This window comes from Papio anubis, chromosome 20 (assembly GCF_008728515.1).
Source record: "Papio anubis isolate 15944 chromosome 20, Panubis1.0, whole genome shotgun sequence".
Lineage (NCBI taxonomy): Eukaryota > Metazoa > Chordata > Mammalia > Primates > Cercopithecidae > Papio > Papio anubis.
Window position 1 is genome coordinate 30,659,049 of NC_044995.1, and position 72,089 is coordinate 30,731,137.

General features: G+C 39.8%; 1 protein-coding gene across 1 annotated transcript; it reads left to right on the forward strand.

The window, feature by feature from the left end:
• Positions 1 to 3,482: 3,482 nt before the first annotated feature.
• LOC101013791 (zinc finger protein 431-like) lies at positions 3,483 to 41,459 on the forward strand. The gene is given in 8 exon segments (XM_031660331.1): positions 3,483 to 4,082; positions 5,423 to 5,515; positions 20,645 to 20,771; positions 21,844 to 21,939; positions 37,096 to 37,550; positions 37,552 to 37,587; positions 37,589 to 38,034; positions 38,036 to 41,459. Coding segments are annotated over 8 exon segments (1,338 nt in total). The 5' UTR covers positions 3,483 to 4,079; the 3' UTR covers positions 38,118 to 41,459.
• The last annotated feature ends 30,630 nt before the right edge of the window (positions 41,460 to 72,089 follow it).

The following is a 72,089-nucleotide window of genomic DNA, read 5'->3' on the forward strand; positions in this document are numbered from 1 at the left end:
AACATGGTGAAACCCCATCTCTACTAAAAATTAGCCGGGCATGGTGGCACCTATAATCCCAGCTACTCAGGAGGCTGAGAGAGGAGAAATCTTTGAACCCAGGAGGTGGAGGTTGCAGTGAGCAGAGATGGCGCCACCGCACTCCAGCCTCCAACGTGGGCAACAAGAGCAAAACTGTCTCAAAAAAAAAAAAAAAAAAGCATTTTGGCTCTACAAGATACTCTACATAACCTATGAATTATCTGATAAGAACAAGAACTGAAAACAATGGAAACTGGGAGATGCACTAAGACCCAGAGTTTTGGTCACACTGTGACCTGTGTGGGACCCTAACCAAAATGTGAGAATTTTTAACACAAAATTGTAGACCATCATTCTGGACTGATCTTGTGCACTAGGCCCAAACAGCCTAAACAAAACCAAAATGGAGTCACTCATGCTAAATGTGACATAATTAAACTGAAAATTTAAGAAAATAGGTAGATCCTAAAGCAGGTCTTTTTTTTTTTTTTTTTAATTTTAAAGAGCAGATTGCAACATAAGGAGGACTCCTCTACTGTAACCCTTAAAAAATAATAATTACCAGAAATCCTTGTTTCCACTTTAAAAAATCCATAGTTCTGCTATTTTACAGTGGGATTTGAGACTAAATAAGTACATTTTTGAGGGTGACAGCATAATATCAATGTATAAAGTTTTGGTCTATCTCTCAAAATTGACAAGATGACCAAAAACAAGAAATGGTTAAATTAATTATAGCCTAAAGCTGCCCCCTTTCCTGTTCAATTTTGCTCAATAGGTTTTTTTTTTTTTTTTTTGTACATAGTAAACTGAAACCTAGCTGGATATATAAATAGACTGTAACTTATTATTGTACCAACCACTGTGTTTTTACTAATAAAATAACATCAAGTGTTCAAGCCATGTTCAAATAAGGCAAATCCCAAGCTGCAGTCAGTCTGGCTGTTTCTGTACCTCACGTCCATTTTCTATATGTCCCTTTGCTTTTTTCTGTCCATAGATCTGTTTTCATCGTGTGGCTGTGCTGGAGTCTCCCTGATCCTGCTCTGGATTCACAGGTTGCCCAATTTGCAAATTATTCTGCGCTCAAATAAACTCTGTTAAATATAATTTCTCTGAAGTTTTTTTCTTTTAGGCTGGGCGCGGTGACTTACGCTTGTAATCCCAGCACTTTGGGAGGCTGAGGCGGGTGGATCACGAGGTCAGGAGTTCGAGACAAGCCTGGCCAACATGGTGAAACCCCGGCCAACATGGTGAAACCCCGTCTCTACCAAAAATACAAAAAAAAATTAGCTGGGCATAGTGGCGCACACCTATAATCCCAGCTACTTGGGAGCCTGAGGCAGGAGAATCAATGAACCCGGGAGGCAGATATTGCAGTGAGCAGAGATCAGGCCACTGCACTCCAGCCTGGGCAACAGAGCAAGACTTGGTCTCAAAAAAAAAAATTTTTTTTTTCTTTTCTAAGTTTTCAATTTTTTTTCTATGATGAAATATAAATAATGTGTTGTTGGTCTCTCGATTTCCTAAATTCATCCCTCAGCTATTTCCTTACATTATTCTATCTCTTTTCAAAATGCTTCTTCAATTTCTTTTCTTTTTCTGAGACGGGTCTCATTCGATCACCCAGTCTTGATTGCAGTGGTGTAACCAATCATGGCTTACTGCAGCCTTCACCTTCCAGGCTCAAGCAATCCGCCTGCCTCTGCCACCTAAGTAGCTGGGACTATAGGCATGCACCACCATGTCTGGCTAAATTTTATTTTATTTTTCATGGAAATGGCATCTTATTATGTTGCCCAGCCTGCACTGGAACTCCTGAGCTCACCTAATTCTCCCGTCTCAGCCTACCAAAGTGCTAAAAATACAGGTATGAGCCAGCTAGTGCTTCTACAATTTCTTGAGATGATTATTCCCAATGATAAACAGTACTGAGCACAAATCTGAAAGGAATGTGGCTTCTTTTGTAGAAGTGTCACTCTCCAGGATTTCAAGGGTCTAGGGCAGGGTAGCTGCTTTAGTAGTGTGATCTATGGAGGTGCATGGGCTTTGGAGTCAGAGTTAATCCTGAGTTTCAGCCCAGCCACTTAGTATCCATGGGTCTTTGGACAAGTTGCTTGATGCGGAAGAGTGCTACGAACCACATATGGAAAAAAAGTAGAATGATACTGATTGCAAAATGGTGGCAATTTTTCATCCTTTCTGTGTCCGTGCCCATTGCCAGGTGCATTTACAGCTGTTTCCATCGAGATCCAGCATCTGTTTTCCAAACCCTAGATCTGGCTGGCCTTATTGTCTCTGGGTGGTAGAAACTTGCGAACATGACAGTGGGCTACTTTGGGGCCCAGGCTCAAATGGTCTTGAATGCTTCTGCTTTTCTTTCAGAATGCTGCCATCTCCATGAATAAAACCATGTTAGCCAGTTGGAAAATAAGATACAATGGGGAGGAGAAGCAAGGTGCCCCTGTTGACAGTCCCAGAACTAAAATCTCACCCCCAGAAGCACAGCTGGCTAGTCAACAAGCAGCTGATGATACATACCTCAAGGAGCTTAGCTGAGACCGGAATAACGACCCCACTCAGCCTAGCCTAAATGGCTGAACATCTCAATTATGAACTAATAAGTTTTGGATGATTTGTTATGCTAAAACGGCTAATACATGTACCCAGTGCAGATAGGATGCCAGGATTCAATGACAGGTTAATTATTAGTTACCTTCTAACAGTGGGCACCCTATAGGTACTGATTTTTCCCCCTGATTTAAAGTTGGATGTCTTGTAAGAGAATGTTGAGTAATGCAGAAATACAGGTAGACATGTACGCATGGGATTGGCGCTTATACCTGCATAGTCCCACACACCACAGGAGAAAACAGATAACTACAGCCTGACCATTAGGGCCAAGGCCAATAACAAAATAAGTTTTGCCTTTAATCTATTTTCTCCATATCTAAACATTTGAGATCAAGAGCGTGGACAGTTCTGAAGACATAGAGTTTTATTATCCCCAACATTCTTTGTTCACTGATCTCTGAAAGAAAATGGGCAACAGGTGGCCATCACTGGTCTTCTTGTGGTTATTTTATTTCTGCTGCCCTCTGCTCTTTCCATGGCCACTATCTCTTCCACCCTCAGAACTGAAGGGAGATGTTGGTAGACAGAGGCTCTGCCTTCACCTCTGGCAGCAAAGGTTCTCTGGGGCCCTTCATCCCCCGACATCAGAGCTGCACTTCAATGTGGAAGCTTTGGTTATGTGTGGCTCCTGGGTGCCTGAAATGTTCCTGGTCTGAACTGTCATGTGCTAACACAGAGTTAGTTTCAAAGATTTCGTTTCACATATTTATATACTTTATTAATAATCACATATTTCTTACATATTAAAATGAAAATTTTTTCGTATTTTGGGTTAATTAAATTGTTACAATCAATTCAACCTGTTCCTTTTTTCTTTTAAAAGTTTGGTTACTAGAGAATTTAAAATTTACATGTGGCTCACATTTTATTTCAGAAAATTACCTCCGTTCTAAAATTTCAGCCTGCCTGCTCAAAGACCAGAAGCCGGGAAGGTCATAAAATCCGAAATTTTAAAATAATTATTATATTCTTTTCATTTGTGAATAGGTATACAGTATGTTATTCATAAATGCATGTGACTTTACACACAAGGTTAAATGCAAATACCATCTGGGGTGGGCCTGGCTCCGCTCAAGGAGGAAGCCCTGCCTAAGAAGGCTGCAGCCAAGACTGTCACTCTTTCTTCACTCAGCCCAGCATCTGATCGCATCTTCTGTCACTCAGGGCCTGAGAGGGTGGGGTTTTAAACGTTATCCAATCAGCGACGCTAGACTGGGAACCGTCCAATCAGGCACGCAGCTGGAGCGGACAGGACGGCTTCCGGGATGTGGCGGGGCCTTTGTCTCTCACTGCAGCCTGAGCTCCAGGTGTTGCCTTCATTGCTCTGTGTCCTCTGCTCCTAGAGGCCCGGCCTCTGTGACCCTGTGACCTGCAGGTATTGGGAATCCACAGCTAAGACACCGGGACCCCCTGAAAGCCTAGAAATGGTGAGAGTGCTGGGTCGGACATCCCGAGAGAAGGGGAAGGGCTGGTTGTAACCGGTGGGAAGTGGCTGTGGCGGGACTCAGGCCTCCCTGCAGTCAGCTCCGCAGTCTGCGCCCCGAGTTCTCCTTGCCCAGCTCGGCCTCAGTCCCAGCCATAAGATGGCGGCTGCGCTGACAGTCGGTACCCCGGGCGTCCTGTCACTTCCTTGTGCAGTGATTGTGCCCTGGCCTGGAGCCCTCTCTGGGCAGCTCTGCCCCCGCAGCGCCGCATCTTTCCCAGATTGTGCAGGGACCACGGGAGGGTCTTTAGGGGACAATTCCGACTTGGGGTGCGGGTTCATGAATGGGAAGAGCTTTGTTCCGTGGGGCTCCCGGTTCCTCTTGCCTTCTGTTAGAAATATATGAGAGTCACTACAAAAACATTAAATAATATAATCAAAGAGTGATTCAAAAATTGTGAAGCTCCCAGCTGTGGTTTGTAATTTGTGGTTCATGGGCGGGGCTTGAAAAGACTTTTATAAAAAGCATGATGAAGAAAACCAAATTCAGTAATTGGTTAGGTAGAGTTACATAGTTTCTTAATTTGTACAATAAAAGTGAAAATTTCCTGATTGTGTAATCAGAGGTTAATTGGCAGTTTATAGTTGGTTAAGGCTGAATTTTGTTTCTCTCAATGCAGTAATGTACTAAAAAATGCACTTCAGTTAGATTTTTTTTTGAGTAGGAACCCAGAGACTAGAGACACCTCAGTCTAATTGCCTGCCTTTTAATTATTTTCACAGTCCACAGGGAGCTGATTTTCCGCTGCATTTTTCACCTATGTCCCAAGCAGGTTCTTAAGTCTAACCGCCATTCCCCATTTCTCCAGCATCACTGGCTTGCAGTAAGATACTAAATTTCCAGTTCCTTCTGGCGTTTCCAAATGCCAGCTTTTCCTCCCTAATTCACGTTATCGCCTATTTGTCTTTTAGTGTACTTTTCTATACCGTATTTTAATTAATTATTGTTTGACAAAGCATTAAATGACGCTTTTTAAAAGGTTTGTTATCTGTAAATATTTCCCATGAGAAGAAAGCAAAGAATAATCCCCTGACACTGTACTGTAAAAGCTCTCTGTGCCTCTTCTCCTTGAATCTTCTCTAGGCACAGAGATCTTGTCAGAATGTTTTTAGGTCAAGGTTTTCCTTTGGAAACTTTATGGGGTGATGTGTCCTTAGGAACCTTTTAGTTTTTTTCTGGTCATGGATTTCAGTACTGTCTGGGGATAAACCAAGATATCCACTGTGGTTATGTCAGCTAAAGTGCCTAGTGAGTATCAGCTTCTGGTTTATTTTCTTCCATAGGAAGACCTGAGGTCTGGAGTGTATCCTCTCAAGGGAGCAAGTGGATGCCCTGCGGCTGAGAGGAATCTTCTGGTGTACTCTTATTTTGAAAAGGTAACCTCTTGAGACATTAAAATTGTCTACACCCAACCCAGCTTTCATTTCTTGGGGACACATTGCTGGTCAGCCAATCAGATGCTGGAGCTGAGAGGAAAACCCAGAAATAATTTCTGCCCCCTGGATTGTCTAAGGGGGCAGAAAGATAATGCAATAAATATAGTGGAAGAAAAATAGTGTTAAAAAGTGAAAAATTTGTGGCAGATAAAATAGTATTCCAAAAGACCAGAAAAAAACAAAACAAACAGAAAAAAAACTTGACTCTAGTGAGATGGTGTAAGAATTTGCAAAGTAAAATACCTCTGGAGCAGTCTCTGAGAAATACTGCAGTGTCTCCTGAATGGGTGGTTCATGAGCACATAAGTGAGTCGGAGTGGGTGGAAGAATCTCTCAAGCGATTGAGTGGCCCGACTTGAAACATGAGTCAGACACGCATTTGTTTTTTAATCAGCACTGCCACTCCCTGGGTTTGTCACCTTGAAAATATTTGGTTACTTATTTTGACCTCACTTTTTTAGCTGTAAATTGCATTATATTAGTAGGGCTTGAAAGGTAGGACATTTTTTTTTTTTTTTAAACAGAGTTTCACTCTTGCTGCCCAGGCTGGAGTGCAGTGGCTTGATCTTGGCTCACTGCAACCTCCACCTCCCAGGTTCAAGCAATTCTCCTACCTCATCCTCCTAAGTAGCTGAGATTACAGGCACACACCACCACACCCAGCTAATTTTTTGTATTTTTTTAGTAGAGACGGGGTTTCACCATGTTGGCCAGGCTGGTCTCGAACTCCTGACCTCAGATAATCTGCCTGCCTCGGCCTCCTCAAGTGCTGGGATTACAGGCATGAGCCACTGTGCCTGGCAGGTAGGAAAATATTTATAAAGTGCATAAAAGAGGTGGGTTTAAAAAAAATTAATATCTAATTTTATATTCCATTTGTTAAAAATTCTCATTTACCTTTTTCTTTCCCAGAGTGAGTTTTGTACAGGTTTTCTCAGGTGTGTTTTTTTTTTATGGCTGGGTGCATTCAAACAGAATTCCAAGGCTTAGCTTTTAGAATGCTAGCTACCAAGGAAAAGAATAGGGGAAAATCTCTATTCTATTTTGACTGTAGAGAATGAATACATTTCCATGAGATAATATGGTAGATAATTGGTGAGTTACATAGATTCGTGAAAATAATCAGTTCCTCTTTTTGCAGGGTAAATTTGTGACAGTGAGTATCTCTATTAAAATCCTGTTATCTTGATTTCTGAGTTTCATGCTAAATTTTATGAGATGAAACTTGGTGTCACCTAGAAGTGTTCCCGTATGACTAATTGTTTACTATGTGGTTTTTAATGAAAACAATAAAATAATAGATATGTTGTCTGAAAGGAATAGATACTTTTGCTTTTCTTATTGAGGTACAAAATGTAAGTACCTTAAAATTTCCTTCCCTGTGTTTGAGTAATTTTGCTGGATTTTTCAAACACATAATTTCAAAAACCAAGTGAGTAACTCTAACATGGAAATTAAAGCTTGAGCCCAGTGACTAAGAGCTAAGGCTAATATTGAGGCTGCAAAAGGAGGTTATTAAAGACCCACCTACGCGGTGGCTCACGCCTGTAATCCCAGCATTTTGGGAGGCCAAGGTGGGTGGATCACGAGGTCAGGAAATCAAGACCATCCTGGCTAACACAGTGAAACCCCGTCTCTACTAAAAATACTAAAAAATTAGCCGGGCTGAGGCTGAGGCAGGAGAATGGCCTGAACCTGGGAGGCGGAGCTAGCAGTGAACCAAGATCGCGCCACTGCTCTCCAGCCTGGGCGACAGAGCGAGACTCCATCTAAAAAAAAACAAAGAAACAAATAAAGGCCATTGTAGTTTTTTTCTGGGTAGCCTCCCCTGCAGATGTCCAGCCTGCTCACCCTAGCCATGGAAGAAGCCTTTCTGCTGACACAACCCTGGAAAGCTGGGGACCCACAGGCAAAGGCAGTTAGGGTTAAGATGAAAGGGGACTGACAGGGTCTTACTGATGATGTTGTTACTGTTTTGAGGCAGTTTCTAGACTTGGATATCAAACAAAGTTAGATTTATGTTAAAAAAAAAATTGAATTCCAAAAGAGTATTGCAACAGGAAGAAGTACCAATTATAAAAACTTTTAAGTATTGGAAAGTTTAGGCTGACAAGGGCTTCCTTTCCTAGGGAGGAGCAAACAAGATTAGAGAGAAGGTGGGAGGGGAATGGCAAATGAAGGGTGAAAAATCAGATTTTAGATCAGAGAATGTTTTGCCATGAAATCAGCATGTTCTTAGAAGGACATAAAATTAGGTTGTATGTTGACTCAGACTGAGGATAGTTCAAAGTTCTGGAGCCTGTGAAAAATTTTATTTAGCCCACTGAAGACAAATTTAGCTGATTCTTTTAATTGGAAAAAGAGGAAAATGTGCAGAGTTCTTACCGGAAAGAGGTCCCAATCTAAGCCCCCCAAGAGGGTTCTTGGATTTTGCTCAAGAAAAAATTCAGGGTGAGTCCATAGAGTAAAGTAAAAGGAAGTATTAAGAAATCTCAAGGTCAGAAGTTTGAGACCAGCCTGATCAACATGGTGAAACCCCATCTCTACTAAAAATGTAAAAATTAGCCAGGCTTGGTGATGCACACCTGTAATCCCAGATACTCAGGAGACTGAGGCAAAATAATCACTTGAACCCAGGAGGCAGAGGTTGCAGTGAGCTGAGATCATGCCACTGCACTCCAGCCTGGGTGACAGAGTGAGACTGTCTCAAAAAAAAAGGAAAAAAAAAGAGAAGAAAGTAAAGGAATAAAAGAGTGGCTTACTCTATAGGCAGAGCAGCCCAAGGGCTGCTGTTTGCACATTTTTGTGGTTATTTCTTGATTATATGCTAAACAAGGGGTGGGTTATTTATGCCTCCCAATTTTAGACTATATAGGATAACTTCCTAATGTTTCCATGGTATTTGTATGCTGTCATGACACTTGTGGGAGTGGTAGCAGTGAGGGCAATCAGAGGTCACTCTCGTCACATCTTGGTTTTGGTGGGTTTTATTTGACTTCTTTATTGCAACCTGTTTTATACACAAGGTCTTTATGACTTGTATCTTGTGCTGACCTTCTATCCTATCCTGTTACTTAGAATGCCTCACGATCCAGGAATGCAGCCCATGTAGTCTCAGCCCTATTTTACCCAGCCCCTATTCAAGATAGATTTGCTCTGGTTCCTCTGACATCTCCCCCGTCTTTTTCACAGGGGCGCACTTAATCCTAAGGGTTGTAGAGGGATGAAGATCCATGTTCTGTAACTGCTTCATGCTGAATAGGGGTGATAATATTTTTACCTAACTAGTCAGAGTTTTCTTGACCCTGAACAAAACAAAGGATCAGTGACATTTTATGTGAAGTCAGAAAATATTACTTTAGTCTTCTATTAGTTCCGTCCATTCAGTTAATTCCTGTTCTGTTTGATAGTCATGAACATTCCAGTTCTCTATGACTACTGTAAGTTTTTTCTCTATTCTATTGTCACAGTTTCTAAAGTTATCACAAACTTGCATTTAAGGACGTCTGTTGCTCGGTGCAGTGGCTCATGCCTGTAATCTCAGCACTTTGGGAGGCCGAGGCAGGTGGATTATATGAGGTCAGGAGTTCAAGACCAGCCTGACCAACATGGTGAAACCCTGTCTCTACTAAAAATATGTATTAAAAAAAAATAGCTGGACGTGGGGTGGACGCCTGTAATCCCAGCCTAGTTGGGAGGCTGAGGCAAGAGAATTACTCAAACCTGGGAGGCAGAGGTTGCAGTGAGCTGAGATTGCTTCATTGCACTCCAGCCTGGGCAACAGAGCAAGACTCCATCTCGAAAGAAAAAAAAAATAGAACATCTGTCAAAGTTAACTATGAATCATCTTTTGAAGAGTATCAACACAAGATAATTGTCTGGCTGACAAAGTCTTAGGGCAGTCACAGTGAAAAACAAACAAAAAGAAAACCCATGATTGATAAGGAAATTTGGTTAGCTCTGTGTCATACAATAATTTTATGTAATGATTGTGATTATTAATGATGTTTTACCATGAAGTCAGGATGTTCTTAGAAGAGACATAAAATAATGTTGTATTTTGACTCAGACTGAGGATAGTTATATTATCATATTAGTTACATTAGTCATATTAGAATTACAGGAGTTTTCCTTAATTTTGGAACACATACCAATAACATATTTACACAAACATAGTCCAAAAATAGTCAAACATGATTTCACATTTGACAGTCTTTTCTGTGTGATTTTTATGCTAAATGAGCCAAATTTTTACCATTATATTTGTGTATTATTTATGTCAAACCCAATTCTTAATGAATCTTTTTAAATTTTTTTTTTTTTTTTTTTTATACTGAGTCTCGCCCTGTTGCCCAGGCTGGAGTGCTATGGCATGATCTCAGCTCACTGGAACCTCTGCCTCCTGGGTTCAAGCGATTCTCCTGCCTCAGCCTCTTGAGTAGCTGGATTACAGGCGTACACCACAACAGCCGGCTAATTTTTTTGTATCTTTAGTAGAGACTGGTTTCACCATGTTGGCCAGGCTGGTCTTGAACTCCTGACCTTGTGATCAGCCCACCTTGTCCTCCCAAAGTGCTGAGATTACAGGCATGAGCCACCATGCACAGCCTCTTAATGAATCTTTATAGACAAATCTAATTTTAATGTTTGACCATAAGGTAATATTCTCATAAACCTTGTATAACTCTTCACAAAGTCCTTGTTGTTAAAGAGTAGATCAGTGCTTTAAGAGAAACCTGTCATTTTTATCTCAATGTTCAGTTTCTAGAAAAACTGAATAATATCCATTTAACTTTAGTCAGTATGTTCACACACAGAATTGATTTTGCAATGAAATTTTAGCAAATCTTCCACAGTTTGTTTAAACCTTCAGTTTTATTCTATCTAATTAAAAACATTCCTTTAACCTTTTAATCTAGGCAAAAAAAAAATCCACATTTCCGTGTCTTCTTATAACCTTTTATCAAAAACATATTTCACTTTCTCTGAATTCCTTACATGTAAAACTGTTTTTTAGTAGTCAAAGTTACATGTTACAATGTTAACTCTTAGCAACTTTTACTTTTGATGAAACCCTTGGTAAGTAAGGGATTTTAATTACATACTAGGCGTGGAGTCTAGGACACAGACACAAGTGTAATAAGGTCTGACTCCAGTGTATTAATCGTTAGGGGGTGTGGCTAACTTGATGTGTACCAGGCCTTACCTAGCTATAAAGCAGACAGGTTGTACAGTGAACAGTCATAGTAGCATTTTGAGAAGTCTTTAAGAGGCCTAATAACCTTTAAATTGTACAACATTTCTTGCATAAATTTCCTTTAGTGAATTATTTCATAACTTATACAGACCATCTACAATATGCTTGGGCTTTCTGATTTGTCCTAAACATTCCTCTTTTTAAATAACCAGTCATTTTATTTTAGGTTAATAATTGACTGTACAACATCTTTTCTTATATGAAATGTCTTTTCTTTATAGCCTTTGTATATTTAGGGGGCATGGCTATTTCCATATGTCCCAAGGCCTTATTTAGAATCTACTGGCTTCAAGATAGGTGAATTGAACAATTTTTAAAAGTCAAAGAACCAATTTATGACCTTTATGTATTTGGTAAATCTAATATGTGACCTATATAATTTAGATCAAATGTTTATATTTTGAAGACATTTTTGTTTTCCCAATGATCTTTAAAACTGTTTTTATATCCAAAAGATTACTTGTCACATGAACTAAAAGGTGTTACACTTTTTACTTTTCTGACAAAATATTTGATTTAAGCTCTTATTATTTTTAAACCAATTAATCAGAGTTCTTTCATATCACACACACAACACATGTAAATACAAAGACAGAAGATTCAGTAGTTGTAAAGTTTTTCTTTGTTTCTTTTTTTTTTTTTTGAAGGAAAGTTTGTATTATTTTAATTATTTTTATGTGTAGAAAACTCAACAGTGTACATTTAACCCAGTTTAGTGGCAAGTTCTTTAGACTTTGCCTTTTTGGGTGTGGCGATCTGAGCCACCGACTTGAGACCCAGAACCTTTCCTCCCCAGTGATGGCAGATCTCATCCTATCTGTCATTGTAATTGGTCCTGATAGCTTCCGCCAGCTTAGCCAAAGCACCTTTGTCTTCTCAGTTAACCTGTGTGAAGACGACAGTGGTGCAGGTCTTCCTGTGGACTAGACGTCCCAGTCTTACCTTCCCCTTGATAATGCAGTAAGAGACTCCCATTTTACGACACAGGGCAGGCAAGAAGACAACTAGCTCGATGGGATCCACGTCAGGTGCAGTCACTACCAGCTGAGCTTTCTTTTTCTCCACCAAGGTGGTGATAGTGTTAACTCCTGCTTGAAGGACAGGTGGTCTTAATGGGGATGTCCCCTTTGCTAGCAGCTTTCTTCTCGTCCTGGGCCAACAGCCTCTGCTTCTCCTCTTGCTTTGTCTCTGGTCTGTACTTGTAGGCCAGCTTAAGCAGCTGAGTAGCTGTTTGGTGGTCCAGGGCCTGGGTGAACTGGTTAATTGCAGAAGAACACTTCTAGCCACTTATAGAGGATGGCTCTCTGCTGCTGCAACCTCATATAGGGGGGCCATTTTGGGTGAGGCCCCTTTTGGGCTGGATGTCCTGCCGAGTGCCACAATTCTTAGGCCTTTTCCCAAACAGGAAATTCACCACTTTCTTGGCCTCCTGCTTGTTCATAACAGCAGGGGCTGGAGCCTCCTTCTTCCCCTAGGCCTTCTTTCCTTTCGGCATCTTGGGTCGGAGGAGGAGAGCTTCTTTGTCAGTTTCTTAATTGGGTTACTAATTTCAGGGTGGAGCCCAGGGCCAGGAAAGCAAGTAGTTTTTATGGCCTAATAAGTAAACAGAGCTGGAAAACAAAACAGATCCCCCTAAATTAAGGGTACCATTTTTACATCAGATCTTGGATCTAAAAAGAAGAGAGTTAGTTCATTCCAAAGGAAGTCTTACTTCTCAGTAGGGGGTGGGGATACCTCCCTATTTCCTGGGCCTGGCCATCTCTGACTCCTTTAAGCAGTATTTTGTCATTCTTGTTATAAAAATCTTTCACCTCCCTGGTTAGCTGTATTCCTAGATATTCCATTCTTTTTGTGGCAATTGTGAATGGGATTATGTTTTTGATTTGGTTTTCGGCTTGGTTATTGTTAATGTAAAGGGATGCTATTGATTTAGTATCCTGAAACTTTGCTGAAGTTGTTTATCAGTTTAAAGAGCTTTTTGCTGAGACTTTAGGGTTTTTGAAGATATGGAATCTTGTCATCTGAACATAAGGATAGTTTGACTTCCTCTCTTCCTTTACTGAATGCCTTTTATTTTAATCTTTTTCCTGATTGCTGTGGCCAGGACTTCCAATTCTATGTAGAATTGGAGTTTTGAGGGAAGGCATTCTTGTCTTGTGCCAGTTTTCAAGGAGGAATGCTAGCTTGTGTCCATTCAGTATGTTGGCTGTAAGTTTGTCATAGATGACTCATTATTTTGAAGTATGTACCTTCAATGCCTAGTTTGTTGAGGGTTTTAAACATGAAGGATGTTAAATTTTTTTGAAAACTTTTTTAGCATCTATTGAGATAATCTTGTGGGTTTTGTCTTTAGTTCTGTTTATATGATGAATAACATTCATTAATTGTTGTGTGTCGAAACAACGTTGCATACCAGAGATACAGCCTACTTGATCACACTGGATTGACTTTTTGATGTTCTCCTGGATTTAGTTTGCCAGTATTTTGTTAAGAATGTTTTCTTCAATGTTCGTCAAGGATATTGACCTGAAATTTTCTATTTTTTGTTTTATCTCTGCCAGGTTTTGGTTTCAGAATGATGCTATTCTTTTTTTTTTTTTTTTTTTTTTTTAGGAGGCAGAGTCTCACTCTGTTGCCATGCTGGAGTGCAGTGGCACAATCTCTGCTTACTGCAACCTCTGCCTCCTGAGCTCAAGCGATTCTCCAGCCTCACCCTCACAAGTTGCTGGGACTACAGGCCTGGGCCACCACGCCCAGGTAATTTTTGTATTTTTAGTAGAGACGGAGTTTCACCATGTTGGCCAGGATGGTCTCAATCCCTTGACCTCATGATCTGCCCGCCTCGCCTTTCAAAGTGCTGGGATTACAGGCATGAGCCACTGCACCTGGCTGATGCTATTCTTATATAATGAGTTGAAAAGGAGTCCCTTTTACTCAGTATTTTAAAATAATTTTGGTAGAATTGACATCAGCTCTTTGTACATCTGGTAGAATTCAGCTGCAAATTTGCCTGGTCCTGTTCTTTTTTTGGTTATTAGGCTATTTATTACTAATTCAATTTTGAAACTTGTTGGCTTATTCAGGGATTCTGTTTTGTTGCTGTTGTTATTGTTCAGTCTTTGGAGGATGTATCTTTGCTGCAAGGTTACAGTCCTCAAGCGTGGCCCAAATGAACTCTCTACTTATATTCATGTTGCCTCAGCTTTTTTTTTTTTTTTTAGGTAGACATATTACTCACAGCGTGCTAGAACAGCCTCTATGAGGAGGTTTTTCCTTTGTATTGTACTTGAGGTAACACCCACGGATGCAAGCCAGGTTGATCCCACCTAGAATCTGCACATAACATTGGCTTCTGGCCTGAGATTCCCAAAGACAGGGCCAGACTTTGAATTGAGAATATACAGAAAACCGGGCCGGCTGTGGCCTGCCTGTAATCCCAGCACTTTGGGAGGCTGAGACGGGTGGATCACGAAGTTCAGAGATCGGTAATCTATCCTGCCAACATCGTGGTCCTCTACTAAAATACAAAAAAAATGCCTGACCAGTGGCATGCCTGTTCCCAGCTACTCCCTCGAGGCTGAGGCAGGAGAATGGCGGAACCTGGGAGGCGGGCTTGCAGCTGAGATCCCGCCACTGCACTCCAGCCGCACAGAGCTGTGACCCGCCTCAAAAAAAAAAAAAAAAAAAAAGAGAGAATATACAGAAAACCAACAGGAGGCATTTTCTGCATTGTGAGATGTCAACATAGACATCTGAAACCCCCCTTTGAGAGTGTGGCTTTTTAAGTTTTTTAGATCTTGTTCAGTGACCTGTTACTGTTATGTGAGAGGCTCCAGGTATAAAGAGAGTCTGATGACAGAATCTTTAAGTGTAAACAAGCATCTTAAGAGTAAGAGATCAAGGCCACAAAATATCCAGAGCCGTGATAACCACAACTATACCTACCTGTAAAATGTCATGCTGGAACAGAATATTCTTGTCCTTCCTCTTACCCAAAAGTGAATGAATCAGGATAGGTGATCCAGGTTCTGGAGCTCCACCAGAGCAGTTCCATTTTCTATTTAGAATCAGCCTGAGTCTCTCCATCCTGGCTTATCAGTAGGCCCTCAGCTTTGGATCACTAAGAACCCTCTCACAATCACCTAGGCATCTTTGAGACATTTAAGGATGTCCAGGGCAGAACTGTGTCAGGCTGACAAGAGTGAATAATTCTGCTTCTCTCAGTATAAGAGAAAGAAGTAATCCTGTGTTTTTTGCTCCCCTCATGCAAGAGGTAACTTTAGTTGGTACCAAGATGAGAGTTTCTCCAGTTTCCTGGTACTTAGGTGAAAGACAAAGAGGAGGTCTGGTGACTCAAACAAATAAACTAATTGCTTCCATTACATATGATCATTCAAAACAAAGATGAGCCAGGTGCGGTGGCTCATGCCTGTAATCCCAGCACTTTGGGAGGCCAAGGTGGGTGGATCACGAGGTCAAGATATCAAGACCATCCTGGCCAACATGGTGAAACCCTGTCTTTACTAAAAATACAAAAATTAGCTGTGCTTGGTGGCACGTGCCTATAGTCCCAGCTACTCAGGAGGCTGAGGCAAGAGAGTCTCTTGAACCTGGGAGGCGGAGGTTGCAGTGAGCTGAGATCATGCCACTGAACTCCAGCCTGGTGACACCGCAAGGCTCCGTCTCAAAAAAAAAAAAAAAAAAAAAAATAGATGAAGCGGTCATGATCCTTATCATCCAGGAACTTTTAGTCTAGACTAGCAACTGGGTACATGGTTGAAGTAAACATCATATGGTTAGTATAATGAATAGATGTGTACAAAAAAACTTGAGCTTTATTTGGGCCACTTTTTAAATATTGTTGTGACTTCTGATATCACTTGAAGGGATATTTATGGACAGGAAAATTGTTATTATTGTTTGTGTTTCTTTTACCTTGCTATGAATACATATGTATCATCTGATAAAATTATCCTAGAAAACCTTGAGAGATTTAAGTTGCTTACTATTATATGTTATAACATTGACAGGGCAGATTAAAATTACATGAACTCTGGGATTTTAGTTTATCTTAGGTAAGCTTAGGAAAAACTGAACTGGAAATACCCTAGTGACATAGAGAACAGAGTTCTACAGAGGGTCCACTGCCTAACTCAGGTCTGTTTGTTTAAGATGGAGTTTTGCTCTTATTGCCCAGGCTGGAGTGCAATGGCACAATCTGGGCTCACTGCAACCTCCACCTCCCAGGTTCAAGTGATTCTCCTGCCTCATTCTCCCGAGTAGCTGGAATTACAGGCTTGCACCACCACACCCGGCTAATTTTTGTATTTTTAGCAGAGACGAGTTTTCTCCATGTTGGTAAGACTGGTCTCGAACTCCCAACCTCAGGTGATTTTCCTGCCTATGGCTCCCAACGTGTTGGGGTTACAGGCATGAGCCACTGCACCGAGCCTTCACCCCTTGTTTTTTGTTTTTGTTTTTTTTTTGAGTTGGAGTCTTTCTCTTGTTTCCCAGGCTGGAGTATAGTGGTGCAATCTCGGCTCACTGCAACCTCCGCCTCCCAGGTTCAAGTGATTCTTGTGCCTCAGCCTCCCAAGTAACTGGGATTACAGGTGCCCGCCACCACACCAAGCTAATTTTGTGTGTGTGTGTGTGTGTGTTTTCTTGAGATGGAGTCTTGCTCTGTCGCTCAGGCTGGAATGCAGTAGCATGATCTTGGCTCACTGTAACCTCCACCTACAGGGTTCAAGTGATTCTCCTGCCACAGCCTCCTGAGTAGCTGGGATTACGGGTGCCCACAACCATGCCCGTCTAATTTTTGTATATTTAGTAGAGACGGATTTTCACCATGTTGGACAGGCCGGTTTTGAACTCCTGACGTCAGGTGATCCACCTGCCTCACCCTCCCAAAGTAATGGGATTACAGGCATGAGCCACTGTACCCGGCAATTTTTGTATTTTTAGTGGAGATAGGGTTTCACCATTTTGGCCGGACTGGTCTTGAACTCCTGACCTCAGGTGATCCACCCACCTCAGCCTCCCAAAGTGCTGGGATTACAGGCATGACCACCACACCCGACCAGATTCACCCTTTTTGGAGCCCTTATTTAGGTCTGGCCCCACCTTGGAGTCTTGCCTCACAAAACTGATTTGAAATGAGAGATTTTGCTGGTGAATCCTGCTGCCTTTCTAGAGCTGGTGCTCAACATTTCAGAAACCCGAAAGCAGGTAAACGAGAAAAATAAACTGTATATTTTAGGATCCTAATTTTTAAATTTTGTGTTAAAAACCAGTGCTTAGAGAAATATTCCATTTAGCAACTTGTTTTCTATTCCTGCAGATCCAGTAGTTGTTCCACAAGTCACAAAAAAGTAAATATAAACACCTTAAAATTTCTCTAAACTACATTAAATTCTCTCATTCCGTATCCCTCCTGTCTATATTTAGCTTTTATTCTATACATTTTATTTTTAAAAATGACAGAGAAACAGATGAAGAAATAAAAATGCTGAACCCTTTATCTAAATCCTGGGAATTATTGAACACTTAGTACCAACTCCCAGGGTGTTGTGAGGATTAAGTCACATACTGTGTTATTCCCCACACAGTGCTTTGTAACATACTCTTGAGCAGATAGTACCTGCTTAATAAACATTGCATTATTACATGTTTACGTGTTGTTTTTCTAATGCAGACTCATTCAGACATTGTTGCCTTCTGTTTCCTCTGTAAACTTTAAAGAGCCAGCAAAGAATACGAAACTTTTGGATGGAGATTGGTTTCTTCATTTGTACCAGAAATATTTGTGTTATGACAAGAATGCTGAATGTAAGAGACTCTGTGCTGTGCCTGCTTTCTCTAACTAATGCTAATAATGAACCCAGGGGTAGCAACATCAGCATTGCCAGGGCACTTGTTTGAAACACCCATTCATGGACTTTTTCCAAACCTACAGATTCACATTACATAGAGTGGGACCAAAATTCCCAAGTAATTTTGTGTTTTTTTGAGATGGAGTCTAGCTCTGTCACCCAGACTAGAGTGCAATGGCACGATCTCATCTCACTGCAACCTCCACCCCCCAGGTTTAAGTAATTCTCCTGTCTCAGCCTCCTGAGTAGCTGGGATTACAGGCATGCACCACCACACCAGCTAATTTTTTATTTTTTGTAGAGATGAGGTTTCTCCCTGTTTGTCAGGCTGGTCTTGAACTCTGGACCTCAGGTGATCCGCCTACCTCCGCGTCCCAAAGAGTTGAGATTACAGGCATAAGTCACCACTACCTATCCTATTACCAAGTAATTTTTAAGCTCATTAAAACTTGAGAGGCAGTGCTTTATCAGCCCACTCCTCTTACTAGGATTACATGGTGAAATCCTGACTCTACTAAAAATATAAAAATTAGCTGGGCGTGGTGGCATGCGCCTGTAATCCCAGCTACTTGGGAGGCTGAGGCAGAAGAATCACTTGAACCCGGGAGGCGGAGGTTGCAGTGAGCTGAGATTGCACCATTACACTTGAGCCTGGTAAGAGAGTGAAACTCCGTCTCAAAAAAAAAAATTTTTTTTTTTTGCAGAAATCTCTTTACTTATGCCCTTTCCACAGTTTCTATTTGTTGTTCTGGATGGAAGCATCCATGTTGTTTTAATGAAGGGCCTCATGTGACTCTAAGGTGAGGCCAGAATCAAGTATGAGGGCTTCAAAATAGATTCATGAGAGTGAAGTGCCACCTTTGCACTAAAGGGTGGTCACAGGGCCTGTTCTGTTTGGGTTTGGTAGGGACAGGGCAGTGTGGCGCATATTTCCATTACTGTAGCAGAATTTGCTGGTGTCTGTGGCAGGGGAGGGCACCTGTGGACAGGAAAAGAGGAACATATATTTTTATTTCCATGGAGCAACTCATTTTTTCCTGAATCTCTTCTGTTATAAAGGAGAGAAATGCATGGACTTTTTGGTCTTGGTCCTTCTGCTGTGGTTGTGAGGCTAGTGTCTCTGTGTGGAGGTGGTGCTGATGCCTTTGAGGGAATTTCCTTAAGATGCAGGTGTTACTTGTTCAGAGAATTTTATCTGAAAAGGATTTCCAGAGAAGGAGGAGAAAGAGGAATAATGGCTTCTTTTCAGCTACACATGTCTCAGATCAATAGCTGTGTCTCCTCTGCCTCCTGGAGTGCCATGTGTTTAGTACTTGCAAATCTTCTCTACTTATGTTTTTCTTCCCCAATGAGTTTGTTTCAGGTACTTTAAAAAATTCTTGTGATAGTCAAGGGTCTCTAAAAAATATTTGTTTCTGGCCAGGCATGGTGGCTCATGCCTGTAATCCCAGGATTTTGGGAGTCCAAGACAAGTGGATCACCTGAGGTTGGGAGTTCAAGACCAGCCTGACCAAGATGGATAAACCCCATCTCTACTAAAAATATAAAATGAGCCGGGCGTGGTGTCACATGCCTGTAATCCTAGCTACTAGGAGGCTGAGGCAGGAGAATCATTTGAACCTGGGAGGCAGAGGTTGTGGTGAGCCGAGATCGCACCATTGCACTTCAGCCTGGGCAATGAGAGCAAAACTCTGTCTCAAAAAAAAAAAAAGTTTCTTGTGTACCAGAGCCTTCTCTACATCATGGCCTTTTATATGCAATGCAGAATTCCTACCATGAATTTTTGATCTGCCATATTGAAAGTGTTCCTTTTATGACTGTTGAACATGGGAAGATGTGGATACTCAAGATTCCTATTGGGGGAAAGCTGGGGTCCTTAATAAAGATGGAGAACATATATGTTGTGGTTTCATCTAAACCCAGGAAGTTCTGAAAAAAGTATTAAGAGATACCTGCTCTCTAGTGTGCTAAAGAAAGACTACTTAAAATCATTATTAAAATTATGGAACGCGAGAGATATCTTGACCTTTGCATAAAACTGATTTTTTTATGATTAAATTCAGTCTAGAATTGACTTTTTGAGGGGTAATATCTCAGCAGTGATGCTATGTTCTTCTGTGTGCATCAGCACATCATAAAAATTTGTTCTAGTGTAGTTAATATTAATAATTTACTTAGTTAAAGAGCTCTCTGACTTTTTTTTCACTGTAGAGTTAATTATTTTTTTCTTTATTATTAAGTATCTTTATACAGCTAATGTGCATAAACCATCACAATTAATCTGGTTTTTTTCCTTAGGTTTTTTTTTATTTGTTTGTTTGTTGTTTTTTTGCATGTATCTGTCTTTGGAAAATGAAGACTCATCATTGTTTACAAGCCAGAAAATTTAGGAAAAACACAGTCTCTTTCACTTGCCTAATGTTTGACAAAATAGTCTTCCTCGGTTAAAAACATTAGCATTACTAGTGACCTTGTTAGAATTTTAAAAACTCAGACTTTATTCCAGACCTTCTGAAAAATATATATATAAAAAAATCTTCACAACAGGATCTCCAGTCTATTGTACACATTAAAATTTGAGAGGTACCTTCTAACTGAACTTGTTTTTTCTTGTCTGAAAAATATACACAACTCATTATGATGTAAGTATAGCACTCAGTGATGTATATGTTTGTGTTTGTGTCCTTAATTATATACTTTATCATCCAGAGAAGTATCATATATGCACTGGTGTTGTGAATCTTATGCCATTCTCCGCCCTCAGAGTAAGAGAATACATTAGAAAATATTTCTGTGTTAAAAATTATTGGATAGTTTCAGTTATTCTTATAAGTCAGAATCAGTTCTCTTTACTCTTTCATTTCACCTCAATTCAAATAATAAATTCTGCCCGTTGCCCCTTGATAAATATACGTGTGTCTGTGTGTATGTGTTTTTCAGGAGACATTGACATTTAGGGATGTGGCCATAGAATTCTCTCTGGAGGAGTGGGAATGCCTGAACCCTGCTCAGCAGAATTTATATATGAATGTGATGTTAGAGAACTACAAAAACTTGGTCTTCTTGGGTGAGGATAACTTTAATACACAATTTTTAATATACCCTAAAGGTTTTATGTCTCTATTTTGTAGAATTTTTTTGATAATTTATGCTTTGCATAAGTGAGTTTCTGATCCCAGTTTTCAAGAAAATCTTGATGATTTGTCTGTGTGGAAAAGAATTTCTTCAACATGTTTCATCTTGATCTAAACTTTCCACATTCCTGAGCTGATGTGTATCCTTCACTCTAGATTAGTGGTCATTCCAGAAATTTAGTGGCATAAACTATCATTACCTATATCTTAAAATCTATTTGCCATCACCAATTTTTGATTTAGGTAGTAAAATTAAAAACCTACAAATTTAAAATATTTTCTAAATAGTTAGAGATGTTTCTCTTTAGTTAGTATTTTCGGATTAATTTTATTTGTTTATTTATTTATTTATTTATTTTTTTGAGATGGAATCTCACCCTGTCGCCCAGGCTGGAGTGCGGTGTGATCTTGGCTCACTGCAGCCTCCACCCTGGGTTCAAGCGATTCTCCTGCCTCAGCCTCCCAAGTAGCTGGGATTACAAGTGTGCACCTCTGTGCCCAGCAAATTTTTGTATTTTTAGTAGGTATGGTGTTTCACCATGTTGGCCAGGCTGGTTTCAAACTCCTGACCTCAGGGGATCCACCCGCCTTGCCCTTCCAAATTGCTGGGATTACAGTGTGAGCCACTGTGCCTGGCCAAAACACTTTTTTGTTTTTGAGACAGAATTTTTCTCCTGTTGCCTAGACTGGAGTGCAGTGGCGCTACTAACTGCCACCTCCGCCTCCCAGGTGCAAGCAATTCTCCCTCTGAGCCTCTGGAGTAGCTGGGACTACAGGCACCCGCCACCATGCCCAGCTAATTTTGTATTTTTAGTAAAGATGAGGGTTTCACCATGTTGGACAGGTTGGTCTCAAACTTCTGACCTCAGGTGATCTGCCTGTCTCGGCCTCACTTTGGATTAATTTTCTAGAATATTCTGTCACATCCTTTTTACTGAGCACAGTACTAGGTTAGTAATTAGAGAATATAGGCAAGATTCATGTTATTTATTTTTAATAAAGCAGGTATTGCTGTCTCTAAGCAAGACCCAGTCACCTGTCTGGAGCAAGAAAAAGAGCCCTGGAATATGAAGAGACATGAGATGGTGGATGAACCCCCAGGTAGGTGAGAGTGAAAAAAAACAGATGAGAGGTCCAAAGGTTAAAAAAAAAAAAAGCATATATGCCAGTCCTTACAGTGTGATTTGGGAAGCATCTAGTTCCTGGGAGGCCTGAATATTTTCTTAAGATTTTTTCTCACATGGAGGCATTTTCTGTCTTATGCTTTTAAATTCTCTAAGAATTCTACTTTTTCTTGGGGGATCTTCCTTCAAGCATACAATGAAAGCCAAAGTTCTTGTCATAGCATTTAAAAGACTGTACAATCTGACTGCTTTTTTATTCTTTTGGAGGACACACAAATGTCTGTATAATTCTGAAAAATTCTTTGTTAAATTATTTTTTAGTTCTTTTTTTGAATTCTGTCTGAAATATGTGAGAGTAGTGATTTCTGTTCCATTAAGCGTTTCTTGTTAATATTTTTGCATATTCCATCCTGTTTGTATTACTATAGTCTTAAAATATAGTTTGAAATTATAAATTATGATGTCCCTCTGCTTTGTTCTTTTTTCTCAAGAATGCTTTGGGTATTTGAAGTTTATTACAATTTCTTGTAAATTTTAGAATTGTATTTTCTACTGTGAAGAAACGCCACTGGAATTATCATAGTTTATTAAATGTATAGATTACTTTAGATAATATGGCATTTTAACAATATTTATTCTTTCAATCCTAGACATGAAATTTTTTTTTTTTTTTTTTTTTGAGACAGAATCTCACTCTGTCACCAGACTGGAGTGCAGTGGTACAATCTTGGCTCACTGCAACCTCCTCTTCCTGTGTTCAAGTGATTCTCTTGCTTCAGCCTTCTGAGTAGCTGGTACTACAGGCTTGTGCCACCACACATAGCTAATTTTTTTTATTTTTAGTAGAGATGGGGTTTCACCATGCTATTCAGGCTGGTCCCAGACTCCTGACCTTGTGATCTGTCCACCTCGGCCTCCCAAAGTGCTGGGATTACAGGCATGAGCCACTGCACCCGGCCGACATTAAATATTTTAAAATTCATTTTTGTCTTCTCTAATTTTTTTCATTGATATCTTATATATTTCATTGTAAAGACTTTTTACCTTCTTCATTATATTTGTTCTCAGAAATGTATTTTAATGCTATTGTTCATAAGATTATTATTATTATTATTTTTTGAGACGGAGTCTTGCTCTGTCGCCCAGGCTGGAGTGCGGTGGCCGGATCTCAGCTCACTGCAAGCTCCGCCTCCCGGGTTCACGCCATTCTCCTGCCTCAGCCTCCCGAGTAGCTGGGACTACAGGCATCTGCCACATCGCCCGGCTAGTTTTTTGTTATTTTTTAGTAGAGACGGGGTTTCACCATGTTAGCCAGGATGGTCTCGATCTCCTGACCTCGTGATCCACCCGTCTCGGCCTCCCAAAGTGCTGGGATTACAGGCTTGAGCCACCGCGCCCGGCCTCATAAGATTATTTTCTTCCTCTGTTGTATCAGATAGTTTGTTTTAAGTGTATGGAACCATAACTTGTATGTTAATTTTATATTTTGTTAAGTTACTGACTGTATTTATTAGTTTAGACAAATTTTTCTTTTTTTTCTTTTTTTGAGATACAGTCTCACTGTGTTGCCTAGGCTGGAGTGCAATGGCATAATCTCAGCTCACCACAACCTCCGCATCCTAGATTCAAGGGATTTTCTTGCCTCAGCCTCCCAAGTAGTTGGGACTACAGGTGCCTGGCACCATGCCCAGCTACATTTTTTTTTTTTTTTTTTGCATTTTTAGTAAGACAGGATTTCACTATGTTGGCCGGGCTGGTCTTGAACTCCTGACCTTGTGATTTGCCCCTGTCAGCCTCCCAAAATGCTGGGATTACAGGTGTGAGCTACTGCACCTGGCTGTTTAGACAAATTTTAATGTACTGTTTGTGGTTTTTTTATATATAAGATCATATGATCCACAAACAGCAACTTTTTACTTATTTCTCTTTAATTCCAATGGCTTTTTAAAAATGTTTTTGACTAATTCTTGTGCCACACACTTTCGGTGCTACGTTAAAATAGAAACATTGACAATGGGCACAATATGGTTTTATATTGGCATCTGTGAATTTGAAGGAGCAAACAACTCCTTAGCTTTTATAAACAGGTTTCAGGAGGTAAAGATCTTTTTCTGTTGTGTCCCTAGGGTGATGGGATGCCCTCTGGGTTTGTAGTGAAGAGGGGTTGTAGTTTTGTGACAAAGCTGCTGGGTCTGCACTAGAGTCCACCTTTAGATGGCTTGTCACAAGTGCTTGGGTACTTGTAATTCCCATTTTGTTTTTGGACAGATTGTATATATTCGTTAAGACTTTGATTTGTAGGGCAGACACTAAGGCAGATTTCTGCAGTTGGCTCCATGTATAATGGCCCTTATATCAGGATGTGAATGGGTATTGCTTTCACTGAGTACCAGAGAGGATTTCTTCATTTCACTGTGTGGGTTTCTATTTAGGAAAAATTGATCATGATCTGTGGCTCAGAGAGCTGGAATTGAGTCTCTGGACTGCTTCAGGGACCACAGTAAAAACCAAGGTCCTGTCTGCAAGACTGCAAATGGGTGTCTTCCTCCAGGTCTCTGGAAGGGCAGGACCTTTCCTAGACTGTAACCAGGAGGAGTTAGGGATGGTTATAGAGTTAACTTCAGAATTCTCTGTTGGACCAAGTTGGGTGAGCCATTTCTTGATCTGTAGCCAAAACCAAGGGTCCTGTAGTTTCCCACATGAATAAGTGCCTGTCCTCTGAAAAAACACCCCTCAATCTTGGGCTTTAGCAGTGTTTCACAACTCCCTCCCTGCATCTCAAAGCTCTCTTAAAGGCACTTACTTTGGAGATAGGATCTTGTTTATCATCTAGGCTGGTCTTGAAATCCAGTCCTGCAGCAATTCTCCAACCTCAGTGTACCATGTAGCTGTCATTACAGATGTGAGCCATGATGCCTGGCTCTCTCCTGAAGGCATTTTTTGTCAGGGATGACTGAATAATTTTTTTGTTGTGGCGAGGTCAATCAAATAGAGCACCTTCTATTTTTGTATGTCACTGATGTTACTCTTTCTATACATTTTTACTTTCTATTTTCTATTTCAAACTTGTCTGTCATTTTAGATTCAGACATTTAGGACAATATGCTAGAGTTTACATGTTATGCCTGAAGTAAATTAGATAATTGGTAGGCACTCCTTATTACTAAAATGGTTACTTATAAATTTAAGTTTGCTGCAGGTAAAAAGGATTTAAAGGATTTTCACCCACTTTCTTCAGCATATATCTAAATGATAACATAATTTCCTTCTTTCTTTCTTTTCTTTCTTCCTTTCCTTTTCTTCTCCTTTTCTTTTTCTTTTCTTTTCTTTTCTTTATCTCAGTCTGTCACCCAGGCTAGAGTGCAGTGGCATGATCTAGGCTCACTGCAACCTCCACCTCCCAGGTTCAGGCTATTCTCCTGCCTCAGCCTCCTGAATAGGTGGGACTACAGGCATGTGCCACCACACTTAGCTAGTTTTTTGTATTTTTAGTAGAGATGGGGTTTCACCATATTGGCCAGGCTGGTCTCGAACTCCTGACCTTGTGATCCACCTGCCTCAGCCTCCCAAAATGCTGGGATTACAGGCGTGAGCCATTGTGCCCGGCCCAACATAATTTATTTCTAAATATGTTTTACACATCAGAGGCTCTAACCCTATTTTGCAAAATATAAGTTTTAATTTAGCAGTGTAATGATATTCTTTGCTTCTAAAGTTGGATTACAGTAGTTTCAATTTTGTGTAAGAATAGCATATATTTAAAACATAAAATGTGTCACATTTTTAACATGCTTTTTTTTTAAAAGTTTCTTGTTAGACTATTCTATTTATAATTATACTGCATATTCTGTGAAATTTTACTGCCACACAGTGCATGCCAGTGATTCAAAATACCTGCCTTCCCTGAGTACACAGTCAACTATTGTAGTTATCCAGACAATTCTTTTTTAATGGCACATTAATGTTGCATACCAGATTTTATGAGTAAACATGTCTCTTATTACACAGTTTCTTACTAGTATTTTTTCAGTGTATATTTCTTAACATCAGCTTGTTGTGTTTTTTAGTTTTTCTTATAATTTTAATCAATTTGCAATTCTGTTTGTATACTTTAAGTCAATGTGAGGTTTAATTAAGAGATAAGTCAGCCATACATCTATCATGATCAGATTATATATGTGTGTGTTTTATCTATAAATATGACCTCATTATTGGTTATGACTTATCGTATATATTCTTTCTTAGCCGATTTTCAGTGACAGTTTTATCTTGTCTGAGTAGTCATGAAAATATTTTCTTTATGTCTTATTCTCACCATGTGTCTAATGATGAATATATGTGTGTATATATATGTGTGTATATATATATAAATTTTTTTTTTTTTTTTTTTTTTGAGACGGAGTCTCACTCTTTCACTCAGGCTGGTGTGCAGTGGCATAATCTCGGCTCACTGCAACCTCTGCCTCTTGGGTTCAAGTGATTCTCCTTCCTCAGCGTCCCAAGCAGCTGGGACTACAGTTGTCTGCCACCACGCCCGGCTAATTTTTTGTATTTTTAGTAGAGATGGGGTTTCACCATGTTAGCCAGGATAGTCTCAATCTCCTGACCTCGTGATCCACCCGCCTTGGCCTCCCAAAGTGCTGGGATTACAGGCATGAGCCACCGCATATATATTTTCTTTGTGTGAGAAAGACACTTTTGTGATTTGAAGGTAATTTTTGAGAAGATTTATAATTCTGTATTTGTTTGTGTTTTTCCTTTAGAAAAATTAATTGTTGTAAAAACACATAACAGGCTGGTCACGGTGGCTCACGCCTGTCATCCCAGCACTTTGGGAGGCCGAGGCAGGCAGATACTTGAGGTCAGGAGCTCCAGAGCAGCCTGGCCAACGTGGTGAAACCCTGTCTCTACTAAAAATACAAAATTAGCCAGACATGGTGGCATATGCCTGTAATTTGACCTACACAGGAGACTGAGGCAGGAGAGTTATTAAACCCAGTAGGCAGAGGTTGCAGTGAGCCAAGATCATGCCACCGCACTCCAGCCTGGGTGAGAGAGCGAGATTCTGTCTCAAAAAAAAACAAATAAATAAGAAAAAACAAACAAAACAGATAACATAAAATTCAGCATCTTACATCTATTTAAGTGCGCATTCCAGACATGGTGGGGGCTCACATCTGTAATCCCTGGATTTTGGGAGGCCAACACAGGACTATCATTTCAGCCCCAAAGTTTGAGACCAGCCTGGGCAACATATAGAGATTTCCTCTCTACAAAATTTTTAAAAAATATCCAGGCATAGTGTTGTGTACCTATGGACCTAGCTATTTGGGAGATTTAGGGAGGATTAGTTGAGCCTAGGAGTTTGAGGCTGAAGTGAGACAAAATTGTGCCACTGCACTTTAGCTTGGGTGACAGAGTGGACCCTGTCTCAAAAAGAAGCTGTATGTTTCAGGGATGTTAAGTACATTCACACTGTTATGCAAAAGACTTCTAGAAATTTTACATGTTGTGAAACTAACACCCAATATCCATTTAAGTAACAAGAACCCATTTTACCCTCTCCCCAGCCCATGACAACCACCCTTCCACTTTCTGTTTTTATGATTGTGACTAAAGATATCTCATATAAGTGGAATTGTATTCATCATTTTGTTTCTAGCTTATTTCAAGTGACATAATATTTTCAAAGTTTATCTTAAAATGTGACAAGATTTCTCTGATAATTGATTTAATTATAATATTTGATAATCTTTGATTTCTGTGATAATATTTCATTGAATGTTTATGTTACATTTTTGATGTGTTTATAAATTAAGAGACACCTGGGTTGCTTCTGCCTTTTGGCTTTTGTGAATACGGGTACAATAAACATGGATGTTCAAATATGTCCCGGTTCCTGTGTTGGATATTTTGGATATAGATTGATAAGCGTGGGATTGCTGTATTTGATAATTCCATTGTTAATTATTTAAGAAGCATTTATAACATTTTAAAATAATGGCTGCTTCCTTATTTTCTACCAACAATCAATATAGGCTTTATTTTCATTGCATCATCAACAGATTTGGTGTTTTAAAAAACATGTATATTTTCAAACATATACTGTAGTGGCCATTGTAATGAGATTTTATTTATTTATTATTTTTTATTTTTTGAGAGGGAGCATTGCTGTTGTCATCCAGGCCTGCTGTTGACACCCAGGCAATGGTGTGATGGCTCACTGCAACCTCTGCCTCCCGGGTTCCATCAATTCTCCTGCCTCCGCCTCCTGAGTAGCTGAGGTTACAGGTGCCTGCCACCATGCCAGGCTAATTTTTATATTTTTAGTAGAGATGGGGGTTTCACCATGTTGGCCAGGCTAGTCTTGAACTCCTGACCTCAGGTGATCCATCTACCTTGACCTGCCAAGGTGCTGGGATTACATGCGTGAGCCACTATGCCTGGCCTCAGTTTTATTTTTATGCGTTTCTCTACAAATCATTAATTTTGCTTTTCTTTTCAAATGGTTTTTCCCATTTGGGTATCTTTTTTGATGAAAATTTAGTTCAATTTTTTTTTCTTTTTTTTTTTCTTTTTTTTTTGGTGGGGGTGAGTCTCACTCTCTCACCAAGGCTGGAGTGTAATGGCACAATCTCAGCTCACTGCAACCTCTGCCTCCTGGGTTCAAACGATTCTCCTGCCTCAGCCTCCTGAGTAACTGGGATTACAGGTGCCAAAGTTACTCTTTGTCTTCCACCATGATTGTAAGTTTCCTGAGATCCTCACCAGAAGCAGATGCTGCTACATCCTTCTTGTACAGTCTGCTGAACTGTGAGCCAAATAAACCTTCTTTCTTTATAAGTTACACACTCAGGTATTCCTCTATATGCAAAATAGTTAATATAGTCTATAATGTCTATTTTCTGTTTTCTTACTGATATTTTATCTGAATTTTCTATTTATTGTTGCAAATGAGGTCTTGATCTCCACAATTATGTTGCTATGTATTTCTTCGTTCACCTTTGTCAAAGTTTGCTTTATATATTTTCGAGCCCTTATGTCATATATATGTATACATATAAATAGATATGATAGTTACAGATTCCTGGTAAATTGACAAATTTGACCGTTATATAATATCGTGTTTGTCCTATGCTATTATATACAAGCATATGTCCTATGCTGTTATATACAAGCATATTATATACAATATAATTATTACCACCTCACCCAATTGTGGTTACTATTTGCATGGAATATAGATTTTTTTCAATTCTGTTACTTTCAACCTATTTGACTCAATGCTAAAATACATCTCTTATAGACAGCAAATTGTGTACTTTTTAACTTAAGCTATTAAGGCATCTTATTTCTTTTTCTTTTCATAAAAGAAAAATTTAATTTAATTTTTATTTTTTTGAGATGGCATCTCTCTCTGTCGCCCAGGCTGGAGAGCCATGGTCTCTGCTTACTGCAACCTCCACCTCCTGGATTCAAGTGATATTCCTGCCTCAGCCTCCCAAGTAGCTGGGACTACAGGCGTCATGGCTAATTTTTGTATTTTTAGTAGAGACAGGGTTTCACCATGTTGGTCAGGCTGGTCCCAATCTGACCTTGTGATCTGCCCGCCTCGGCCTCCCAAAGTGCTGGGATTACAGGCATGAGCCACTGCGCGGCCAAAGTATTTATTTTTGAGATACAGTCTCACGCTGTCATCCAGGCTGGTTTGCAGTGGCATGCTCATGACTCACTGCAATCTCAGCCTCCCAAACTCAGATGATCTCATTTCAGTTTCTTGAGTAGCTGGTTTGCAAATGTGTGCCATCCCAAACCCAGATAGTTTTTTGTACTTTTTTCTGTAGAGACGGTTTTTTGCCATGTTGTCTAGGTTGGTCTCAAAGTCTTGAGTTAAAGTTCCCTCGGCCTCCCAACATTCTGAGATTACATTATTTTTATTAAGTAATTTAACTAATTTATTTTTAAAATGATTGCTTAAAGATATAAAGTTACTATTACCAGTTTTATTGTTGTTCTTTTTTTAAATTAAATTAAATTTTATGTTCCAGGATACATGTGCAGGATGCGCAGGTTTGTTACATAAGTAAACGTGTACTGTGGTGGTTTGCTGCACCTATTAACCCCTCACCTCGGTGTTAAGCCCTGCATGCATTAGCTATTTATCCTGATGCTCTCCCTCCCCGTGACAGACCCCAGTGTGTGTTGTTTCCATCCATATGTCCATGTGTTCTTATTGTTCAACTCCCACTTATAAGTGAGAAAATGTGGTGTTTAGTTTTTTGTTCTTGTGTTAGTTTGCTGAAAATAATGGCTTCCAGCTCCATCTCTGTCTTTGCAAAGTACGTGATCTTGTTCCTTTTAACGGCTGCATAGTGGTCTATGGTGCATATGTACCACATTTTATTTATCCAGTCTGTTATAGACGGGCATTTGGGTTGATGCCATGTCTTTGCTATTGTGAATGTTGCTGCAATGAAGATACACATCCGTGTATCTTCATAATAGAATGATTTATATTCCTTTGAGCATATACCCAGTAATGGGATTGGTGGGTCCAATAATGTATGTGGTTCTAGGTCTTTGAGGAATCGCCATTCTGGCTTTCACAATGGTTGAACTAATTTACATTCCCACCAAAAGCGTAAAAGCATTTCTATTTCTCCATAACTTCCCCACCGTCTGTTTTTTGACTTTTTAATAATCACCATTCTGACTGGTGTGAGACGATACCTTATTGTGGTTTCGATTTCCATTTCCTTACTGATCACTGATGTTGAGCTCCACATAAATGTCTTCTTTTGAGAAGTGCTGCTGCTTGTTCTTTGCTCACTTTTTTTTTTTTTTTTGAGACCGAGTTTTGCTCTTGTTGCCCAGGCTGGAATGCAATGGCGCAAACTCAGCTCACTGCAACCTCTGCCTCCCAGGATCAAGTGATTCTCCTGCCTCAGCCTCCCAAGTAGCTGGCATTACAGGCGTGTGCCGCCTTGCCTGGCTAATTTTTTGTATTTTTAGTAGAGGTGGAGTTTCTCCATGTTGGTCAGGGCTGTTCTTAAACTCCTAGTCTCAGGTGATCCGCCCACCTCGACCTCCCAAAGTGCTGGGATTATAGCCATGAGCCACTGTGCCCGGCCTTTGTTTACTTTTTAATGGGGTTAATTCTTGTAAATTTGTTTAAGTTCTTTGTAGACTCTGGATATTAACCTTAGTCAGATGAATAAATTGCAAAAATGTTCTCCCATTCTGTAGATTGTCTGTTCAGTCTGATGATAATTTTCTTTTCTTTTCTCTTTTCCAGACAGAGTCCTGCTCTGTCACCCAGGCTGCGGTGCAGTGGTGTGGTCTTGGCTCACTGCAACCTCCTGGGTTCAAGCAATTCTCTGCCTCAGCTACTAGAGTAGCTGGGATTACAGGCGCCTGCCACCATGCCTGGCTAATTTTTGTATTTTTAGTAGAAATGGGGTTCCACCATCTTGGCCAGGCTGGTCTTGAACTCCTGACCCCATCCTCATCCAACCCCTTCAGCCTCCCAAAGCGCTGGGATTACAGGCGTGAGCCACCACACCTGGTGATAATTTCTTTTGCTGTGCAGTAGCTGTTTAGTTTCATTAGATCCCATTTGTCAATGTTTGCTTTTGGTGCAATTGCTTTTGACGTTTTCATCGTGAAATCTGCCCATGCCTATGTCCTGAATGGTATTGCCTAGATTTTCTTCAAGGGTTCTTGTAGTTTTGGGTTTCACATTTAAGTCTTTAATTCATCTTGAGTTAATTTTTGTATAGGCGTAAGAAAGGGGTCCAATTTCAATTTTCTGCATATGGCTAGCCAGTTCTCCCAGCGCCATTTATTAAAAGGGAATGCTTTTCCATTGCTTGTTTTTGTCAGGGTTTTCAAAGATCAGATGGTTGTAGATATGTAGTGTTATTTCTGAGTTCTCTCTTCTATTCCACTGGTCTATATGTATGTTTTTATAACAGTACCAGGCAGCTTTGGTTACTACAGCTTTGTAGTATAGTTTGAAGTTGGATACCATGATGCCTCCAGCCTTGTTCTTTTTGCTTAGAATTCTCTTGGCTAGGCCAGGTGCAGTGGCTCATGCCTGTAATCCCAGCATTTTGGGAGGCCAAGGCAGGTGGATCGCTTGAGGTCAGGAGTTCAAGAGAAGCCTGGCCAACATGGTGAAACCTTGCCTCTACTAAAAATACAAAAAATTAGCCAGGCATGGTGGCATATTCCTGTAATCCCAGCTACTTGGGAGGCTGAGGCAGGAGCATTGCTTGAACCCGGGAGGCAGAGGTTGCAGTGAGCTGAGATCATGCCACTGCACTCCTGCCTGGGTGACAGAGTGAGACTCTGTCTCAAAAAAAGAAAAGAAAAGAATTATCTTGGCTATATGGGGTCTTTTGGGTTTTCATATGAGTTTAAAATTGCTTTTTTCTAATTCTGTGAAGAATGTCAGTGGTAGTTTAGTCAGAATAGCATGGAATCTATAAATTACTTTGAGCAGTATGGGCATTTTTACAATATTGATTCTTTCTGTCTTTTTTATTTGTTTGTGTCCTCTCTGATTTTCTTTTTTTTTTTTTTTTTTTTTTTGAAGCCGAGGAGTCCTGCTCTGCCGCCAGGCTGGAGTCACGATGGCGGGATCTCAGCTCACTACAAGCTCCGCCTCGGGTTCATGCCATTCTCCTGCCTCAGCCTCGAGTAGTTGGGACTACAGGTGCCCGCCACCGCGCCCGGCTACTTTTTTGTATTTTTTAGTAGAGACGGGGTTTCACCGTGTTAGCCAGGATGGTCTCGATCTCCTGACCTCGTGATCCGCCCGTCTCGGCCTCCCAAAGTGCTGGGATTATAGGCTTGAGTTTGTAGTTCTCCTTGAAGAGGTCCTTCACTTCCCTTGTTAGATTTATTCCTTGGTACTTTGTTATCTTTGTAGCAATTGTGAATGGGAGTTTATTCATGATTTGGTTCTCTGCTTGTTTATTGTTGGTGTATTGAAATGCTTGTGATTTTTGCACATTAATTTTGTATCCTGAGACTTTGCTGAAGTTGCGTATAAGATGAAGAAGCTTTTGGGCTGAGACATTGGGGCTTTCTAGATCTAGGATCAAGTCGTCTACAGACAGACAGTTTGACTTCCTGTTTGAATATCACTTATTTATTTCTCTTGCCTGATTTCCCTGGTCAGAAATTGTAATACTATGTTAAATAAGAGTGGTGGGAGAGGGCATCATTTTCTAGTGCCAGTTTTCAAGGGGAATGCTTCCAGCTTTTGCCCTTTGGTATTGGCTATGGGTTTGTCATAGATAACTCTTATTATTTTGATATATGTTTCGTGAATACCTTGTTTATTGAGAGTTTTTAACATGTTGGGATGTTAAATTTGATCGAAGGCCTTTTCTACATTTTTGAGATAATCATGTAGTTTTTGTCTTTAGATCTGTTTATGTGATGAATTACATCGATTTTTGTATGTTGAACCAGCTTTCCATCCTGGAAATAAAGCTGACTTGAATTACATCAATTTTTGTATGTTCAACCAGCCTTGCATCCCAGGAATAAAGCTTTTTAACGTGCTGCTGGATTCACTTTGCCAGTATTTTATTGAGAATTTTTGCATTGATGTTTATCAGGAATATTGGCTTGAAGGTTTTTGTGTGTATGTGTGTGTGTGTTGTTGTTGTTTTATTTTGTTATATCTCTGCCATGCTGGCCTCATAGAATGAGTTAAGGAGAGACCCCTTCTTTTCCATCATTTGGAATAGTTTCAGAAGAAATGGTACCAGATCCTCTTTGTGCCTCTGGTAGAATTCAGCTATAAATTTATCTGATCCTGGACTTTTTTGGTTAGTAGGTTATTTGTTACTGCCTCAATTTCAGAACTTGTTATTGGTCTATGCAGGGATTCAGCTGCTTCTGGTTCAGTCTTGAAAGAATAGATGTGTCCAGGAATTCTTCCATTTCTTCTCAATTTTCCAGTTTATGTGCACAGAGGTGTTTATAGTATTTTCTGAACATTGTTTTTATTTCTGTGGGGTCAATGATGAGATCCCCTTTATCACTTTTATTGTCTATTACATTCTTCTCTCTTTTTTTCTCTATTAGTCTAGCTAGCAGTCTATTTTATTTATTTTATCAAACAAAAACAAAAACAACAAAAAAAACCAGCTCCTGGATTCATTGAGTTTTTTGAAGGGTTTTTTGGGTCTCAGTGTCATTCACTTCCAGTCTGAATCTGGTTATTTCTTGTCTGCTGCTAGCTTTAAGTTTTGTTTGCTCTTGGTTTTCTCATTCTTTTAGTTATGATGTTAGGGTGTCCATTTAAGATCTAGCTTTTTGATGTGAGTATTTAGTGCTATAAATTTCCCTCTTACATTGCTTTAGCTGTGTTCTAGAAATTCTGGTACATTGTCTCTTCATTCTCATTGTTTTCAAATACTTTCTTGATTTCTGATTTAGTTGTATTATTTATCCAGAAATAAAGAGGAGCAAGTTGTTCATTCAGGAAATTCATTCAGGAGTAGGTTGTTCGGTTTTGATGTAGCTGTGTGGTTTTGAGTAGCTGGGATTACAGGCGCCCGCCACCACACCCAGGTAATTTTTTGTATTTTTAGTAGAGATGGAGTTTCACTATGTTGGCCAGGCTGGTCCCAAACTGTGTCGTGACTCTTTATCCAGCTTGCCCTTCTGTGTCTTTGAATTGAAATATTCAGCCTATTGCATTTAAGGTTAATATTGTTATGTGTGATTTTGATTCTGTCCAAGTGGTGCTGCTTATTTTGCAGAGTTGTTGATGTAGTTGTTTTATAGCGTAATTGATCTTTGTACTTCATTGTGATTTTGCAATGACTGGTAATGGTTTTTTCTCCTTAACCTTTCAGGAGCTCTAGCAAGGCAGGCCTGGTAGTGATGTGTTCCCTTAGCATTTGCTTGTCTCAAAAGAATTTTATTTTTCTCCACTTATGAAGACTTACTACTGTTATTTTATTGTTTTATTTGCTTCTTGTATCTTTGTTCCTCATTTTCTCTTTTTCTGTCTTTGTGTCTTTGTTATACTTGTCTTGATATGCTTTTATTTCTTTCCCATTTGTTTTATTTATCTATGCAAATATATTCTTGGGGTTACCTTGGGGATTACATAAAACCTCTAAAAGGTACAACAATGTATTTTAATCTGGTAAAAAATGAACTTCAGGCCGGGTGTGGTGGCTCACACATATATTCCCAGCACTTTGGGAGGTTGAGGCGGGTGGATCACAAGGTCAAGGGATCGAGACCATCCTGGCCAACAAGATGAAACCCCATCTCTACTAAAAATACAAAAATTAGCTGGGCATGGTGGTGCACACCTGTAGTCCCAGCTACTTGGGAGGCTGAGGCAGGAAAATCACTTGAACTCAGGAGGTGGAGGTTGCTGTGAGCTAAGATTGCACCACTGCACTCCAGCCTGGTGACAGAATGAGACTCCATATCAAAAGAAAAAAAAAAAAGAAAGAACTTCAGTTGCATTGAAAATTTTTTTCTCATATCTGCCTTCAAATTTGTCATTGATGTTGCCAATTATATATTTTATGTTGTATATTCACTAACAAATGTTTATAATGATTTCTATGCTTTTTACCTTTCAAATTTTAGAGAATAATTAATATTTTTGCACTATTATTATAATGCTAAGAACTTCCATTTTTGTGTATGTGCATTTTTTCCCAGAGAATAATGTATTTTATATGATGTTGTGTTGTTTTGTTGAATTATGTTATTTTCAGTAGTAGCAACGGTTATCAGCACCTTTTATATGTAAGGCATATGAAGAGCCAATATACTTTTTCAGTATTTGGTTATTTTTGAAGGTTTTTTTCTTTCTACTTGGCAGGACAGATATGCTGATGGTATTATTCTAACTTGATAGCTATTTTTTTCAGGACTTTGACTATATCACACAGTTTCCTTCTGGCCTGCAAAGTTTTTTTGACAGTTTACCAGCTATCTCATAAGACTATACTAGTAAATGACATGTCGTTTTCATCTTGCAGATCCATTCTCTTCTTCGAAATTGTGCTTATATATGTGTTTGTTATAAATATCTTTGTGTGTATCCTAGTGTGTTTGTTGAGCTTCATTTTGATATTATTTTTTCTTTCCAAATTTTTTATATTTTCCTTTATAATTTCTGTTTTTTGGGGTATTTTAAATATTTTTGTTCTTATCCTCATTTTTTTCTGATTTTCTGTAGTTCTGTGTTCCTATTTTACTCATTGAGTATTCAATTTATTTTCAATTTTAAAAATTAATATATACATCTTTTTATGGTTTCTTTCTGAAAATCTTATAATTTTGATGGAAGGATTTTGCCCTATTTTGTATTCATTGTAATCTTTGATTAATATTTGAACATTAAATAAAGCTACCTGTCACATTGTTTATAATGTAGCTTTGTCCTGGCGTAGTCTGAAAACAATTATCTTGGTTTGAGGTCCTGTGAGACTCTCAAACATGTTCTTAGAGTGTGTCTTGTCTAAATTTTTGTGTTTATTTTTTAGTTAAAGGAGTTTATTTCTGTTTCATCTTCATCAGCAATCATTTGCTATATCTGTTCCCTGTCTGTGGTACTGCAGTCTTTCTGCTGCTGTAACATTTACCTTTGGTTTCAGCAGACCCAAACTAATTCCAAAATATACCACCATTTCTTTCAGCACTTTATGTTATGGGAGACCAGTTTCTGGAAAGGCCCCTAGAAGCAAGTAATATAGATGTATGTGCCAGTATTTTACTTGTTTATTAAAAAAGAAATGAAAAGTTAGCTTCTACTTAGAAAGGCACTATGTAATATTGTTGAGTAGGAAGAACTGTGTTGGGTAAATGCCACAGACTTTTCTTTTTCTTCTGTGTCTTTGCATTCCTGTGTACTCACCTGTGTACTCACCTGGGGAAATTTACACACTTATTTTAAGTTGTCCTCAAATGTATTTTGGTCAGTATGTTTTTATTACATTTATATGTCTATGAAGGATTTAGGGCCTGTGGTATTTTATTATGGCATCTTGCTTATGTAGTTTGTATAATATAGGTTAGATTTGTAAAGTATGTTTATCAGAGTGTAGTAAGTTGAATAATTTGTTGTTTTTATTTCTTTCAGCTATGTGTTCTTATTTTACCAAAGACCTTTGGCCAGAGCAAGACATAAAAGATTCTTTTCAACAAGTAATACTGAGAAGATATGGAAAATGTGAACATGAGAATTTACAGTTAAGAAAAGGCTCCACAAGTGTAGATGAGTATAAGGTGTACAAAGAAGGTTATAATGAACTAAACCAGTGTTTGACAACTACCCAGAGCAAAATATTTCCATGTGATAAATATGTGAAAGTCTTTCATAAATTTTTAAATGCAAATAGACATAAGACAAGACATACTGGAAAGAAACCTTTCAAATGTAAAAAATGTGGCAAATCATTTTGCATGCTTTTACACCTAAGTCAACATAAAAGAATTCATATTAGAGAGAATTCTTACCAATGTGAGGAATGTGGCAAAGCCTTTAAATGGTTCTCAACCCTTACTAGACACAAGAGAATTCATACTGGAGAGAAACCCTTACAAATGTGAAGAATGTGGCAAAGCTTTTAATGCAGTCCTCAACCCTTACTACACATAAGATAATTCATACTGGAGAGAAACCCTACAAATGTGAAGAATGTGGCAAAGCCTTCAACCGGTCCTCACACCTTACTACACATAAGATAATTCATACTGGAGAGAAACCTTACAAATGTGAAGAATGTGGCAAAGCTTTTAGCCAATCGTCAATCCTTACTACACATAAGAGAATTCACACTGGAGAGAAACCCTACAAATGTGAAGAATGTGGCAAAGCTTTTAACCGATCCTCAAATCTTACTAAACATAAGATAATTCATACAGGAGAGAAATCTTATAAATGTGAAGAATGTGGTAAAGCCTTTAACCAATCCTCAACTCTTACTAAACATAGGAAAATTCATACTAGAAAGAAACCCTACAACTGTGAAGAATGTGGCAATGCATTTAACCAGTCCTCAAACCTTATTAAACAAAATAATTCATACTGGAGAGAAACTCTACAAATGTGAAGAATGTGGTAAAGCCTTTAAGCAGTCCTCAACTCTTACTAAGCATTAAAAATTGGCCGGTGCAGTGGCTCATGCCTGTAATCCCAGCATTTTGGGAGGCTGAGGCGGGCGGATCACGAGGTCAAGAGATCGAGACCATCCTAGCCAACATGGTGAAACCCTGTCTCTACTAAAAATACAAAAATTATCTGGGTGTGGTGGCGCGTGTCTGTATTCCCATCTGCTTGGGAGGCTGAGGCAGGAGAATCACTTGAACCTGGGAGGCGGAGGTTGCAGTGAGCCAAGATTGCATCACTGCACTCCAGTTTGACAACAGAGTAAGACTTCGTCTCAAAAAAAATTTATACTGTACAGAAACCCCACAAGTATGAAAAACGGCAAAGCCTTTAAGAAGCCCTCAATTCTTAACAGACATAAGATAATTATACTGGAGAGAAACTACAAATCAGAAAAATGTGACTACTTTTGACAATGCTTCAAACTTTTCTAACCATAAAAAAAATTATACTGGTGAGAAATCCTAGAAATCTGAAGAGTGAGACAAAGCCTTTAAATGGTTGTCACACTTGATTGTAGGTAAGATAATTCATACTGGAGAAAATGCCTACATGTGTGAACAATGTGGCAAAACTTTTAACCAATGCTCACACTTTATTGCCAGGAAAGCATTTAAACTTGAGATAAATTATACAAATGTAAAGACTATGAAAAAACCATTAATAGCTGCTCACATTTTACTCAACACCAGAGAGTTCATGCTTAATAAAAGCATTATAAGTGCAATTACTGTCAAAAGATCTTTCAGAAAATATAAGCTTTTATAGTGAAGAGTATTTATTTTGAAGTTGAACATTACAAATATAAAGAGGATTGTAGTGCCTTTACTTGTATCACAGATCTTATTGTAGACATTTTCTTCTAGAGGAAAACTCTGAAGCAGTTGATCAAACTTTGTTCAACATCAGGGAATTTATATTGAAAAATTGTGCAAGTATAATAAATTTGGAAAAACAGTTTTTCAAAAACTACAGCTTGGAAATCAACAGAGTTATACTAGAACATATTTTTCCAGATGCAATAAAAGTAAAATATTTAATTCATAATTAAGTCTATGGAAATATCAGAGAATTTGTGGTAGAAATATATAAGGTACTGACACTTCAGATATACTAAATCAGAGTGCTGAGTATAGAAAATCTAAAACTAAAGTTGGTAGAAAAATTATTTGTATAGAACTTTAAGAGGATCAGAAGGTTTTTTGCAGAGTTATAACTACATTCAAAGTATACTTTTATTTCTTGAAAAATATTCACAGTTTTTGAAAAGTGAATAATGTCATCATTCAACTCTGAAATTATTTCCTGCTGTGTCTTCATTCCTGTTGGATTACATGTGAAAGCATGGGATTAATTGTTACTGCATCAAAGATAAGAGAGATTCTTTTGTCTGTTTGTTTGTTTTTTGAGACTGAGTTTCACTCTTTCACCCAGGCTAGAGTGCATTGGCACGATCTCGGCTCACTACAACCTCTGCCTTCTGGTTTCAAGCGACTCTCCTGCCTCAGCATCCCGAGTAGCTGGGATAACAGGTACCCACCACCAAGCCCGGCTAATTTTTGTATTTTTAGTAGAGATGGGGTTTCACCGTGTTGGCCAAGCTGGTCTTGAACTCCTGACCTCAGGTGATCCACCCACCTTGGCCTCCCAAAGTGCTGGGATTACAGGCTTGAGCCACCATGCCCAGCCTATGGCATATTTTAATAGAGGAATACAACATATAATAATAACAGGGTTAAGTGAGGCATCCATCATCTGTAGCATTTCTCCTTTGTTTTACAAACAATCCAATTCTACACTTTTTTAAAATTGTAAAATGTACGATTAAATTTTTATTTACCACAGGGTTATTTTTATGGTCATAATAAAAATTATAAAGTATAAATTAAATTCATTTCTAAATTCTTAATAAATATTTTCTCATGCCAGATGTGGTGGCTCACGTCTGTAATCCCAGCACTTTGACAGGCTGAGCGAGGGGGTGGATCTCGAGGTCAGGAGTTCGAGACCAGCCTGACCAATATGGAGAAACCCCGTTCTAAAAATATAAAAATTAGCCAGGCGTGGTGGCATGTGCCTGTAATCCCAGCTACTCAAGAGGTTGAGGCAGGAGAATCACTTGAACCTGGGAGGTGGAGGTTGCAATGAGCCAAGATCACCCTACTACACTCCAGCCTGGGTAACAGAGCGAGGCTCTATCTCAAAAAATAAATATTTTTTCAAATTTTCTATATATTTTTCTTTGAAAATGTGGCCTGTCTGCCTGCCAACATATACAGACTTTTAGTTTTGATTCTCATAGAGTTAAATGCATATTAGTCTAAAGACAAACCTTAGGTGTAAGAAAATTATGGAATTAAGTGCGTGTGTGTGCATATGAGTTTGTACATGTTTTCAGAAGAAAACCATGTGGGAACAAAAATCATTTTAATATGGTGACTACTATAAAACTAAAAACCTAAATGCTGAAAGGAAATATATACTTTTTAGTTTGTATTGAATTTATTACGGTACTGTCTATGACTTACAGTTCTGAATCTTCCCAAATTCTCTGTATATACTTGCCTGATACTCATGCTAGACCCATTTTTTTTTTGTTTCTTCCATTTTTTTGTTTTATATTTTATGAAGTATTGATTATGTGAGCTGGTCTGCGATTATAAGAGTTTTTATGAAATTTAGTGCACACAAAATAATTTTTAGATGTAATTCCAAAAGTAGTATATTACGTTACATTTTATTTAATTAGAACACTCCATTTTGTTATTTTAAGAGGAGAACAATATATGGATTTTCTTTAGTGATTGTTCCTTTTACTTTTTATAATTGACATAAGTATATTTATTGAGTCAATTTGTTCAGCTAAGTACTAGGGAGGCTTCATAAGTCATGAGGATGTTTTTATATATAAAGGTAGCAAACATATTACAGTAGTTGCTATGTAATAGATTATCCATAATCATAAATATTCCTGCTGAAGCTAGTTTATAACTTCAAGTCAAAGATGAAAAATATCAATGGTGAAGATTGATTCTTCATATGGAGAGGACATTTTTTTCCATGTAAAACTGAATCTTGCTGAATTTAAAGAGAAATTCTGGCTGAGGCAGATGAATCACCTGAGGTCAGGAGTTTGAGACCAGCCTGATGAATATGGTGAAACCCAGTCTTTACTAACACTGCAAAAATAGCCAGACATAGTGGTGGGTACCTGTAATTCCAGCTACTCAGGAGGCTGAGGCAGGAGAATTGCTTGAACCCGGGAGGTGAAGATTACACTAAGCTGAGATTGTGCCATTGCACTACAGCCTGGGCGACAGTGCGAGACTCTATATCAAAAAAAAAAAAAAACAGGCCAGGTATGGTGGCTCACACCTGTAATCCCAGCACTTTGGGAGGCCAAGGTGGGTGAATCACTTGAGGTCGAGAGTTTGAGACCAGCCTGACCAACATGGTGAAACCCTGTGTCTGCTAAAAATACAAATTTAGCCACGTGTGGTGACGCATGCCTGTGATCCCAGCTACTCGGAAGGCTGAGGCAGCAGAATCGCTTGAACCTGGGAGCTTGAGGTTGTGGTGAGCCAAGATCGGGCCACTGCATTTCAGCCTGGGCAACAAGAGCGAAACTCTCAGAAAAATAAATACATAAAAATAAAAGGCACAATACTGTCCACAGGTAAGAGTATTAAATTCGTTAGCTTTGTTTTTAAAAGAAAAATCTTACTAGATTCTTACACAAAGTGTGGCAAATATAAAACCTGCTTGAAAATATAGAAATGAAATTTTTAAGAGTTAATGGTAAGTAAACAATTTTAAATTTAGTTTTCTATGATATACTTACAGCACAACTTACATTTCCATGCAGAATCTTTTATTTTTAAGTGTGAGTGTTAAAAGTTACAAAATAATGAAATGACTTCTGTGGATTTAAAATTTAGAAAAATATCATCTTTTCTATATTGATTTTACAATTTGGAGAAATTTTTCACTCTTTTTTTTTATATTTTTGTTAGTGGGAGAAGTTTAGTCTACAGTTTTTATTTTTAGTCACCAAACTGTAGCCAACTCTTGGGTCATTTTCTCTGAAAAAGATTTGGAGATCATGACAGCTTTTGGATTAAAACATGTCTGTTATTTTGCATGAAAACTAGTTTAATGTGTTCACAGAGTGGCCAGTAATGGGACCATAAGCAACACCTGCTCTTTGAGTGTCTTTCATACCATTACCATCAGCACCAGAAACTCCAGGTACCCCAAGCTTAAAGTAAAAATCCTAAAGTGTGTTGGCTGCTCTCATGCAATGTGCTGGGTCCAAACCATGCTATTAAATATCAGAAATTTCTATGGTTATGATTAAAAAATTAAATAATATAGCCCCAAAACTATATATTTTTGATACCATTTAGCCAAGATTATCACAGACATACAGTATTTGACACACTGTTATTCTTCTATAATGTTTTATAAATATTTTAATGTGACAGATAAAATCTGTACTTTTTATGTAGAACATAATATTTTGAAGTATATATACATTGTTAAATTATTATTTCTAATAATTTATCTCACATTGGCCGGGTGTGGTGGCTCGTGCTTGTAATCCCAGCAATTTGGGAGGCCGAAGCAGGCAGATCACCTGAGGTCAGGAGTTCGGGACCAGCCTGGTGACCATGGGAAAACACCCTCTCAACTACAAATACAAAATAAGCAGCGTGTGGTGATGCATGCCTGTAATCCAGCTACTCGGGAGGCTGAGGCGGGAAAATTGCTCGAATCTAGGAGGTGGTGGTTGCAGTGAGCTGAGATCACTCCACTGCACTCCAGACTGGGGGACAGAGTGAGACTTCATGTGAAAAAAAAAAAAAAGCAAAACAAAACAAAAAAAACTTTACCTCATATAGTTAACATTTTTGTGGTGAGACCACATGACACTGTCATCATTTTTGAAACATCCAAATACCTTATTATGAACTATAGTCACCATGTTGTACAATAAATCTCTTGAACTTGTTTCTTCCATTCGACTATAATTGTGTATTATTTCACAAACATGTTTCCATCCCTCCATTTCTTGTAAATAACTTGACATCTGATGGTCACCATTTTACTGTCTACATCAATGGGATTAAGTTTTTTGGAATCCATGTGTAAGTGAAATTATGAGATATTAATGTTTCTGTGTCTTGCTTATCCCAACTAATATAATGTCCTCCAGCTTAATCCATGTGATTTAGAATAATAGGTTTTTTTTTTTTTAGGCCAGGAGTGGTGGCTCACACCTGTAATCCCAGGCTCTGTGGGAGGCCAAGGCCAGTGGATTGCTTGAGCCCAGGAGTGTGAGACTAGTCTGAGCAACATGGAAAAACCCCGTCTCTACTAAAAATACAAAAACAAAAACAACAACAAACCTCAGCTGGGTGTGGTGGTGCATGCCTGTAATCTCAGCTACTCCAGAGGCTGAGGCATGAGAATCCTTTGAACCAGGGATGCAGAGGTTGCAGTGAACTGAGATCTTGCCACTGCACGCCAGCCTGGGCAACAGAGTGAGACTCGGTCTCAGTAGGAAAAATAAGGGATTTTCTCATTTGAATAATAAATAGTATTCCATTGTGTATATCAACCACATTGTCTTCATTTACTCATTAGATGTTGAACTGTTTATTCTGTATTTTGGCTATTGTGAAACAAGTGCTGCAAACAATAGAAGTGCAAATGTTTCTTCATTCTTAATTTGTTTTGGATATATATCCAGTAGTGCAGTTGCTGTATTACATGGTAGTTTTTTGATAAATCTCCATTTTGTTTTTCATAGTGTCTGTCCTCATTTACTTTCAAACCAACAGTGTGCAAGGATTGCCTTTTCTTCACATCTTTACCAACACTTTTTTCTTTTTCTTTTTAATAAGAATCATTCTGACAGGAATGAGTTGATATAGGGTTTTTTTGTTTTTTTTGTTTGTTTGTTTTGGTTTTTTTTGGCTTGTCTTTTTGTGATAATCATTAACATTGAGGATTTTAAAAAAATATCTGTTGGTCGTATGTATGACTTTTCTTGAAAAATACTTATTTCAGCTATTTCCTTTTTTTTTCTTTTTGAGATGGAGTTTTGTTCTTGTTGCCCAGGCTGGAGTGCAATGGCACAATGTTGGCTCACTGCAACCCTTGCTTCCCGGATCAAGTGATTCTCCTGCCTTAGCTTCCCAAGTAGCTGGGATTACAGGCAGACGCCACCACGCCCAGCTAATTTTGTGTTTTTAGTAGAGACGAGGTTTCTCTATATTGGTCAGGCTGGTGTCAAACTTCTGACCTCTGGTGCCCACCTCGGTCTCCCAGAGTACTGGGATTACAGGCATGAGCCACCGCACCTGGCGTATTTCCTTATTTTTAGTAATTTTTTTATTGTTGTATTGTCATTTGAGTTATTAATATATTTTTGATATTAACTTCTTGTCACATGTATAATTTGCAAATTTTTTTTCCCATGTTTTAGTTGTCACATTCTGTTGATTGTATCAGAGTTTGTCCAGCAGATTTTTAACTGGAAGTGATCTGACTTATTCTTCCTTTGTGTCCTGGGATATTTAGGTTAAATCAAAAAACTTGTGGCCAGGCGCAGTGGTTCACACCTGTAATCCCAGCACTTTGGGAGGCCGAGGCAGGTGGATCATGAGGTCAGAAGTTCGAGACCAGCCTGACCAACATGGTGAAATCTTGTCTCTACTAAAAATACAAATATTAGCTGGGTGTGGTCGTGCGTGTCTGTAATCTCAGCTACTCAGGAGGCTGAGGCAGGAAAATGGCTTGAACCCAGAGGCTGAGGTTGTAGTGAGCCAATGTCATGCCACTGCACTCCAGCCTTAGCAACAGAATGAGACTCTGTCTCAAAAAAAAAAAGAAAAAAGAAATTGCTGCCCAGACCAATGTTATAGGACTTTTGCTGTTTTTTGGGTAGTAGTGGTTTTAGAGTGTCAGGCCTTAAATTTAAGTAGCTAATTTATTTTGAGTTTATTTTTACATATGGTGTGAGATGAGGGTCTCAATTTTTATCTCTGCATGTGGATATAAAGTTTTCTTAACATCATTTATTGAAGATTCTGTTCTTTCTCTTTAAAAAAGTCACCTATATTTAAAATCAGTTAGCTGTAAATCCATGGATATATTTCTGCTTTTTTTTTCCTTCTGCTCCATTGACCTATATCTCTGTTTTTATTCAAGTACCATACTGTTGGTTACCATAGCTTTGTAGTGTATTTCAAAGTTAGTCACTTCTTTCGTCTTGATTGCTTTGGCTATTCAGGGTCTTTTGCGGTACCATACGAATTTTAGATATACTTTAAAATTTTTTCTATGAAGTATATCACTGGTATTTTGATAGAGGCTGCATTATACCTGTAGATCATTTTGTGTAATACAAATATTCAACTATTAATAATGCCAGTTCATGGATAATAGTCCATTTATTACTTAATTTCTGTAATTTTTTTAGAGTAGAATGTAAGGCGTTTCAACTTTTTGGTTAAATTTATTTCAAACTATAGTTATTGTAAAAGTAATTGTTTTTGAATTTCATTTTGGGATAGTTATTAATGTAGAGAAATGCTATGACTTTTTGGTGGTGCTTTTGTATTTTGAAAGTTTAATAAATTTATTTATTTATTTTGAGATGGAGTCTCAGTCTGTGGGCCAGGCTCGAGTGCAGTGACACGATCTCGGCTCACTGCAACCTCCGTCTCCCTGGCTGAAGCGATTCTCCTGCCTCAGCCTCCCAAGTAGCTGAAACTACAGGCTCTTCCCACTGCACCCGGCTAATTTTTTTTTTTTTTATAGAGACAGGGTTTCACTATGTTCGCCAGGCTAGTCTTGAACTCCTGACCTTGTGATCCTCCCACTTCAGTCTCCCAAAGTGCTGGGATTACAGGCAGGAGCCACTGCACCTTGCTTGTTTATTATTTTTAATATTTACTAAAGTCTTAGGCTTTTGTGTACTTCAGATTTTGTATAGGGATAAAAGAAAATTATACAGGAATAATTTAACTTCCTTTTCTTCAATCTGGATGCCTTTGATTTTATTCTCTATTTTCTTTGTGTTGGATATTTAGTACCATGTTTAGTAAGACTGACAAGAGTAGGCATCCTTGCCTTGTTCTAACTCTTAGAGTAAAAGCTTACAACATATCCCTGTTTAGTATGTTGTTAGCATTTTTTGGGTTATATATGGCATTTATTGGCTGAAGTGCATTTGTTCTATACCTAATTTTTTCAGAGATTTAGCATAAGGGAATGCCAGATTTTGTCAAACTTCTATTGTGCATCCATTTTTTTCTCTTTGCGCTCTGCATGTATTTAAGTGTTACAGATGTGAAATCACAACTAATTCTACATACATACAAGAAAGTCAGAGACCATTATGAACATCTCTGTGCCTGCAAAATAGAAAATTTCGAGAAAATAAACTCCCGGAAACACACAACTTTCCAGGATTAAACCAAGAAGAACCAGAACTCTTGAACAGGGCAAAAATGTATAAAATATATAATGAAATTGAATTAATAATTTAAAAGCTTACCTACTATAAGGAGTCCTGGATTATATAAAATCACAGCCAAATTTTACCACATATACAAAGATGAGCTGTTATTAATTCTACTGAATGTATTACTGAATGTATTCCAAAAAATCCAGGTGGAATTCCACACTAACTCATTATATAAAATCTGTATCACTGCAGGAGGTGGCTCACTCCTGTAATCCCAGCAATTTGGGAGGCCGAGGTGGGCAGGTCACCTGAGGTCGGGAGTTCGAGACCAGCTGCCCAACGTGGTGAAACCCCATCTCTACTAAAAATACAAAATTAACCGGGCATGGTCGCGCATGCCTGTAATCCCAGCTACTCGGGAGGCTGAGACAGGAAAATTGCTTGAAGCCGGGAGGTGGAGGTTGCAGTGAGCCGAGATCGTGCCATTGCACTCCAGCCTAGGCAATGAGTGAAACTCCATCTCAAATAAACTATTTAATAAAATAAAAATCCATATCATCTTGATACCAAAGTCTAGTGAAGACAACAATAACAAAACTACAGGCCAATATTTTTGGTGAACATTGAAATAAAAATCCTCCATGAAATAATAGCAAGCTGAGTTCACAGGCAAATAAAGTTATTTTGCCACAATCATTTGAACTTTATATCACATGTGCAAGGACGTTTCATACACAAGTCAATAAGTATGATTCACCGTACAATTAAAAGCAAAATATTGTGTGATTAACACAATAGATGCAGAAAAAGAATTCAAGAAAATTCAGTATTCATTTATGAAAATATTCTCAAACTAAGCAATGATGAAACATACCTCACAATAAGAGCCATCTATGACAAATCCTCAGCTAACATACTGAACAGGCAAAGGGGGCATGCATTTCTCATTAGAATAAAAATAAGACTATCCACCCTAAACTATCCTATTTAACGTAGTTCTGGAAGTGCTAGATAAATCTAACAAAATGAAGAAATAAAAGGCATCCAAATAGGAAAAGAAGTGAAATTATCTTCACTCATGATATAATTCTCTACCTAGAAAACTTTAAGGATTTTACCAAAAGACACATAAGGTTAAAAATGACTTCAGCAAAGTCTCAGGATACAAAATTGATATACACAAATGAATAGCATTGCCTTACACCAATAACATTCAAGCTGAGAACAAAATCAAGAACAGTTTTCTTTACAATAGCCATAAACAAAAAATAATATACTTAGAAATACGTTAAACCAGGGAGGTAAAATATCTCTACAAGAAGAACTACAAAACATTACTGAAAGTAATCAGAGACAATTCAAATAAAGCGTTCTATGGATTTGAAGAATGAATGTACAATGCCTGTGCTGCCTAGAGCAGCCTACAAATTAAGTTTTTTTTTTTTTAATCAAAAAGTCAATTACAAATTTTTTTTTGAGACGGTGTTGCTCTGTGGCCTAGGCTAGAGTGCAGTGGTGCGATCTTGGCTCGCTCCAACCTCCACCTCCTGGGTTCAAGTGAGTCTCCTACCTCAACCTCCCAAGTAGCTGGGATTAAAAGTGCCCATCACCACACCTGGCTAATTTTTGTATTTTTAGTAGAGATAGCGTTTTGCCGTGTTGGCCAGGCTGGTCTTGAACTCCTGGCCTCAGGTAAGCCACCTGCCTCGGCCTGCCAAAGTGCTGGGATTACAGGTGTGAGCCACCGTGCCTGGCCCAACCCCATATTATTCCTGGTAACAAAGCACAGCAACATGATTTCTCGAATTTTGCCAGGATCTTAATTCATAAAGGTGAATGCCATTAAAAGGTGTTTAATACACTCCCACCAGAAACAAGAGGCAAGGCAGGCCATGGGGGGCTCACAAAGGTGGTCTCATGCAGGGGTGGGAAAGCAGAGTTATCAGGGAACTGGGACTATTTATGACAGTGATGATTGGAAGCAAAAACGTGGGGCTTTTTCCTATTGAATACAAAGTAAAATAATGCATGTTGGTGTCAGTGGTTGGGAATAACATTTGCAGGCTCATAAGAGCTGCCTGACAAAAAGCATGTAAACAACAGTGATTGTTCTGATGACCCTGTGATTCAGCACGTTTATGGAGCAGTTAAGAATCGCAGATGTCAAATGGCCAACACAGAATCTAATGACATGCTTAATACAAATTATTATTAGTAGAAATGCTGAATTGCTTCATTTCTGCCATTTCTGCTGCTGCTTAAGATGCTTTTAATGAATAAAATCTGCCTTAAAATTTGATACGTAGTAACTTCTCTCTGTGAGTTTTGAATTGGCCAACATAACCAAAATGCCAGCTCTTGCCATCTAACTACCATTAAAAGGAACTTCTAAGGCTCCAAAGTGGTCAACAGTTTCACTTCCAACTTTTTTAAAAGATACATAATTTTCCAAAAAATTTTTCTTTATGGCCGATTGAATAGTTGGGCTTTGGCTAATTACTAATTAGCAACAGAATTATGTATATTTTGCAAACTCTAATACAGAACACTTAATGTATCAGACAACCATGATTATGATGTATACATCTGGTATAAACAATCTTTTTTGCATATTGAATTCTGCATTTTTTTCTTCCTTGATATGTATGAGATTCACCAGTACCAGTTTTTCTCTTGTGGTGGCATAGAGTTGATTGTCATTTGCATTATCTATTAAAAACCTGTGGCAGCTCATGGTATTATTGACCATATGTTCTAGTGTCTTTTTGTAGATTTAAATATTTTATTGCAGTGTAAAGTTTAATATTTAGATGTGTGATACATCTTTGGATAATCTGTAATTAAATTGATCTTTTGTAATGGTGATGGTGATTATCACACACTGAAAATCCAGCAAAGCAATTATTTTTCTCTTTTAACTGGAAATCATATTTGTAAGTTGTGGTACATATTATCATCAGTGTATTCATGATTTGATTTATATTTTGTGTATCTGGTTATAAATTTTATATAGCATTCAATTTGACAAAATATAAGTCTGTTTGATTTGAATTTAATATGTGTGTGTGTGTGTGTGTGCGCGCGCGCTTCCTTGAGCCTTAGGAAATTAATTCTACAAATCTTATACAGATATAAATGTATCAGGCTTATATTTTTGCAATGCTATATATACATTTCTTCTGTTTATTAAAATACTGGAATTAATGTTATGTAGATATAGTTGTAGATATCAGAATAAAAGTCAAATGTTGTGAAAATTACAACTTAATAAATATGGCAAATAAATACAAAATAAAAATTGTACATCTTTACAAGGTAGTTATTTACAATTGCTCAGGGCTTACCTGGCTAGCCGAGGCCTATCTTCTTCCAGACTGTGCTGAGGCCTGGCACGGTGGCTAATGCCTGTAATCCCAGCACTTTGAGAGGCCAAGGCAGGTGGATCACCTGAGGTCAGGAGTTCCAGACCAGCCTGGCTAACATGGAGAAACCCAGTCTGTACTAAAAATAAAAAAAATAAAAAAAAAAAAAATTTGCCAGGCATGATGGTGTGTGCCTGTAATCCCAGCTACCCAGAAGGCTGAGGCAGGAGAATTACTGGAACTCAGGGGACAGAGGCTGCAGTGAACCAAGATTGTGCCACTGCACTTTAGCCTGGGTGACAGAGCAAGATTGTGTCTCAAAAACAACAACAAAAAGACTGCTGAAGTTGCACCTGCTTGGTTATAGTCTCTACTGGGGAGAAATAACCCTGACTGAGAATGATCAAAAAACGTATAATAAATTTTTGGCAGAAAAATTCTCTGTGTAAAAAAACAGAGTTGTGTAAAAGAAAATTATGTTCAGAGAAAAACAAATTGGCTAATTTTACCACAGTTAATTTTAAGAAAATAAATGCTTCAAAGTCGAATTGATTTATTTAATTAAAAAATTGCAAATATAGTGGTGAATGAAATTAAAGGTCTCAGTGTTCACAGAGTTTACCTTGTAAGGTTTGAAAAATAAAGACAATTTGAGAATAAATAATTCTTGATATAATGGTGGTGGCATAGGTAAATTGGTACTACATTCTGGAAGAGGGCTCCCCAATGCCTATACGAGCTGAAGATACAACTACACTTTAGTTGTATTTGTGGTTAAATATCTACGTAGTTACACAAATTTTTCTTTTAAAAATGCACAAGACTGTTTATAGAAGCACTGACAAATCTGGAAAATCACCAAAATGTTCATAAAAAGTAGAATAAAGAAATTTAGTGTATTCATATAATGGAACATTGTAGATCAATGAATATTGAAAGCACAACTTTCAATATTCACAACTTTCAAAGCAAAGCACAACTACAGGCAGCAACAGAGATCTATCTCACCAACAATGCTGAGCAGAATACGCTGGCCAAAAATGAGAACTCACTGTATTAATCCATTTATTTAAAGTTCAAAAACAGGCAAACCTCATTTATTGTATAAATAGCTAGAATATAAGTTACTCTTAGAGGAACAGTGATTGAAAAGGAGAATAAAGTGTAGTGGGATTTTTAAGAAATCAGAGAGACCAATGGGGTACAGGAGGATATTTATTAATTATTTAGGTGCACTGGCCCAGTCGGATTAACATCCAGCAGACTGAGCCCTGAACAAAGAGTTAAGTTACCTTTTAAGCATTTTTATGGGGCCAGGGGAGATCTGTGCATGGGGAAGCATACTACAGAAGTGAGAAACAAAGACAGTTATTCAATTGAGACATGCATTACATCATTTCTTACTTTTCAAGGAGAAACATATTTTGTGACTTGAGTTTATCTGTCTAGTGACCTCGCAGCTGCACAGCTAGGGAAACAGGGTCTTCACAATGCTTGGGAAAGGAGGAGAGATAAGGCTCACTGGCCACAGAAAAACAGACAGTTAATTTTTAAAGGACTCCAGCTCTTTCTCTTTCTCTGAGGGAATTGGGTTTTGTTACATACAACTGAGTTTCTGTTGCCGGGCGCGGTGGCTCAAGCACTTTGGGGGGCTGAGACGGGCGGATCACGAGGTCAGGAGATCAAGACCATCCAGGCTAACACGGTGAAACCCCGTCTCTACTAAAAATACAAAAAACTAGCTGGGCGAGGTGGCGGGCACCTGTAGTCCCAGCTACTCGGGAGGCTGAGGCAGGAGAATGGCGTGAACCCGGGAGGCAGAGCTTGCAGTGAGCTGAGATCCGGCCACTGCACTCCAGCCTGGGTGACAGAGCAAGACTGTCTCAAAAAAAAACAAAAAACAAAAAACAAAAAAAAAAAACTGAGTTTCTGCTTATACACTCTAATTTTTTTTAATTCCTGTTCAATTCCCCCCTTTGGTGCTTTTTATAACAGAGGTGTGTTAATGGAAAGCACCACTATTTGCCACCTTCTCACAGAGCTGAGCTGCTGCTTCTGGTAGTGGCTGATATTTTATTAATGCCATCAACTGCATGGTAGTGTGTCGGGTTACTATTGCCTCTATAGTTGACTGAATATTCATAATAAACAGGGGTAAAAGGCAAGGGAGGATGAGGCAGATGCCAAGAATAAGCAAGAACCCACCAATGAGGGTTTTGAATCCTCCAAAAGTTGAGAACCATCCTCCAAACCAGGAATCTGGGGACCATCCAGACCAAGTCTGAACTGAACATGGGCCAACCTGCACATTCTAGCTATTATTTCCATGACTGCTTGGTCATTATCATCAATTTCTAGGCAACAGTTGTTTAAATTAAATTTTCCACATACTCCTCCTTCCAAGGCTAAGAGGTAATCTAAAGCCAATCTATTTTGATAAATAGCATTTCTTATTTGTTTTGCTTGTATTGCCAATAAATCTAGTGCCCTTGATGTTTCATTAATTATAATTTCTAGGACTGCCTGCAACCTTATGATGAGGTTGAGCATATAGATTGGAGTGTGGTACCCCTATGACCCATCTTGCGCCCAGGTAACTGGCCCATAATATTTAATGATTCTTTCAGGCCATTCATTATCTTTCCAGTTTCCTATGTCCACATCCTTTTTGATATTTGTGTCTTTCTTTTGTGATTATGCTGCTTCTAGTTCTTTTATTTTCATCATAAACTGGATATCCTAAGAGTTCCCCTCGCTTTAGAGGAATTAGAAAGAATGATGGCTTGACTGTTCCTAACACACATGCCTCTGTCCATTTAGCCAGCCGTTGCCAATATGCCCATGCTTCACAGATCCAATATAGGCCAAAGGGTGCTTTCCAAACATTTGGAGCCTCTAGCTGATGCCAAGAGTGGCTTAGAGTAGAGAATCGAGAGAAAGGGTTTGGATCTGGTAAGTAGGAGTCATTCTGGGCGTTTCTCCATAGAGTTTTGTTTTTAGTCTCATCATAATACTGTTGTCCTAGGCAGGCTGTTTCTCCTACTGCCTCTGTGAAAGCCTTTCCCCATCGGGTGATACAGTCCTTTCCAATTATGGAGGTTTTTAGCAACCAAACACTGGCTAAGGCTGTTGCTTCACTGGCAGGGTTAAGTAAAGTGAAGTTATCTTATGGCATTAATTCTTTTGCCTCCCATGGCCACTAGTCCCCCATATTATTTCCTCCACTTACATAGCATGAGGAGATTCCTAAGCCGCCAGCTGTGTTTTCAGCTAGTTGAGCAAATAAGTTTTTTGTTGATGGGGGAAGCTCAGGCACTGTCTGATCAAAATGCTTATAGAATGACTTATGGAATTGCGGGGTTGGATACATTTGAGTCCTTCTAGTCTTTTTGACAATTAATAGTGGCATTCCAAGGTCTGCTCCTTTTCTATTAATTCATAATAGTGCTATCTGCCCTGTAGAACAAAAAGGTAGCTCTGGCTTTAAGACAGTAGAATTTAAAGGATTGCATGTTCTTGTCTTGCAATCTGATTTGTTTGACATACCACTTAGCAGAGCAGTCCTTCCTGAAAATAGGTGTTGGAGCTGTATTTGTGTAGACCACTGAATGTTACAGTCTGAGCGTCTGATTTGTGGTTCTCCGTGCAGATGTTTAGGGCTGCTGCTGCTAAGCCTCTCTTGTGTCAAACCATTGCAGACTGCTTCCGGTTTTTTAGGATTACAAACATATGTGGCATGGCAGGCATCAAAGTACAAGGAAATAGGCCCCTTATAGGCGGGAGGGGCTTCTTTGGTTCGAGCTGTAAGCTCTCCTTCTTTTTCTCCCTCTGATTTAATATGTACCTCAAACCAGAATTCATAGGGTAAGAGCTTAGGATCATAACATACATACAGCTGATTATTTCCTGGGTCACAGACTGAATAGGTGGTCTGGTTGTATGTGCAGGCTCCTAACTTGGTTCCTGTACATTCATAGTAGGTATGGTACAGTAGAGTTTTAACTATGGTGTTCCTTACCCAGGTAGTATGTACACAGTGTGGGCATCCTTCTAGAGATTTCTCCCATGTTAGTATAGGCAGAAATGGTGAAAACATCAGTGTATGTAATAGAAACACGCTTATACTACACATGGACACAGCAAAGCTTCCTCTGGGCATAGACATTTGCAGTAATAACATAACAGAACAATCAGTATTGACAGAATTATAACTAGGCTTATAAATTGCATCTACATTTACTTATCCGGAGATGGTCCTCTTAGCTTCGGCTGTGCGTAGACTAGTCAGCTTCTGGGATGTGACTACAGTAGAGCTTGCAGGATCCTCAAGCTTCAGCCATGCGTAGACTGACCAGCCTTCAGCGTGATCAGAGCAGGGCAGTTGTCCTTCCTATTGGTGGTTGGGTTTTGCCATAGGACTATTTGGGTGGGGCGATCTGGGTCTTGTTGGCTAATCCACTGGTCATCATCGGGAGTCACGGCTGCCGCTGGTTTCAGCCGGCTATGGTGAATCCAAGGTGTGACACCTGCAACTTTAATAGCAGTGGGAGTAGACATAATTACAATATGGGGCCCATCCCATAAGGGCCCCAGGGTTGTTGGATTCCACCTTTTAACCCAGACAGAGTCCCCTGGCTTATGTGGATGCACTGCATCTGTTAGACTTATAGGTATCCTTTCCCTTACCCAGCCTTGTACCTCCTGCATTGCCACTCCTAAAGCCTGCATCTGTGTTCTAAGGGTTAGCTCTCCTAACTCCTTTAAATGCCCTCTAATTTGATTGATGATTGGGGGTGGCCTTCTGAACAATACTTCATAAGGCGAATACCCAGTTTGTTTTGTAGGTGTACACCTCACCTGGAGGAGGACGATGGGCAAGTCCTGATCCCATAATAAGCGAGTTTCCTGGCAAAACTTCTTTAGTAGCTGTTTGAGTGTCTGGTTCATCCATTCCACCTTCTCTGAACTCTTCGGTCAGTAGGCTGTGTGCAATTTCCATTTGATCTTTAAAAGTTGAGTCAACTGTTGTACTACTTCTGTCACAAATGCAGGACCATTGTCTGATCCTAGGGTTAAAGGCAACCAAAGCCTTGATACGATGTCTTTTAGTGGCACCTTTGTCACCTCTCATGCCTTTTCAGTTCTGGTGAGGGAAGGCCTCAACCCACCCCGAGGTGGTGAAACAAACACTAGCATATACCAGTAACCTCCTGCTTAAGGCAACTCTGTAAGGTCTACAAGCAGGTTCTCACAAGGCACAGCTCCCATTTCCTGAATTCCTGGGGTCGAGTAGGTCCTTGTTTTGGATTAAATATTGTTCGCAAGATAGACATTGTTCGCAAGATAGACATTGTTCACAAACAGCACGGGTGATGGCAGAGAGCCGTGGCACATAGAAGTGTTGACCTGTCAAAGTCTCTACAGCTGTCCTTCCAATGTGTGTTCCTTGATGGATCTGCTTCCCAAACCTTGGGGCTATTGTCTCTGGGACAGCTAACCTCTCGTCAGGGAACAGCCACTATCCACCTTTCATATATTTTCCTGTTTCCTGGCCAAACCAAGCTTTTTCAATTGAAGAGTAATTGGGTACCTCTGGCAACGGGGGCTCTATAAGGAGAGGCATTGCTAGAGTTCTTTCTTCAGGTAAAACCGTGCTCATTGCTGCCCGCCTAGCCTCTCGGTCTGCCCTCCTGTTGCCCTGCGCCTCACAGCTTTTCCCAATTTGGTGTCCTTTGCAATGAATGACAGCCACCTTCTCTGGAGCCCTTACGGCTTCTAATAATTGCAAAATTTCCTCTTTCTATTTTATTTCTTTTCCTTCAGTAGTCAAATGTCCTCTCTATTGTATATTGCCCCATGGGTGTCCAGGGTTGCAAAAGCACATTTCGAGTCAGTATAGATGTTTACTTTCTTCCCCTTGGCCAATAACAGTGCTCTGGTTAATGCTAGTCCCAGAAGGTAAGGCTTGAGCCTCGACCACCGAGCGTTGGGTCACTACTGCACACCCTGCATATCGCACCCCATGTGTTATGAAGCTGCTGCCATCAGTGAAGTATTCAACATCTGGGCTCTCCAAGGGGGAATCTCTGAGATCTTCCCAGCTCGAGAACACTTCGTCCACTGTATTTATGCAACAAGTGGGGAAGGTCCTGCCAGCAGGGAGGCAACCCACCATCCTTCAAATCGGGTTCCCCCACAGGCAGCAGGGTAGCTGGGTTCAAGGTATTTACAGTCTGTAGTGTTATCTGGAAATTTTACACAGAATATTTTGACCCTTTAGCATTCTAGAGTTGTACGGGCAATGATGTCCTCTTTGGTCCATTAAGGTGACTACAGCATGTGGCACCCCAATTATTAACTTCTGACCTAGGGCTAGCTTGTTGGCATCTTCTATGAGGATTGCAGTAGCTGCCAATGCCCTGAGGCAGTGATGCCAACCTAAGGCCACCAAGTCCAGTCTTTTAAATAAGTATGCTACCAGCTGATGCCAAGAGCCCAACAACTAAGACCCCGACTGCCATTCCCTTTTGTTCATCCACATACAAACGAAGGGCTTTTCTTACATCTGGCAACCCACGTGCTGAGGCCTGGATGAGAGCTTCCTTTATAACCTTGAAGGCCTTTTCTTGTTCCTTTTCCCATAGGAAGGGCTCCCTTTCCCTACCTTTGGTAGCCTCATGTAAGGGCCTTACTATAAGGAAGAAGTTTGAATTCCAGATTCGGAAAAATCCCGCCACGCCTAGAAATTCCCTGACCTGCCGCCTTGTAACTGGGATGGGCAATGCATATACAGCCTCCTTGCGTAAACTTCCAAGCCTGCATTGGCCTTGGGATACTATGAATCCTAGATATGCAACCTCCCCAAAACAGACTTCTGCCTTGTCCTTGAACACTTCGCAACCAGCTTCATACAGCAGTTGAAGAAGCCTCTCTGTTCCTTGGAGGCATTCCTCCCTCCTAGGGGCAGCGAATAGCAAACCATCATGTATTGTAATAGCACAGAATTGTCACTAGGTGGAGCAATAGCCTCAAGGTCTGAGCCAAAGCCTCCTGGAAGATACTGGGAGAATTCTTAAACCCTTGAGGCAGGCTTCTCCGGGTATACTGCGATTGCCCCCACTGGAAGGCAAATACAGGCCCACTTTGAGGAGCAAGCCTCAAGCAAAAGAAAGCGTCTTTTAAGTCCAGACACGTGAACCCCGCGGCCTCAGCAGGAATATGTCACAACATTGTGTGTGGGTTGGGTACTATGGCATGGATAGGGGCAGTGGTCTTGTTTACCACCCGGAGGTCCTGCACTGGCCTATATTCACCACTTGGCTTGAGCACGGGCATCAGAGGAGTATTCCAGGAGGACCTACATTTCACTGTAATCCCATGTTCATAGAGTTGATTTAGATGTTTTGTTATGCCTTCAATTGCTTCTCTGGGTAATGGGTATTGATGGACTCTTAACAGGGCAGCATGAGGGTTAAACTACTACTGCCAGGGGTCTGTTTAGAGCAAGTCCAGGGGGGTTGTCCTCAGCCCATACACCTGGTACCTTGAAAAGCATTCCCCATGTATTGTGTAAGTCCAGGTCCTGCAGCCTCCTGGTACACACTTCATAGAGCCGCCATTCCTCAGCTATTAGGACAGCTAGAGTCAAGACCATTGCCTTTGGCTTCCCTATCTCCAGGGTCATATTCTCATTAGGTGTAAAGGAAATTTGTGCTTGCAGTTTCTGAAGTAAGTCTCTCCCCAACAAGGGCACTGGGCAATTTGGCATGTATAGAAACTCATGCTGCACTTCTTGTCCCCCAATAACACATCTCCTGGATTTGCAAAAAGGTCCCTTTTCTTTGGCCCCAGTAGCCCTTACAGTAGTAGCACAGTTCCTTGTGGGGGGGCTAATTGGGTGAGTTACCACAGAGAAATCAGCCATAGTGTCGTCCAAAAAATCCATTGATTGGTCCCCTATTTCCATAGAGACCATAGCCACCCCCCCGACCTCAGGGCCTAAAAAGATGGAGCCCAGTCTCTCTCAGTCCTCAAAATTCTTGGCCCCTGCTAAGCTGATCACATCAGGATCTGCCTTTGAGGCGCCATGACTAGCAACAGAACGCTGCACTTGGGTGTTAGACCATTGACCATCATCTCCATCCTTTTCCTTCTTGGGACACTCATCTTTCCAGTGGCCCGTTTGCCTGCACCTTGGACATTGGTTCCTGTCCAACTAAGACCGGCTTTCCTCTCCCAGGCATGTCTGCTCCCTTCCTCAGCCTCTGCCTTGGCCATGCCCTCTAGCAAATCCAGGGTTACTTTCCGCTAGTGAAGCAGCTATAAATTGAGCTATGTCTTTGTTTCCGTTTCTGGTTTTTCTTTCTTCCTTTCTCTCTGCCTCTTCTTCCCAGTTTATGTATACTTTGCTTCCTATTTCCAGGAGTTCACTAATATTTTTCCCTGCAAAGCCTTCAAGCTTCTGAAACTTTCATCTTATGTCTCCCTGTGCTTGCCTGACAAAGGTCGTATTTATCATATTTCGGTTTTCAGGAGCCTCCAGAATAACCGGAGTGTACAGCCTATATGCCTCACAAAACCTTTCATAAAATGCACTTGGGCTTTCATCAGGCGCACTTCTGACATTTTACTCATATTCATTGTCTACATTCAGGATGCCCTTCTATATAGCTGTAGCCATTCCATGTCCCTTGCCTCATTTGGGTCCCAGTTAGGGTCCTCATTTGGGTATCGCTCCATGGCAAACTGGTGCAGGTTAGGGGTGGCCTCTGGGGCTTCCCCTTCTAACTACCTGAGAGCTGCCTGATTAACTCTCATATGCTTCTCTGTATTAAATAAAGTTAGCAAAAGCTGTTGACAGTCCGGCAGGGTTGGGTTATGTGTCATAATAATAGAATTCACCAAATCAATGAGAGCCTGAGGCTTTTCTGTATAGGAGGGGGTGTGCTGTTTCCAATTTAAGAGATCAGTAGTGGAGAAAGCCTGATGAACATAAAGCCTAGAGCTGCCTTGTATCTGCCCCTGGTCATCATAAACTTGTGTCCTGGTCTCTTGAAGTGGCATCTGCAAAGCCTGTGTTAGGCCTGAGTGGAGGCACCCAGCTGCCTCGCCCTGTCCATCTTCCCTGTTTCTTTTCTAATGGGGGATTCCTTTTATCTGGGTGGGGGAGACTGAGGCTCACTTTCCTCCAAGCCTGACTCTCCAGACACTCCTGACTCTGCCTCCTGCCTTATTCTGGCCAAAGATGGGTAGACTGGCACATATGGTGGTGTACATTCCCTTTCCTCAGGTGGGACCTGAAGAACTGGTTTCAGCTGAGCCTTCAGGGATTCCTTTTCCTAGAAGACACTAGGAGCTTTAGGTTTCTCTGCTTACTTTGGTTGGGCTGCCTGAGCCACTAATGCCTTGCAACATCCCTCTAGGCAGGGCTGTAGTCACTTGCACCACATTGAGCCAAGAGTCTATATAGGGAAACTGGTCTGGGTATCCTGGTTGTCCTCCAACTCCAGTGACCACCTTAACCCCATGGCCAATTAATTGCCTGTCTATTGTACCTTCAGAGGGCCACCCCACATTGAAAGCAGGCCCATCTATGTCACAGTATGTCCTTAACTTTTGAGCAACCGGTTTCATCCCATAATCACCTCTAAATCCTTTTTTAAAATTATTTATCATGCACTCCAAAGGAGTTGCTTTCAATGCTTTCCCCCTCATTTCCTCCCTTGCAGTGCACTTTCACTCTCATTTTCACTCTCGGGTCCACCAGACTGGGTCTTATTACAAGAGTTTCAGATGCTGATTAGCCAGGAACATGCCTTCTCCTGTCATGGCCTGCTGCAGCTGTGAAACTGGTCCTATCAGCTGTATGCAGCATCCTACGTCTGATTTCCCCTGAACTCATGTCATACACACATACACCCAGTCCATGCTAAGGGATCTGTGCCTCCCCACGTTACTCCCCGCATTGGCCTCTCCCAAGACCATCTCTTTCACACACTTTCACACACTTCTCCTGCCACAAGATTCCTCATCAGATGAAACAAGCCTCTCTCATGTCCTGGGTAAGCCTCTCTCGTGTCCTGGGTAGGTTCACATGCACCCTCACACTCCCAGTTGGGATGGCAAGCTATTCTTGCCACCCTGCCAGCAAGCTTTACCTTGCTTCATTTGCTGCTCTATTGGCCCATTTCCTTGTTTTTTCCAGTTCCAGTGTTAATGGGGACATGAGGTGCATCCAAATTGGCAAGCCACTCCTGCTACCCCCAGCCACTCTGGGTTGGATTAGTGTTCACTCCCTGGGAGGTGATCAAGCTCCCCTTCATCCTTATGGGACGGGCTTTGCTGCCTTGGGCCCTTGCTCTTTACCACGGTTCCTGAAGTGCTGGTATCATCCTGCAGCCCCGTTCCCAGTTCTATTGCACTGCTGGGCAGGGTGCCAGGATGTGGGGAGGGCCAGTTTCCATCTGGTTGAAGCTCCTCTTTGGTGTGCTTTGGATGCTGGGATTCCCCACACCCAGGGCTCTAGTCTCACAGGCAAAGGAGACAGTAAATCTGTCATCTCCAATCCCAGGTGAGCCTCCAGAAATGTAGCAGGATTTTTAAGGAATCAGAGAGACCAATGGGGTTCAGGAGGATATTCATTAATTATTTAGGTGCACCAGCCCAGTCAGATTAACATCCAAAGGACTGAGCCCATCCAAAGGACTGACTGAGTTAAGTTACCTTTTAAGCATTTCATGCGGTAGGGGGAGATCTGTGCAGAGGGAAGCATACTACAGAAGTGAGAAGCAAAGCCAGTTATTCAATTGAGACATGCATTACATCATTTCTTACTTTTTAAGGAGAAACATGTTTTGCAACTTGAGTTTATCTGTCTAGTGACCTCACAGCTGTGCAGCTAGGGAAACAGGCTCTTCACAATGCTTGGGAAAGGAGGAGAGAAAAGGCTCACTAACCACAGAAAAACAAGCAGTTAATTTTTAAAGGACTCCAGCTCTTTCTCTTTCTCGGGAGGAATTGGGTTTTCTTCCATACAACTGAGTTTCTGCTTACACACTCTTTAATTTCTTTTAATTCCTGTTCGAAAAAGAGGGGAGTGCCCAGGTTGTTCACACTCTTCCATCACTGCATGCTGGGTTCCTCGTATATGCATTGTGTAAACATTCATCAAGCTGTTCTTTTATAATATATGTATATATTATTTGTGTGAAATTAAAAACATACATTTTGATTTTTTATTTATCCTTTTTATTTCTTCTTCAGTCACTTTTTGACACATACTTTTCTGGAAAATGAATAATTTTATCTAAATTTTTAAATTTAATAACATAAAATTGTTTAAAATAATATCATGTTTAGAAGTTTTTATTGTTCTTATTTTTTTGAGATAGAGTCTTGCTCTGTAACCCAGGATGGAGTGCAGTGGCACGATCTTGGTTCACTTCTACCTCTGCCTCCCGCATTCAAGCAATTCTCCTGCCTCAGCCTCCCAAGTAGCTGGGATTACAGTTGCATGACCCCACACCCTGCTAATTTTTGTATTCTTAGTAGAGACGGGGTTTTGCCATGTTGGCTAGGATGGTCTCAATCTCTTGACCTTGTGATCCGCCTGCCTCGGCCTCCCAAAGTGCTGGGATTGCAGGCATGAGCCACCGTCCCTTAATATAGAAGGTATCTAAAATAAACTACATCATATGTACATGATAAACTATTGAAAGATTGTCTTTTGATGTCATAAACATTATAAGGATGCTACTGTCAAGATTTTTATTAAACATTGAATTTATGGTCCCAGCCAACGGATTAAAATGAGATCAGTTTTACAACTATACTTTAAAGTATAACAAGTCCATAAGCTAGTACCTAAACAATTGGTTCTACCTGGGTAGATTGGATTCCTACATAGCAACTGACACAACAATTTTTCACATAGATTGAGAATTTAAAACTTTTAGGAGAAAATACAAGATAATATTGTTGTTGTAACTGTGGGTGTAAAACAATTTCTTAAACATGGCACAATATAAAAACTTGCATTAAAATATTTATAAATTAGACTAAATTTTAAGAACTTTTGATTTTTTTTTTTTTTTTTTTTTTTTTTGAGGCGGAGTCTCGCTCTGTCGCCCAGGCTGGAGTGCAGTGGCGCGATCTCGGCTCACTGCAAGCTCCGCCTCCCGGGTTCCCGCCATTCTCCTGCCTCAGCCTCCGGAGTAGCTGGGACTACAGGCGCCGCCACCACGCCCGGCTAGTTTTTTGTATTTTTAGTAGAGACGGGGTTTCACTGTGTTAGCCAGGATGGCTTGAGCCACCGCGCCCAGCAGAACTTTTGATTATTAAGAACTTAGAAAAACATGTTTGAATAAAAATGGTGGAAAGGCAAATCATAACTAAGAAAAATGTGTAAAAACACATTATAAAAATTAGTATTTAGAAAATATACATTACAGAATATGTATTAATATACAAAGAAATGAAATACGTTAAAAATGGACAGATGGCACATCTTAAAACACAATGACCAATTAACCTCTGAAAAATGCTAACTTCTTTAGTAACTATGGAAATGCTAATTAAAACTATAAATGGCCGGGCGCGGTGGCTCAAGCCTGTAATCCCAGCACTTTGGGAGGCCGAGGTGGGCGGATCACGAGGTCAGGAGATCGAGACCATCCTGGCTAACACGGTGAAACCTGGTCTCTACTAAAAAATACAAAAAACTAGCCGGGCGAGGTGGCGGGCACCTGTAGTCCCAGCTACTCGGGAGGCTGAGGCAGGAGAATGGCATAAACCTGGGAGGCGGAGCTTGCAGTGAGCTGAGATCCGGCCACTGCACTCCAGCCCGGGCAACAGAGCCAGACTCTGTCTCAAAAAAAAAAAAAAAAAAAAAAAACTATAAATGATATGCTTTTCTGATTCTCCATTTTGTCAAAAAATATGTCTAGTAATTCCAAGAGCTGGTAAAAATAGAGTAACTGGAATTCACAAACAACCGCTGGCTATAGAATTCATTTATAAATTGATGTATATTCATACTATGCAGCAGTGAAAATGGACAACTATAGCTACGCAAAGCAACATGGAAAAATAGAAACAATTGTAATTAAAAAAGCAAGTCACAGATGAAAGCTTGTAGAATTGATCTAAAGTCAAAAAACATATATTGTTTACAGATAAAATTGCATAAAGTAGGCCGGGCACCATGGCTCATGCCTGTAATCCCAGCACTTTGGGAGGCCAAGGTGGGTGAATCACAAGGTCAAGAGATCAAGACCATCTGGCCAACATGGTGAAACCCCATCTCTACTAAAAGTTCAAAAATTAGCTGGGCATGGTGTCGCATGCCTGTAGTCCCAGCTACTCGGGAGGCTGAGGCAGGAGAATCACTTGAACCCGGGAGGTGGAGGTTGCAGTGAGCCGAGATCACACTACTGCACTCCAGCCTGCAATAGAGCAAGACTCTGTCAAAAAAAAAAAAAAAAAAAAATTGCCTAAAGTAAATGATAACATGAAATTCAGATACTGATTACTTTGGGTTAGGAGGTTGTTTTTTGTTTGTTTGAGATGGAGTTTTGCTCTTGTTGACCAGGCTCGAGTGCAATGGTACAATGTCAGCTCACTGCAACCTCTGCCTCCTGGGTTCAAGCAATTCTCCTGCCTCAGCCTCCCAAGTAGCTGGTATTACAGGCATATGCCACCACACCTGGCTAATTTTGTATTTTTAGTAGAGATGGGGTTTCTCCATGATGATCAGGCTGGTCTTGAACTCCTGACCTCAGGTGATCTGCCCGCCTAAGCCTCCCAAAGTGCTGGGATTACAGGCATGAGCCACTGTGCCCAGCCAGGTTAGGAGGTTCATAGGAAAATTCAGAGGTATCCACTTCTCAGGAATGCATGATGATTTTATGAAGTTACACTGAAAGTTTCATGAGAGTAGAGACCAATAATTTCTTTTCTATTTTATTTTCTAAGGCTACCAAAACGATAGCTTATCATGTGTGGTCAACACACATATATCAGTTAAAAGAATGAATACATATTCTTTGTAAAATGTGAAACTATGCAAATCAAGATTTTATGATTTTTATTTCCTATAGTTAACAGAATCAAATAGAAAATAGTAAATTATAAAATTCAGAAAGCACTACTGAAAGTTTAATGTTAAACCAGCACTTGCAGGTAAAAATATAACAAAATTTTTAGTTTCCACATTTGTGATCATTATAATTACATTAAAATTGTCCCATGAGGATGGAGCATGAAATCTGACTTCAGTAGAGCATAGTTTAAGAGGAAAAGGCTGAAATAAAAAGAAAATGAAAAGAAAAGAATAAAAATTTGATTGGGTCAAACCTCTAAGTTCTTCTCCATACTTTTTTTTTAGAAAATAATTTTTACCTCTGCTAGTGCAGAGTGAGACTGGCTAGTGGAGCCTAAGCCCCTCTGTCCTCTGATCTCTGGTCAGGCATGAGGGGTGCCTCCATGTACGAGTTCAGTCAGGGTGTGGAAAAAATTATACAGAAAGATGCAAACCTTCTTGGAAGGCCAGGAGGTTTTTGCAAAGCTTCAGGAAGGAATGAGCCAAAGGCAGCTGTTCTTTCCCAGAGGCAATTAGGCAGAAGTAGGTACAAAGGAATGTAGGGGAGCTTATCTAAAGACTTTGTTTACTCATGCTGTCCTAAGACCGACCTTTGATCATTTGTGGGCAGAACTCTCTCTATTGGGGGGTTGGCAATGTTAATTACCCACTAATTGTGTTTACTCGAGACTTCTGTCATTTAATCTGTAATAAATAAATGCAAACTCTAAATGCTCACTCTGTCAGCAGAGCTCCTTAGCTGCAGTGACAGGCAAAATATGTGTCAGTGTACGTCTTTCATCCATCACTGTGCCAGGGTCTGTGGGTCAGATCTGGCACCACCATGTGCTGGGCCTGAGGCTGCCCAGCCCAGCCCCTCCTCACTCCCCTGGACTCTTCCATGGTGTCACCAAGCCCCTGCATCATCCTGTCTGTCTCTCTGATGAAAGGGGAGGTGGCAGCATAAAGATGATGGGGAAACTGCCCAGCATGCTAAGGAAAGCTTGCCCAGCTGTGTGAAATGCTCTGGTTGACAGGTTTCTGCGCACCAAGCTGGGCCATGACCAAGAGAGTGGAGGCGTACCAGGGTGTGGGCGCTTTGGCTGCTGCAGAAGCTGCCCCACTGGCAGGAGGTGGAAATAGCCATAGTCACTGAAAACAAGGTTCTGCTGATAAATCTCAGACACCAGGAACAGAAGAACCCAGAGAAACTGCTGGAGAGATTGAGCCAAATGGACAGACTGTTGGAGCAGCTGAGGGTGAAACTGCACGAACATCCCCAAGGATAGAAACGGAAATGATGAAGGAGTCTGGGAAATGAATGACAGAAGAGAAAATACAGCAGTGAACATGGTAAGGTGATGACAATTCTGGTCCACTGGATCCCGCCATCTCTAAGGCAGTAAATCTCATCACAGTCACCACCCAGCAAGTTGCTACCACAGCATTTCGTGTTTGTTCCTAAATAAATAAAGGTTATTCTTATCACAAGGGCAAACACAAATAATAGTCTATTATGTTTTTAACTAAACTGTAGGGCTTTCGTTTACTTTTTCCAAGTTCTCATAATTTTGAAAATGCAGTTGACACATATATGGCTTAAGAAGTTTTTGAGGCCGGGCGCGTTGGCTCAAGCCTGTAATCCCAGCACTTTGGGAGGCTGAGATGGGCGGATCACGAGGTCAGGAGATCGAGACCATCCTGGCTAACACGGTGAAACCCCGTCTCTACTAAAAAATACAAAAAAAAAAAAAAACAAACCTAACCGGGCGAGGTGGCAGGCGTCTGTAGTCCCAGCTACTCGGGAGGCTGAGGCAGGAGAATGGCGTAAACTCGGGAGGCGGAGCTTGCAGTGAGCTGAGATCCGGCCACAGCACTCCAGCCGGGGCGACAGAGCGAGACTCCGTCTCAAAAAAAAAAAAAAAAAAAAAGAAGTTTTTGATAGTCTAACGTTACCTGAATTGTTCAAAAACCACTATATTTTAAATTAATATTTAAAATTAATTTAAAACAAATACATTTGTTTTATGTATTGTTTTATTTATTGAAAGCTTAGAGTCACAAATAATGCTCTTGTTTATGATTTGAAAACTTTAAAGTTTGGTTTTCCATCTGCACGTACAGAAAACATTGTATCACACCAAAACATTTGTTTTTTAAAGTGGCAGTCATAGTTCCTGTCTGTCTGGATATATTTTGGACTTTTCTATGTTAAGCATAACATAAGAAAGAAATTTCATTAGCCAGGCATGGAGGCTCACGCCTGTAATCTCGGCACTTTGGGAGGCTGAGGCAGGAGCATTGGCTGAGGTCAGGAGTTCGAGACCAGCCTGGCCATCATAATGAAACTCGTCTCTACTAAAAATACAAAAAATTAGCTGGGCATGGTGGTGGCACCTGTAATCCCAGCTACTTGGGAGGCTGAGGCAGGAGAATCACTTGAACCCGGGAGACATAAGTTCCAGTGAGCCAAGATTGCGTCACTGCACTCGAGCCTGGGCAACAAGAGCAAAACTCCTCAAAAAAAAAAAAAAAAAAAAAAAAAGGAAATAAAAGAAAAAAGAATTTCATTTTGTTTTGTTTTAGGTAATCTAAGATTGTTGTACCCAAAAAACTTCACAGATTACAGTAGGGTTCAGGAAAATATGTATACAACCTAACATTAATATCACTATTTTCTGATGTCTAAATTTTTTTTAGAAATTTATTTTATGACTGGAGTGCAGAGGCGTGATCTCGGCTCATTGCAAGCCCCGCCTCCTGGGTTCACCCCATTCTCCTGCCTCAGCCTCCGGAGTAGCTGGGACTACAGGCGCCCAACACCATGCCCGGCCAATTTTTTGTATTTTTAGTAGAGACGGGGTTTCACCGTGTTAGCCAGGATGGTCTCGATCTCCTGACCTCGTGATCCGCCCGTCTCCACCTCCCAAAGTGCTGGGATTACAGGCGTGAGCCACCGCGCCCAGTCAGATTTTTTTTTTTTTTTTTAACGAATGTCTCCACAAATTCTGGCATATTTTATAAACTAGCAGAATACTAAAGAAATGGGTGGTTTGCCATACTATATGAATACTGGCATTCAATTAAAATAACTATTTTCATCAAAATTTAGTCAGTAGATTTAAATAATTTCTTGATTTTTCGGTCAGTGAAAGACATTCACAAATATTTCAGAAATCAAAGCTGCATTAGGTTTTACTTAGTAGTAATATGTATATAAGATCAAGGAGCCGTTCAAAATAGATATTTCTCATCAATAATTTGATGCTTTCAAATACCCAGAAGTCTCGTTTTAATCAGATGAAGTCTGAGGATAGTTTACTAATTTCACTTTTTGTATGATGTGTATACAATTTTCTAATTTAACCTAATATTGATGATGGGTAAACAAATCAACATTTTTTTTCAAATCTCATAAGTCTATTATGTTGTTGAAGATATTTTTAGTTAACATTCTGTCTTTCAGTATTGTTTATAGGAATTTACATCAAGTCAAATTTGCTCAAACTGTTAATCAGTGTCAGCTGCCAGATTCCAATTCAATTTTAGTGTGCCTGTACTTTTCTTTCTATAACCTATGAACTAAATTTATATTACTTAATTAAATGTTATATAATACAGCTCACATATTTAAAACAAAACCACCAGGTAAAATGAATTCTGGCTTAGTATAAAGAAGCTGTTACCAAATTAGTGTCACATATACAGATGGATGTGGCTCAACAAAATTTTATACAAAGAAATTTGGATTGAACTACATGTGTTGCCATGACTTAGCCTCTAATGACCTTATAAATAAAGACAAATTTCTACACATTTATTCATTTTTTTTCATTATGTCTAAAGGTAGCATGTCAAGAAATCTCATGCTACTATCTGAAAAAACACATTCTACTGTTACCTAAGAAATCAACTGGATGGCATTTTTATAACCTTGCACCACATAAGGAAAAACTGCAATGTAGTCTGATAAATGCAGATTCCATCAATTGGAAAAGGATAATCCAGAATGCCACTTTCAATATTTAAGTATTTAACCTTTTGGTTGAAAAATGTAGTAAAATAGAGCTCTTGGTAAGTTTTGTGTAGCTTAACATCAGCATAAAATAGGAAAAAAATCTTTTAAAATATAAACAAACAAAAACTTACACCAAAAAACAAAAACATTCACCAATGCATACATATTGACTGAAGCTCCAGGGATGTAAAATAATTTTTCCTGGGTACACAGCTAGTGACTCAAATCAAGCTCAAATGTTTAATTTTAAAAATTTCATTTTCCCACTTTTGACAATATTGACGTAACAGCTAAATCTTAGTCTTAGAGTTGATAGTTGAAAATAAACTAAGACAAGTACTACTGAGGCTAGCTAGGTAGCCAAGAAAGCCACCATGTCCTCAGGACATGCAGTAGCCATGGCGATTGCATGGTGACAGCATATTGTCAACACAATAAACCCCAATGTTTGCACTGTATTTCAGCTCACTGAAGAACAGCTCTCTTCAGCAGGGAAACTCCCCTGTAAAGAGCATGCACATTTTTATTTTACTTGTCCTCTGACCTTTTACTCATTATAATAGTAAAAAATACACACGTGAGTGGAGGTTTAAGATGCTAATGAGATATGTGACACATAAAAGCATGTACAGCCACTGTGTATGTGCACCAATAGGACCACCCAGAACATGCTTACTAATAACACCACTTTCCACCTCTTTGTAAATAATTATCTAAGACTCCCATAAATGGAGTCTCTCTAGTTTCAGTCTTTGCTGTCTCATTTTTTAAATTTTTATTTTTATTTTTTTTAAGACGGAGTCTTGCTCTGTCGCCCAGGCTGGAGTGCAGTGGCCGGATCTCAGCTCACTGCAAGCTCCACCTCCTGGGTTCACTCCATTCTCCTGCCTCAGCTTCCCGAGTAGCTGGGACTACAGGCGCCCGCCACCACGCCCAGCTAGTTTTTTTTTGTATTTTTTAGTAGAGACGGGGTTTCACCATGTTAGGCAGGATGGTCTCGATCTCCTGACCTCGTGATCCGCCCGTCTCGGCCGCCCAAAGTGCTGGGATTACAGGCGTGAGCCACTGCACCCGGCTGCTGTCTCATTCTTATAAGCAGCCGACCCTGAATCCCTTCTCTCTTGGGGCTATTTTGCACCTAATTTTTAAAATAGTATTTCTACTTTGCAATAAATCCCTCTATGTTGCATCTTCATTATTTGTGTCTTTTGTTTAAATTTTAGAAACAAAGAACTGAGGTCTCACAACAGCCATCAACACTATAGTGCTTTGTTTTGTATTCTTCATTAACATTATTTTTGGGGATATGTCAATATCTACATTTTAAACACAGCCAAAACTGCTAAATTAAAAATTTAAATGATCATAAAAGGACATATATTTTTCAAGTTTCAGCTTTATTACACTTTACATATTCAAATTAAAAAAAATTCTGACACAATTATATCTGTCAAATTTAACATCTTACATAATAATTTGAATCACTTCCAAAATGATTTATATTCATTTATTGTTATATTTACTTTTGATCAAATTTGGCTTTTCAAACTAAATAAAAACTAAAGCATGTTTTCAAAGTTTCAAGGAACTAAAGCTTACTGGCATCAAATGCTCTGTAGTAAAATTAACAAATAAAACCATCTTTTTGTCAATAATATTTTATGTCTGAACACTTAAGCATCAAGGACAGGACTCTGGATGATGTTGAGTGAATATTTAAATTAATGAAGTAGAAAATAATTATCAGAATAGAATAAGTGATGGATACAGAAACATAGTACTTGACAAAACCATTCAGAGTATGTTTGACAAACAAGAAGATTGCATAGGGCCTGCACTGCACTGCACTACTAATGTAAAGCGTTCTCTGTAATTTTAGTCTTTAATCTCAACCTTATAACCACCACATACTCACATACACAGAATAAATAAGATTAACTCCTTTTCCTAGAAGGCAGTGATTCCTCTTTTATCCTATTACATCTGTTCCACATTGCTGTGATAATGCTGTTGAAGTGCATCCCCTTACACCAGAAGATCACCTGTGTGAATGTGAATAGACTGACACTGGAGAGGTCCAGCTCAGCACGCTCATTTGAACTGCCTCTTTGCATTTCCGGCAGTTAAAAATGCCTCTGAAGAGTGAAAATAAAGTTACTGCTGATTAAGCAGAGAGTTTAACATGGAAAAAGGTTTTTTTCAATTGTTTAAAAATTACATTGCATGGACTACAACTTTTAAAATGTAAAATGCATGACATAATACTGCACAAAAAAATAGAATAGAAATGATAGGGTTGGCCACAAAGGACAGCCAAAGCTCTATTATGGCAATATAGAAAAATACATATCTACTGTCAGAGGAGGGTACTTGAAGTGTTTGAGAAATGTACTCTAAAAATCTAAAATTGTTTTTAGTATTAGTTTCTATAAAAAATGTTCCTTAAGCATTTTTAATTTTTGAAAAAGTTAAATCCATGCCGTTTGTTTTTGAGATGGAGTCGCCCTCTCACCCAGGCTGGAGTGCAGTGGCACAATCTTGGCTCACTGCAACCTTCACCTTCCAGGTTCAACCAGATAACAAATATTCTTACCAGCTCCATTTAATGCTTTGCCAAAAAAAAATTAATTAAAATATGGTACACTAAAAAACAAATATGTGATAATGTGAACTAGGGAGGAAAAGCTGGCATTTGGGAATGCTAGAAGAAATTGGAAATTTAGTATCTTACTGAAAGCTAGATTGAGGCTGGAGAAATGGGGGATGGGTCCCAAGACCCTGCTTGGGACACAGGTGAAAAATGCAGCAGAAAATCAGTTCCCTGTGGAGTGTGAAAATAATTAAGTGGCAGGCAATTAGACTGAGGAGTCTCTAGTCCCTGGGTTCCTACTTCAAAAAAACAAACAAACAAAAAATAGAACTCAGGTGCATTATTTTTAATTACCACATTCAGAAAAACAAAATTCAGGCTTCAGCAACTATAAACTACCAATTAAGCTCTGATTACATAACCAGGAATTTTTCACCTTTAATGTACAAATTAAGACACCACGTACAAAAAAAAAAAAAAAAAAGACACCACGTGGCTGGGTGCAGAGGCTCACGCCTGTAATCCCAGCACTTTGGGAGGCTGAGGTGGGCAGGTCACGAGGTCAAGAGATCATGACGATCCTGGCCAACATGGTGAAACCCTGTCTCTACTAAAAGATACAAAAATTAGCTGGGCGTGGTGGTGCACGCCCATAGTCCCAGCTACTCCGGAGGCTGAGGCAGGAGCATCTCTTGATCCCGGGAGGCAGAGGTTGCAGTGAGCTGAAATCACACCACTGCAAGCCAGCCTGGGCAACAGAGCAAGACTCCAAAAAAAAAAAAAAAAAAAAAAAGAGGAAAAAGTGCTGGGCGCCGTGTAACTGTACCTAATCAATTACTAAACTTGGTTTTCTTCATCATGCATTTTATAAAAGACTTTCCTTCAAGCCTCTCCCATAGACCACAAACTACAAACCATAGCTGGGTGCTCTACAATTCTAGAACCACTCTTTGATTAAATTCTTTAATATTTTTGCAGTAACTCCCATAAATTTTTAATAGGAGAAAATAGGAACTGGGAACCCCACGGACCAAAGATCTTCCCATTCATGAACCTGCACCCCAAGTCAGGATTCTCCTCTGACGACCGTCCCGTGGTCCTTGCACAATCAGAGAGAGATGCAGCACTGCGGATGCAGAGCTGCCCAGAGAGGGCACCAGGCCAGGGCACAGTCACTGCCCAGGGAAGAGACAGGATGCCCAGGGGGCCGGCTGCTGGCACAGCCACCATATTGTGGCTGAAGGGGACTGAGGCTGAGCTGGGCAAGGAGAACTTGGGGAATATAACATGGCCTACCTTTCTCTAAGATAGACCATATGATAGGCCACTAAACAAGTCTTAATAAATTTAAGAAAATCAAGATTATATCAAGTAGTCTCTCAAACCACAGGGGGATAAAATTGAAAATCAACTCCAAAAGGAACCTTCAAAACCATGCAAAC